Below are 72,089 nucleotides of genomic sequence, written 5' to 3'. Positions count from 1 at the left end.
AAACATAAACATAGATAAAGAATAATAGAGTAGGGGAAGAAGAAAACTATTGAGATGTTGATTGCAATCTTCCTTCTCCTCCAAGGCTCTCTCTGAGTTTCTCTCTCTCTAAAAACGTAATTCAAAACCTTCTTTCACGAATATGACCTAATCCCCCTTTTATTTCCCGTCCAAAAATTAAGAAAAATCGAATTTAAATTTGAATTCAAACGCGTGCCGCGGCAGCCATATTTCCTTGCCGCGGCACGAGACTCTCTGTTTCTCTTGTAGCAGCAGAGACCTCTCTGACTTGCCTCGTAGCGGTAGGGACTTTTCCCTGTAGCGGCAAGGACCTCTCTGACTTGCCTCGTAGCGGCAGGGACTTTTCCCTGTAGCGGTAAGCTCTCAGATTTCTGTACTTTTGTTCTTTTCTCGATTTTTCTTCTCTTTAACACTTTACTCCAATGGTTAGAATCCTACAAAATCATCATTCAACCAAAAATCATCAAAAATATACAAATATCCTTAAAAATAATGATTTAGATTAAATGAAACAAATTAACAAAATGATTCTAACTATCCCCAAACACACTACTTATGAACACAAAATCTGATAAGTAGAAAGGTAAACTTTATACAAAAATATACTTATCACCGAGCTTGCCCTCAAGATGGAGACGGCCAAGCTGGAAATAGAGGCGGCCGTGAACCAGAGGGAGACCGTCAAGGAAAATCTCAGCAAGGAGACAGCCCGCCTCCAAGAAGAGCTGGCCCGCGCGAAGGCGGAGCGCGAGGAAATTAGCCGTGCCAAGACCGGGGTGGAAGAGGAGTTGTCCCGGACGACGAAGGTTGCTGACGAAAGGGCGACTCTCTTGGAGACGGCTGCGGCACAGTCCGTCCTGGACAAGGAGGAGATCCGGATCCTGAAAGCCCGTGTTCTTGAGCTGGGTGACTCCCTTCTTCAGGAGAAGGCGGCACACGACACCACCCGTCGGGAGAAGGAGGAGGCCGACAACTTAGTGGATGTCACCTTTAACGAGGCCATTTATATGGCCTGGTGCAAGGACAAGAACATGAACCTCCTTATCTTCCCCGATCCCGACTCGAAGCGTGCCGAGTACGAGGCCAAGGAGAGGGAGGATGCGGACCTCCGGGCGGACGCGCTGTAGGCCCTTGTCTCGGCCTCGTTCTTTTTGTTAATTAGTTTAGCTTGTAATTTAATTTCAAACACTTCTTCTTCCTTTGGTTTTTAAAAGATTTCTCCTTTCACCATTCAGTAAGAAGTTGATGTCGCGACTAACTGATTGCAGGGGGTTTGTCCCGGTTCCAACGGCCGGGACTGGACCCAACGACTAGTCTTTGCTCTGTTCGGGGCCCTTGGGACTTTGTTTAACCCGGAGTGTGCTTTCCCTGGAATTTTAGGTCGTGGGTTTGTTCCGGGGTTGACCTGATGCTTCTGTGCTCCGAGGATCAACACGTCCGGGTCGGACAGACTTTATACCCCCGGACGGTGCTCGTCCGGGTGGGACCGGCCTTGGGCTCCTTTTACTTCTATACCCCCGGGCGTAGTTCGTCCGGGGTGGGACCGGCTTTTGGCTCGGTCCTCTTATTTTTATATTCCCGGACATCGTTCGTCCGGGGTGGGACCGGCCTTGGGCTCGGTTCCCTTTTATTTATACCCCCGGACGTCGTTCGTCCGGGGTGGGACCGGCCTTGGGCACGCTCCTCTTATTTTTATACTCCCGGACATCGTTCGTCCGGGGTGGGACCGGCCTTGGGCTCGGTTCCCTTTTATTTATACCCCTGCACGTCGTTCGTCCGGGGTGGGACCGGCCTTGGACACGGTCCTCTTATTTTTATACTCCCGGACATCGTTCGTCCGGGGTGGGACCGGCCTTGGGCTCGGTTCCCTTTTATTTATACCCCCGGACGTCGTTCGTTCGTGGTGGGACCGGCCTTGGGCTCGGTTCCCTTTTTTATTTTTGCGCCTGGGATGACACCCCCCGCAAGTGAGCAGAGACTGGTCTGGGGTCACTTGAGATAATAGCTCTGAGGCACACATTTTCATGGAAATAATAGCCCTTTATGACGTTTTGCACACGTCATTTTCATTGTTCTAAAAAAGGGAATTAGCCCTGAGGCGTACATGTTACATCGTAAACATTAAACTCGGACGAGCCCTTAGGCTACTGGTAGTATTTACGGAGGTGTTCTGCGTTCCAGGCTCGCGGAACCTCGGAACCATCGAGCCGCTTCTTGCTGGATCTCATACGGCCCTTCCCAATTGGGGCCCAGAACCCCTACCCCCGGATCCTGAGTGGCAGGGAAGACCCTCCGCAGGACCAGATCGCTGGTTTCGAACTTACGGCTCTTGACTCTGGAGTTGAAGTGCCGAGCGATCTTGCCCTGGTACATCTTTAACTGCACCTGCGACTCTTCCCGGATTTCCTCGATAAGGTCTAGAGATTCTTGGAGTAAGGCATGGTTCTGGGTGGGATCATACGTGTCGCGACGATGGGACGGGATGGTCGTTTCAATTGGGATGACGGCTTCGCATCCGTACGTCATTGAGTATGGGGTGTGTCCGGTTGATGTCCGTTCGGTTGTCCGGTAGGCCCACAACATGCGGGGGAGCTCTTCGGGCCACTTGCTCTTACAGGCCTGAAGCTTTTTCTTCAGTGTCCCTTTTAGGATTTTGTTCACGGCTTCGGCCTGTCCGTTCGCTTGGGGCCTGGCCACGGCGGAGAAACTCTTCACTATACCGTGCCTCTCGCAGAAATCCGTGAAGTGGAGGGTGTCAAATTGTTTCCCGTTGTCAGACACGATTTTGTAGGGGAGGCCATACCGACACACTATGTTGTTAACGACGAAATCTAAGGCCTTCTTGGACGTGATCGTGTTCATAGGCTCCGCCTCAACCCATTTCGTGAAATAGTCTACCGCCACAATGGCATACTTCACCCCTCCTCTCCTGGTTGGGAGGGATCCCACAAGATCGATCCCCCACACTGCAAAGGGCCAGGGACTGTTCATCAAGGTTATCTCTATTGGGGGGGCCCGAGGGATCTTCGCGTACCTCTGGCATTGTTCGCACCTGCGGACGTAGTCTATGCAGTCCCTTTTCATGGTGGGCCAGAAGTATCCTTGGCGCAGAATCTTCTTGGACAAACTGGGTCCGGCTGTGTGATCTCCGCAAAAGCCTTCGTGGACCTCATGCATGATGGCGCCCAACTCAGTCCCGGACACGCACCGGAGGTAAGGCATAGACAGTCCCCGGCGATAAAGTATCCCGTCCATCATGACGTATCGGTGGGCCTGGTACAGGAGCTTCCTGGCCGCGGCTCGCTCGTTCGGAACCTCCCCGGTGGACAGGTAGCGGATCAGCGGCCCCATCCATGAATTGGAGTGATCGACGGCATGGACGGTCGGAGTCCCTATGCTTGGGACGGGGAGATGGTTGACGGGGACCAGCCCGGCCAACTCGGCCTCTGCGTCGGTTGCTAGCTTCGCTAATGTGTCCGCAAAGACGTTCTTCTCCCGGGGTATCTGGCGAATGGAATGCGCCGCGAACGCTTAGAGCATCTCCCTCGCTTGGGTTACGTATGCCGCCATTCGCTCTCCCTTGGTCTGATACTCCCCCGAAATCTGTCTGACTACCAGCTGAGAATCGCTGTATATTTCGAGGTTCGCCGCCCCTACTTCTCGGGCCAGACGCAAGCCGGCTATGACGGCCTCATGCTTCGCCTCGTTGTTCGACGCTTGGAACTGGAAACGGAGGGCGTTTTGTAGCTGATGCCCCTGCGGGGATACCAGGATGATCCCGGCGCCGGCCCCGTTCTCGTTCGATGCTCCGTCCACGAAGACTTTCCAAACGGGAGAAGTGCGGGCCGCGGGGGCACTCTCTTCTGGGGTGACCCCGGAACATTCGACGATGAAGTCGGCCAGGGCCTGTCCCTTAATGGCCACCCGGGGCACGTAAGATATATCAAATTGGCTCAGCTCCATGGCCCATTTCAGGAGTCTCCCCGACGCCTCAGGTTTCTGCAACACCTGCCGCAGGGGGTGGTTGGTTAAGACCTTTATCGTGTGGGCCTGGAAGTAAGGTCGAAGCTTCCAGGATGCCGTCAGCAGACAGAAAGTCAGTTTTTCGATTAGTGGGTATCTAGATTCGGCGTCTAGTAATTGCTTGCTCACGTAGTACACCGGGAGTTGAGTCCTCTCCTCTTCGCGCACCAACGCGGCGCTGATGGCGTGCTCGGTTACGGCCAGGTATAAGTACAAAGGCTCTCCTTCGACTGGCTTCGCCAGGATGGGGGCCTTGGCCAAGTGCTCTTTCAGCTTCTGGAAGGCTTCTTCGCACTCGGGTGACCATTCGAACCGCTGGCTTCCCCGGAGGACGTTGAAAAAAGGGACGCACTTGTCCGTGGCCTTGGAGACAAAACGGCTTAGGGCGGCCACTCGCCCCGTCAGGCTTTGAACGTCCTTGTGCTTCCGGGGAGAGGCCATGTTGATCAGGGCCTTGATCTTCTCGGGGTTGGCTTCAATTCCTCGGGAACTCACGATAAAGCCCAGGAACTTCCCGGATGCGACGCCGAAGGTGCACTTCTTAGGGTTCAGCTTCATCCCGTACTTCCGGATAACCGCGAAAGCCTCCGCCAAATCGCTCGAATGTTCCCGCGACATCTTGGATTTGACCAGCATATTGTCGATGTATACTTCTATGTTTCGCCCCAGCTGGGCCCTAAACATTCGATTGACGAGCCTCTGGTAGGTTGCTCCGGCATTCTTGAGTCCGAAAGGCATGACGACATAGCAGTAGATGCCCTTGTCAGTTTGGAAACTGGTGTGCTCCTGATCTGCCACGTGCATGGAGATCTGGTTGTAGCCTGAGTAGGCGTCCATGAAACTCAAGATCTCGTAACCGGACGTAGCATCCACCATTTGGTCTATCCGGGGGAGCGGGAAACAGTCCTTCGGACATGCTTTGTTGAGGTCCGTGAAGTCGATGCAGGTCCTCCACGTCCCGTTAGGCTTCGGCACCAAGACTGGGTTGGCCAGCCATATGGGGTACACGGCTTCGCGGATGAAGTTAATGGAAGACAACTTCTCTACCTCCAGCTTGAGGGCCTCGGCCCTTTCCGTCCCCAAAGGTCTGCGCTTCTGGCGGACCGGGGTTGCGTTTGGGTTAATACTCAACGCGTGGCATATGATATTGCGGTCGATCCCGGTCATATCGGAGTGGGACCATGCCAGAAGATCCTGATTTTCCTTGACTTGGGCGATAATGGCGGCCCGAATGTCTTCCAGCAGGCTCTTTCCCACTTGGATGACCCTGGCAGGGTCGGACTCGCTGATGCATACCTCTTCTATTTCGTCCATTGGCTCAAGGGTGCGTTCCTCTCCCAACCGTGGGTCCAGATCGTCTTCGTCCTGGATAGCTTGCTCGGGCGGGCGGAGTGCCGGCTTGACGGGCTCATCCCGGACCATACAAACGGGACTGGCAGAGATATGGTAACACTTCCGCGCGCTTTTCTGGTCTCTGCGGACCGTCCCAATCCCTCCGTTGCTGCACGGGAACTTCATGCATAGATGGCGGATGGAGGTGATGGCCCCGAACTCGACCAAGGCAGGCCGGCCAAAGATGGCGTTGTAAGCGGTCGGGCAATCCACCACCACAAAGGTGCAGAACTTGAACGATTGCTGCAATGTGTCCCCCAGAGTAACAGGCAGCTGGACCTTTCCCATGGGGAGGAGTGCGTCTCCGTTGAAGCCGTAGATTTGGGTCGGGCACGACGCCAGATCAGCCTCCGTCAGGCCAATGGCGGCAAAGGCGGATTTGAACAACAAGTTGACGGAGCTTCCGTCATCCACCAACACTCGGGACACCATCTTGTTGGCAATTTGAGCATCTATGACCAGTGGGTCGTGGTGCGGGAAATGGACGTTACGGGCGTCGTCTTCCGTGAACGTGATGGGGAGGTTCATCAGTTTGGGGCGCTGAGCAGGGGCCTGGACGAGGGCGCAAACTTCTTGGTCATGGTCCAGCTCACTCAGATAGCGCTTTTGATCATTCTTCGAAGGGCCTCCTAGGTGGGGTCCGCCTGATATGGTTGACACGTGCCCGTCCACTCGAGGGGGCGCTGCCCCGGAAGGATAGGGTATCCCAGGACCGGGGGCCTGCGTGGCGACGGCCCCCTGAGGGGTCTGTGCCGGGAGCCCTTGCGCATACCCTCCCTGGGGCGGGTATGCACGAGTCGTTGTCGGCGCCGCAGACTGCCCGGGATTTGCTGTCATGCCCGGGACGCCTATGGGCATCCTTACCCACTGATGGAGGTGTCCCAGCTTGATGAGGTTTTCAATTTCATCTTTGAGCTGCCGACATTCGTCAGTGGTGTGGCCCACATCTTTGTGATAGGCGCACCGTTTGCTGGTGTCTCTGGGGTTCCTCCCCCCCCCCCCCTAAACATGGGGCTAGGTTTCCGGTAATGGACCGCTCTTTCTGTAGCCAGGTAGATGTTTTCCCGGGTATCCACCAAGTTAGTGTATTCCGAGTATTGGGGCTCATAGCCCCTCTTCCCTTTTTTGGCCGACTCCGGCCGGTTCTGGCCTTTGCCGGCCCGCTTACTCCGGGAGGGATTCACGCTTGCCTCGGTTACCCCGGTCTGCGATTGTTGGGCCACGACGGGGGCCATGCTGTGCCCTGCTGGCGCGACACCATACCCGGAGAAGGGCGTTGACTGGGCCGGGGCGTATCCCGAAGCGGCAGGACTGTACACCGTAGGCGTGTAACTAATGCCGGGCGCGACAACCGCCCCCGGGACGATGGGGGGCGATGCGTAGGACTGCGCGGGGAAATGTCCCGCACCTCCTGGAATCGTCTGAGGGACTGGATGAGGAGCCGAGGGCCATCCGAAGGCCTGGATCTGGGCCTCCTCCCAGTTGATGAATCCTTGGGCCCTCCTAATAAATTCTTCTAGGGTGGCGGCTTTATTGCGCTGCATGTCGTCCCAGAGCGGGGACCCGGCCCGGATTCCAGACTGTAGTGCCATCAGGCGCTGTCCGTCGTCGACCTTTGTCTTGGAGGCTTCTTCAGTGAAGCGCTGGATGTAGGCCCTCAGTGTTTCTGCGGGCATTTGCTTAATATTGGCAAGGGCACTGATTTGCATGTCCATCCTCATGGTGGCCACGAATTGCTTCCGAAAAGCCGACTGTAGCCCGGACCATGTTTGGATGGACCCCGGTTTAAGCCTTTTCCACCACTCTTCGGCGGGACCGCCCAACGTGATGGAGAAGCAGAGGCATTTGCCGTTGTCGCTGACGTGAGCCACGGTCATGAGTCGGTTGTACCGGGACAGATGATCCCTAGGGTCCGTGCTTCCAGTGTAGGCGGTGAGACTTGGCATCTTGAACCCCTTGGGCAACACGGCGTCTAGGATATGTCTCGCGCACGGCTCCTTGTCCTCTTCGTCAGAGTCAGTGTCCGCGCCCTCTTGCTTGCGGACCAAGCGGTTGGTGACCTTTTTTAATGCTGCCATTTGCTCCATGAGCTGCCTGGCCGCGCCGTCCTCCAGGGGGATTCTCTCGTTCCGCCTGTCGTTTATGTCGTTCCTGAGGTCGCCGTTTCGAGGAAGGATTTTTTGCTTGCGGGCCCGCTCTTTTCGGGCATTTAGTCCGTCACGTAAATCTACCCGGGAAGTGTCGTCCCCGGAGCTGAGAGCGTCACGATCCTCGCGGCGGGATCGTTCCTGACGGTTCTTGTTGACCGAGGCACTCGGGTGCAAAGACTTTTCCCTCCCGTTCGCCCTTGGGGCGGGCCGGGGCTGACCGTCCTGCGGCCGTACCCCCTACGGATCGATTGGGGGGCCTCGTCCTGGGTCGGGGCACACCTTCTCTTTCCTAGGTAACGGCCGTGAACGTGCCCCGGCTTTACTGACGGGGGTAGTCTTTTTCCGAGTTGTCCGTCGCTCCCTGTCCGGGACTTTCGGAGCCGTGTCGGGGGGAGGCTCTGGGAAACGGATCGGGCTGGCCCCCCTGGGGCCCCCGGTTTGCGCTTGGGGAGCGGGTTGTTGCGTTTCTGGGTGCAGGCCAACTGCGGGGTTGGCCGCCGGGCCCTGTGCGACCATCAGTGCTTGCAGGGCATGGAGAGACTCTTGCACCCGGCGGTGTGCCTCCGCCTGCTCAGCCATCCTGGCTTCCTGATCCCGGATCTGCTGCCTCAGTTTAGTCACCTCCGGGTCTTGCTGATTGTCGCGAGGGACCTCGGGATCCGCGTCTTCATCATGATATTCCCCCCCGTTCTCCTCCTCATAGTACTCTTCTTCGTTTCCTACTTCGTACTCTGTCCCACCCTCGTAGTCTTGCGACTCATCTTGGTGAGACGTCTGAGGAGGCACGTCTTCAAGCAGGTTTTGAGGGATGCGCTAAGAAGGCAGTGGGTCTCCGTTGCCCTGCTCCGGGTTGGCAGGGTCGAAGGTGGTGTTACGAGTGTTCACCATCGTAGTAAAGGCCTGACGTTGGCGCTAGCTTCCTTCAGCTCTCAATGAAAGCACCAAACTGTTAACCGAGATTTTCGGCAACTATCTTAAAGAAGGATATTTACTGATAATAATAATGAGAATGGAAGATCGACACAAGATTTTTACGTGGTTGGGGCGTTAACTAGCCTTAGTCCACGAGTCTGTATATAAATCTGTATTAGAGCTAGGATAAGCTTTTACAATGGAGTTGTTTAACTGTATTTGAGCAGAGTTTCTGCCTTCTTTTTCTCTTCTACGTTGCATTACAACTTATATTTATAGGACGAGGGGGACATCAGGTTTGGGTCGGGCCTGACCCGGACCCATTTGGGGAATGTGCACAAGGGGCCTTCCTAGTGGAGGCCCGAGCTAAAAAGATATACAGAACACCAAACCCGAACCAGCTCAGGCCCAATTAGTTGCCCTGAGATGCAAGCATTCTCCCGACAAAACGGCACTTTGGCTCTGACCACTTCGAATCACGAGGCCGATTCAGGGGACAAGACCGGTCAGAGTACTTGGCTGTGCAGTCCTGACACGCCAGCAGATAATCCCAAGGAGACCCTTTCTGCAGGTGAAAAGTGGGGGGACAAGACCCACGCGAAATGAGGCGGCTTCAGTGTCCTGGACGCCTGACCCATAGCCTGGGGATGAAGCGGTCCAGGTTCGTTTACCTTTGGCCCGCTGCGTTTACTTCGGGCCTGGACCATTCTGGGCCCGGGACCGGGACGCGATGGCCGCGATGGTCCGGGGCACTCCGGACAGTGCCGGGACCGTTCAAGCTGAACATGAACCCGGAGGGACGTCCTGGACCCTTCTACACAGGCCCAGTCCGTAGTTCGCGGACTAGGCCCAAATACCGAACCGGTCCCTCTGACCGTGGGCCGGGACGAGGGCCCAAAACCCTGACAGGAAATGGGGATAACAAGAACATAAACTTTCACACAACCAAAGTGTAGAGTAGTAGGGATCACTAACTTGAACAAGGTTCAAAACCTTTGTCCAAAAGCTTATTTGTCGCTATTCTCTAAGTACTAATGGATCTCTCAAGGAAATAACTCTTTGAAATTATCAAACATCTATGGTGTATTTTCCAGCCAAGTGTTTTGTGGATAGAAAATGACGTGTCTTACAAGTGAGCAAAAGACACTTATTTATAGAGTTTTGAGACACCCTTTGAATTTCAAATTTCACCAACCCCCATGGCTATTACCAATGATTAATTTGATGTTTATGGAATTAAAAATGAGATTTGAGAGATATTTGAGTTGTTAGAGCCGTTCAAGAAAAATTAGAAAAACTGAAAATTGGCAGCCAGCTCTCCTGGCCACGGCAAGGGCATTTCTTGCCGCGGCCGTGGTCCTCTGTCAGTGTGGCCGTGAGTCCATCACCACCTATGCCCTTGTCGCGGCCACAAGCCTTTTTCAGCACACAATTTTCGTGCAATTTTCCCAAACAGTTTCAAACAACTCACAATTGATTTTGTAACCCCAAACACATTATTGGGGTTAAAACCAAGTCTCCAACAACCATTTCTCTTATGGCTTTGAGAAATAAAAATAAAAATTGTGTAACAACAAATCTACACAGTAATGGGCAATATTTCGGAGTTACAAAATCAGTTACAAATTTGTAACTCCAAAATATGTCACATTTGGGTACACACATGTGTCCAATTTTGTGACTCTCAATAATATGTTACAAGGTGTGACAAATCACATTTGTGTGACGAATCACATTTTTTCACCTTATTTAATCTAACATGATATTATTTAAAATAATATAACATTACTCCACTTAGATTAAATAATCACCTTTTGTAACACTTATTTAATCAATCAAACATTATATTAAAATATAATAAGAAAGAGAAATAAATGTGATAATAAATGAAAGAAACAAATGTTTATAGTGGTTCGGTCCCAAAAAGATGACCTACGTCCACTTTAGTCAGTATCATTGATGATGAACTTTGAACCCTCACCACTCGCGGACTCGCCAATCGCGGCCTTGCCAATCATGGTCTCGCTAATCATGACCTCACCACCACCGAGGAGGTTGAAGAATAGGATGCACTTATCTATGGACTTTAAGATGGAGCGACTGAGATCACCGACTCTTCTGGTGAGGCCTTGTACGTCCTTGGTCCTTTTAGGGGACCCTGAGAGCCTTGACCTTGTCTGGGTTTTCTTCAATCCTTTTAGACTTGATGATGTGTCATAGGAAATTTCCGAAAATGACTCCAAAAGGCCATTCTTGCAGGTCCAGCTTCATGTTGTACTGGCGCAGAATGGAGAAAGCTTCCCCTAGATCAGCGACGTGCCCCTCGACCTTTTTGGACTCCACTATCGTCGACGTAGACTTTTATATTCCTTATGATCTGGTCCTTGAACACCCTGTTGATCAATTGCTAACATGCGTACTTCAAGTTGAAAGGCATGACCTGGCAGGAGTAAGCATCCATGAACAATAGCATGGCCTAAGGTTACATCGACGAGCCAATCACTTCGAGAGAGAGATACCGATTACCGAGTGTACGAACTCGACACCACTACTCGAGGCACCCAAAAAGATGTTAGACAATCTTGTGGTGGCCCAAGCCTACAGTGATTGACACCTGACACTCCCTTCAGGTCCGAGGACAAAGCTCCTAAACGTGGTGGACTATCAGATCAAGAAGACGAGAGGGCCCTTAGGGTGGTCCTCGGAATGTGGCCTCACTTGGAGTCATCCACGCCCAAGGGGAAATCGGCCTGCCAGGGCGGATACCATACTCGAAGGAGCTATGGGCGAGCTCTGTAGAACTTCACTATCTTCAGAGAAGCTTAATTACTTCTCTAATGAATGTCATGTGACAATGATAAAATCATGGACAACAAGTTTAATTTTAATAACTACATCAAGCAATTTATTAAATTTGATAACATGTATCCAACAATGTAATCAATTTTTGATATTTCTAAAAAAAAATGTTTGTTTTGAAATAAACATATATGAATATATAATATATATGACCTTGCACTCCTAGGAAGATTCAACACTTTCTCCCTTCTCATGAGTTTTTTTTGTTAGAATATTTATTTATTTGATATATAAAATCAATTTGTTACAACTAATTGATTTTATATATTAAAGTCAATATTTAATTTATTGATAAAATATTCTAATTAATGGTCAACATTATTTGTTGCCTGATTTTGTTGTTACTCGATTTTTCATATCCCAACTGATTGAGAAAATATCTTAATCTGTAGCAGAGACTCTGATGGTAGGTCTCACTCTATAAATATAGAGTACCGGTCCCCAAGCTCGTTGCTTATTCTAGTAACTCCATCTAAAAGAGTTAGTGAGAGCTTAGAAACCCGTATACTCGTTCTAATTTTTGTTTATTTTCTTTTGTAGATCTAAAGTTAGATCGAAGTTATCAATTGCAATGGCTGGAGGTATACAATATTCGATCCTCTTTTTGTATATGTTCATTCTATATATTAATTCCGCCTACATGTATATAGGATTGTTTATATGCATACATTTTATTTAATTTAACATTTTTTTCTTCATTCTTTTTCTATGTCATATCTACGTCATTAATAAATGGGCAAAATAATTTTAAGTTGCTTCGTTTTTCTTTTGCTTTAAATATACAAGTTTTTCAATGATAAATCCTTTAAAATTAGGATCCCATACAATTTGTTATTTTTTTAATATAATAGTAGCACGATATACTATTCATGCTGTAGAGTTATAGAATACTATTCATGTTGTATATCTAGTTTTTTTTTCTCTCTTTCTTTTCATATATTTATATGCATACACATGCACAGATATATCTCTCCCTTCATAAATATATACAATAATATATATATATATTTTCTCAATATATATAAATATTTTCTCAATCTCTACAATATTTAAAATGAATGTTATTATAATAATTTTATTATTTTTGAATTAATTTATTTTTTAGTTTGTTTTATAACTTTGAGTTAATTTTAAATAGATATAATTATATATATATATATTTTAATTGTAGAGTATAATTACATTTGACATCAGATAAATATTTTAAAAGGTTTGAATTTTTGTAAAGTATTGTTTTGATACCATGTGTTTATAATAATGCTTATTTAGTATTCTGTATTTTAAAATCGTACATATTTGATACTTTGTATTTTAAAATCGTACATATTTAGTATCCTAAACTCAAATTTAATTAATAAAATTTTACTAATTTAATCAAACAACTCTCAATTATATGAATTCCAAATTCAAATTTAATTACTTAATTACATATAACTGGTGACAGTTTGATTATATTGACAATTTTTTTTTATTAAATATAAGTTTAGGGTATCAAATATGTATGATTTTAAAATACAAAGTAACATATAAGCATCATTGATAAAAGAAAGTATAAAAACGATACTTTACAAAAATATATGATATCAAATAATAAATTCACTATTTTAAATATTAAAATATATAAAAATATTATTAAAAGTGATATATAATATTTAAATGAATAAAGCAAATATTAAAATAAAGTTTTGGTAATGTAAAAAAGAAAGTCATGTGGTAGTTTGAGATAAAATTAAAAAAATAGTGTATTTGTGATATAAAATTGGAATAAATAGTACAGCTATAGAGAGTGGTCTAAGAATTTACTATTAAATACATAAACACATTATCCCATAATAAATAATTCTTTATTTTTATCAAATAGTTGTAAAATAAACTAGAAATTCCTTCTAGAAGTAGAAGAAGACTTTGAAGGTGACAAATGACCTGGCTTTTGCTTCTTTCCAAGACAGCGTCTGATTTGGTAGATATTTCTTATTTTGTAATCTATGAGCTGGCCAGTAAAAATGGTAAAATACATCCTATAATTTTGTACCCTTAAATTTCTGTAAATCATTGATTAATTTAACTCTATATAAATAGTAATTATTTCTAATCAAACACAATTGTCATATTTACACTCCTTTTTCTATTTCTCCACAATCCAAATTTTAAATCGAAACACAAACAACCCTTTACACAAATCCAATCCATGCCACACATGGAGGAGTCCCTTCGCCCAATCTTGCCCCTATGTCATGAGTCGGTTAATTGGCTCTCCAAGTAGACGAAACATACTTGCTAGTTCTTCTTCCGTCGTGTCACAAGCTGACTAACGACTTTCCAGATAATCAAACACAATTGTCATATTTCCACTCCTTTCTCTATTTCTCCACAATCCAAATTCTAAATCTAAACGCAAACACAAACAACCTCTTACACGCATCCAATCCATGCCACACATGGACGAGTCCATTTGCCCAATCTCGCCCCTATGTCACCAGTCGGTCAATTGGCTCTCCAAGTAAACAAAACATACTTGCTAGTTCTTGTTTTATCGTGTCACGAGCCGACTAACTGACTCTCCAAATAATCAAACACAATTATCATAGTACGCTCATTTCTCTATTTCTCAATAATCGAAATTCTAAATCTAAACACAAACAACCCATTACACACATCCAATCCATGCCACACATGGAGGAGTCCCTTCGCCCAATCTCGCCCCTATGTCACCAGTCGGTCAATTGGCTCTCCAAGTAGACGGAACATACTTGCTAGTACTTCTTCCACCGTGTCACGAGCCGACTAACTAACTCTTCAAATAATCAAAACGTTCGATGTCAACACGCGCTTCTTCTATCGTGTTACAGACCAATAATTAACAAACGAAACGTGCGGTAATTGCTAACGCTTTTTCTACATTATTTTTTCCCTATAACAACAACCATATTTAAAAGTGAAAAAAAAAAAATTATTGAAAGGGCAAAGCAAGTGAGACTTGGAGTTGTATTATTGACTTTGAACGTTTTCACAAATAGATGGCCGGGTTTTGGAGTTTGGAATCTTTTTTTTTTTATATATATATATATATATATACGTAGTAGTAGTCTCATTTTGACCAAAGGCTTTATAGTAAGTAATTTATAATTAAAAATCATTGTTTTTATAATAAATAATTTATAACAAAAATATATATAATAATGGAAAAAAAAACAGTTAGCTCTGACACAAACGTTTGTATATTCTTCTTCTATTTGTCTATATATTATAGCTTACTTGGCTTTTGTCTTTCTGTTCTCTTATAAACAAATCTTTCATTCACATCTCAAAATAAATATCTTTCTTTCTTGAGAATGAAACAGTGTACATAAGAAGAAGATTAACGTCGGTGTTGATAAGATTCGATTGAGTTTGATCGAGCTATATTACCATGGCGGACGATTTGACTCGGCAGTCGAGCAGCCGGGGTAGTAGCTGGCGGTCGACCAGTGTGAGGGAAATGTGGAACGCGCCGGACGTGTTCCAGCGGAGCGGACGGCAGTCGACGCATGAGAACGACGAGGAGGAGCTCCGGTGGGCGGCCATAGAGCGGTTGCCGACTTATGATAGGATGAGGAGAGGGATGTTGACTCAGGTGACGAGTAATGGGAGGTTGATGCTTGAAGAGGTTGATGTTACTAAGCTTGGTAATCAAGACAAGAAGCAGTTGATGGAGAGTATTTTGAAAGTTGTTGAGGATGATAATGAGAAGTTTTTGGAGAGACTCAGGGCCAGAAATGACAGGTAATTGTTTATTGACTGTTTGGTTTCTGAGAAAATGAATGAAAAAGGAAAACGAAAACGAAAACGAAAATTGGTTTTGAGTTTAACAAGTGTTTGTATTGATGTCCCAGTCCCAGATCTTCAAAATCCATAACGTGATATATTTGTTTATGAAAAAAACAGGGTTGGGATTGAGATTCCTAAGGTTGAAGTTAGATTCCAGAATTTGTCAATTGAGGGAGATGCATATGTAGGAACTAGAGCTCTTCCAACACTGTTGAATTCCAGTCTTAACATGATTGAGGTAACTTCAAATATTTCAGCTCATACCAATAACTCTGTTTTTTTTACTCTTAATTTCTTGGTTTAAATTCTCAGTTCTCTAACCTATAATCCCATTTGAATAGGGAATCATTGGAATGATTGGACTCACTCCATCAAAGAAAAGAGTGGTTAAGATACTCCAAGGTGTGAGTGGTATAGCAAAACCTTCAAGGTATGTTCATTGGTAACTTCTACTAATTTCCATCTAAACTCCTTCAAATGCTATATAACTCAAATTGATTTATTTTCAGGTTGACTTTACTTCTTGGTCCGCCTGGATCTGGAAAAACAACATTACTAAAAGCACTTGCTGCAAAACTTGATGATGATTTAAGGGTTTGTGCTCTTCTCTTAATACTGGGCTGATGTATTAAAATGTTTACAAGTTTGGTTATTACGTCTATACTGATAACTTGGGTTCGACTTTGACAAACAGGTATCTGGAAAAGTCACATACTGTGGCCATGAATTTGAAGAGTTTGTACCTCAGAGAACCTCTTCTTATATTAGTCAACATGACCTTCACTATGGTGAGATGACAGTCCGTGAAACTTTGGATTTTTCGGGGCGGTGCTTAGGAGTTGGTACAAGGTATGACTTGCTGGTAGAGTTGTCTAGACGGGAAAAAGCAGCTGGAATTAAACCAGATTCTGAGATTGATGCCTTCATGAAAGCCACAGCTATGGAAGGCCAAGAAACCAGTTTGATCACTGATTATGTTCTAAAGGTTTGTTCTTCTCCATTTTGAGATTGCTTGCGTCTTTCTTCTCTTGATTTTTGCAAGGCTAACATGGTTCATTTTAAAAAATTTCAGATTCTTGGATTAGATATCTGTGCAGATATTATGGTTGGTGATGAAATGAGAAGGGGTATCTCAGGTGGACAAAAGAAGCGTGTAACTACTGGTATGTGGCTGCCTTACATTACATAAACTTGGCCAATGAAGCTAAGCTGTTCATGTTTGTCCTCAAACTGTTAAATGTATTCACAAACAACTCTAATTGGCATTATCTTTGATTGATATAATGCAGGAGAAATGTTGGTTGGACCAGCAAAAGCATTTTTCATGGATGAAATATCAACAGGGTTGGACAGTTCCACAACCTTTCAGATTGTCAAGTTCATGAGGCAAATGGTTCATATTATGGATGTGACAATGGTCATCTCTCTTCTGCAGCCTGCACCTGAGACATATGACTTGTTTGATGACATTATCCTTCTTTCTGAGGGTCAGATTGTCTACCAAGGCCCTCGCAATAATGTTCTTGAATTCTTCGAGCATATGGGGTTCAAATGCCCAGATAGGAAAGGAGCTGCTGACTTTCTGCAAGAAGTTACTTCCAAAAAGGACCAAGAACAGTACTGGTTTAGAAAGAACCAACCTTATAGATACATCTCTGTGACCGATTTTGCTAGTGGCTTCACCTCTTTTCATGTTGGTCAAAGTCTTTCTGAAGATCAAAGAATTCCATATGATAAAGACTCAACTCATCCTGCTGCACTTGTGAAGGAAAAGTATGGTATCTCCAATAAGGAACTCTTCAAGGCAGGGTTTGCAAGGGAATGGATGTTGATGAAGCGAAACTCTTTTATCTACATTTTCAAGACTACTCAGATCACAATCATGGCTATAATTGCTCTGACTGTGTTCTTAAGAACAGAAATGAAAACTGGCCGTGTAGAAGATGGATCTAAGTTTTGGGGAGCACTCTTTTTCAGTCTTATTAATGTCATGTTCAACGGGATGGCTGAGCTTGCCATGACAGTTTTCAGGCTTCCTGTGTTCTATAAACAAAGGGACTCGTTGTTTTACCCTGCTTGGGCATTTGCATTGCCAATTTGGGTTCTGAGGATTCCCATTTCATTTTTGGAATCAGGCATTTGGATCATTCTTACATACTACACCATTGGTTTTGCACCTTCTGCTGCAAGGTAAGGGCGAAAATCTCAACATAATTCTCATTTAGCTCACATTTGGTGCACAGGAAACACAATTGAAAATTCTCATCATTTGATAACTTTTCTTCAATATTCACAGGTTCTTTAAACAGTTCTTGGCCTTCTTCGGTGTTCATCAGATGGCACTTTCCTTGTTTCGTTTCATTGCAGCCCTTGGAAGAACTGATGTTGTTGCAAACACAATTGGATCTTTTACCTTGCTTTTGGTGTTTGTCCTTGGTGGTTACATTGTTGCCAAAGGTTAGAATTTTCTTTCCACTGTGAACGTTTTATCATTGAAAATACTTTGGTTCGTAGCTATTAAAGACATCTTCTTATGGAAACCATTTTTTTCTTGGTATGCAGATGACATTAAGCCTTGGATGATTTGGGGCTATTATGTTTCTCCTATGATGTATGGACAAAATGCAATTGCCATTAATGAATTTCTTGATGATAGATGGAGTGCAGTAAGTAAACAAAGCACAAAATACCTGTGTTTTTTTTTTCCATACAAACTACTTCACCATTTAAGATAACTGGTTTTTCTTCTCTTTCACAGCCTCTTGGAAACTCCACAGTTGGGAAGGTTCTTCTAGATCAAAGAGGCCTGTTTAAGGAAGAATATTGGTATTGGATTTGCATTGGAGCACTCATGACATTTTCTCTTCTTTTCAATGTACTCTTTGTTGCAGCATTGACCTATTTGAGTCGTAAGTAGATAATCAGTTTTTCTTATTTCCAAATATTTATGTCAAATGATTCCTCTTTTGACATATTTCTTTTGAAAACCTTCAGCTTTTGGTGATACTAAAACTCTGATTACGGATGAGGTCTCCAAAAAGAAAACAAAGGCGCAATTGGCATCCAGTTCTGAAGGTCAGCAAACTAAATTCCTAATGATTTTGTATTAAAAAGCTCTTCTACTATCAAATTATTCTTAATATCCGACTTTCAATGAAAAATTATAGGTGTGGATATGCAAGAAAGAAACAGTCATGGAATTGAAAATGCTGCAAACAATCAAGCCAGCCGAGGAATGGTTTTACCCTTCCAACCGTTATCACTTGCTTTCAACCATGTGAACTACTCTGTGGACATGCCAGCAGTAAGCCAACTATCCTAAAGATTTCTTTCCAGCAAAAATAACTCATATGATTCTAATACATCATAAACACTTGATGCATCTTTCTTAATATAAAATAATTTGTCTTTATCAGGAAATGAAGACTCAAGGAGTTGATGAAAGCCGCCTGCAGTTGCTGCGAGATGTTAGTGGTGCTTTTAGGCCTGGTGTTTTGACAGCTTTAGTTGGTGTCAGTGGCGCTGGTAAGACTACCTTGATGGATGTCTTGGCTGGAAGAAAGACTGGTGGATACATTGAAGGAAGCATAAACATTTCTGGTTACCCAAAGAACCAAGCTACGTTTGCTCGTGTCAGTGGTTACTGTGAACAAAATGACATCCACTCACCATATGTCACAGTCTATGAGTCTCTCTTGTACTCCGCCTGGCTTCGTCTGTCTTCTGATATCAACACAGAAAAAAGAAAGGCATGTCACTTCAACCGTTTAAAACATAAAAAACTGGTGATATGGATCATGAAGTTGACTCAAGTTTTTTGTTTCTTACAGATGTTTGTTGAAGAAGTTATGGATTTGGTTGAAATCCAACCATTGAGGAATGCCATAGTAGGACTTCCAGGAGTAGATGGACTCTCAACTGAGCAGAGAAAGAGGCTCACCATTGCTGTAGAGTTGGTTGCTAATCCCTCCATCATCTTCATGGACGAGCCCACTTCGGGTCTTGATGCTAGAGCAGCTGCCATAGTTATGCGTACTGTGAGGAACACAGTGGACACCGGAAGAACTGTTGTCTGCACAATTCACCAACCGAGCATAGACATTTTTGAAGCTTTCGATGAGGTATAATTTGAATTCTAATTGCTTCAATCTATAACATGTATCACTATGGTTGTGCTAATTTGACATTGTTTTACTTTTCTAGCTTTTCTTGATGAAAAGAGGAGGACAAGTTATTTATGCTGGAGAACTTGGTCGCCATTCACATAAACTTGTTGAATATTTTGAGGTTTGTTACCATTCTACCATTTAATAGATTCCATCTCAATAAAGGCTTAACCGATTAGTATGACTCTAAATACAACAATGGAAATCTTGCAGGCTATTCCAGGCATTCCTAAGATCAAAGAGGGTTACAATCCCGCTACCTGGATGTTGGATGTCACCTCTAACGCGGCTGAGACTCAGCTAAACGTTGACTTTGCAGAACTTTATGCCAACTCTAACCTCTATACGTAAGTATCATGCAACTTTTACCATTTTTATTTCCACTTGTGTCACCCTCTTTGATGCTTGTATTCATAATATCATCCTTGCTTTGTGAATTTCAGGAGAAACCAAGAACTCATCAAGGAGCTAAGCACCCCACAACCAGGCAGCAAGGACCTCTATTTCCCCACCAAATACTCCACCAACTTTTTCACACAATGCAAGGCTTGTTTCTGGAAACAACATTGGTCATACTGGAGGAACTCCAAATTCAATGCCATAAGATTCTTCATGACAGTTATGATTGGTGTCTTATTTGGAATCATCTTCTGGGACAAAGGAACCAAGCTGTAAGCTCAACAAGAACCCCACTAGCTACTACTACAAAATTTATGTTTCTATTTTCAAATAATTGCTACATGCTAACCTTCTACTGCAAACTATATTGTTTGTTAACAGAGATACCCAAAAGGACTTGATCAATCTTTTGGGAGCTACTTATTCTGCAATACTTTTCCTTGGAGCTAGCAATGCCTCTGCTGTACAACCTGTGGTTTCGGTTGAGAGAACAGTCTTCTACCGCGAAAGAGCAGCCGGGATGTACTCAGAATTGCCTTATGCATTTGCTCAGGTGAGAAATTGGAACTTATAGAAACAAGAGTATACATATTTCTCTACAAATTCTTAATTCACTTCCTTCCATATCTGATGGTGATTCATATTTTCTGTGGTGCAGGTTGCTATTGAAACAGTATATGTTCTAATCCAGACCTTCATATACAGCATGATTCTGTACTCCATGATTGGGTATGATTGGACACCTGAGAAGTTTTTCTACTTCTACTACTTCATCTTCATGTGCTTTACCTACTTCTCCATGTACGGGATGATGGTTGTCGCCTTGACTCCTGGCCATCAAATTGCTGCAATTGTTATGTCTTTCTTCCTCAGCTTCTGGAACTTGTTCTCTGGTTTCATGATTCCCAGGCCGGTAAGTGATCCAAAACCAAGTTTCTCTTCATCTTATCAGCATTTATTCTTAAATGACATGAAAATCATTCAACTAGCATAGTTTTCTGAGGATGTATTCACATATTCAACTTCTTTTTTCTCCACAATTGAAAACATACCAAGTTTTAGTGGCTGCATTTACTAACAATTCATTTGCAATCTTTGCAGCTCATCCCTGTGTGGTGGAGGTGGTACTACTGGGGCTCTCCAGTTGCCTGGACAATCTATGGCATTTTCGCATCTCAAGTCGGTGATGTCACCACCAATGTTGAACTTTCTGGAGGTAGAGTAATGAGGGTGAATGATTTTCTCAAGGATAACTTGGGCTTTGACTATGACTTCCTTATCCCTGTGGTGCTTGCTCATGTTGGTTGGGTCCTTTGCTTCTTCTTCGTCTTCGCCTATGGTATCAAGTTCCTTAACTTCCAAAGGAGATGATCAAACTTCATGATTTCAAATTATAAATCTCATTGCTTTTCACAAATTCTTTAATTGTAAGTGGGCTATTTCATTGGTTTGGGATTATGTTTCCTTGTACTGTATTTTTGTAAAAGAAAAAGTTTTGTCTTGTAATTATAATTATAATTATACTCCACAAAAAACTTTGTATATTGTTCTGAACTTCTGAATACTATAGATGAAAAAAAAAAGCTATTCTTCCATTTAAACATATCTTCAGTATAATTTGATCATCTTCTTGACTGTGAATTCATGATTATTCATTTCAATCAATGGTCAATTTAAGATAATAAATTATGAAATTAAAAAGAAGTGACTAAATGGAGGACTTTGCTTACAGATTTCTCATAGTAGATCTTTAAATTTGAGTCCAGTATATCAAATATGTACAATTTCAAATTACAGATACTAGATGAGTATTACTAAAAATATAGGGTAACAAATCTGTATTGTAACACAAGGCACCAAATAGTTATATTCCCTATATAATTTGTTTCAAATGAATGATTCTGGTTGGTTAATAATTAATAATTATACTATTTTAATGAAAAGGGCACAGTTTTAATTTATTAAGATATGATATTCACATGACTTCAAACAAAAATATATACAAGATTTCCTCTATTTCAAAAGATGAGAAATAACTTGCTAAAAAACAAAGGATGAGAAATACCATATAGATATAATCACAAAATTGTTTTTAAGGTGAAACATGTGCATTCAAACCAAACCACAATATGAAGATGAACAGATAAATCTTCACCAATCATCTTATTTCATCATAGGGTTTTAAAAATAATAAAATTATATAATTGTGAAAACATAAGTTACAAGGTTTATAATAATTAGATAAAATTTTCTTTCCTTAAAAAAAGAAATAATATAATAGTTAGAATTTTTTTTACAAAATATTGTTTCGTTAATAATTGTTGGAGTCTAATAGAAACTTATTACATAAATGGTTGGAGTGTAAGTGTGTAACTTTTATAGGCGTTTGATGTGGAAACTAACAGAACATAAGTTACTAACTTTATATGTTTGGTTGGCAAATAGTAATTGAAATGAATTATGAAAATAGTGTAGGATAATTTTACATTTTCTATTTTTGGTATTTAAAAAAATTATAACCTAATTGTTTTTTCGCGATAGTGTATATTATAGTTATGGCAGACATTCCACCAATTTTCAAGAAATTCCGAATAATTTACAGTATCCAAATCAGGATTCAAAAAGTTTGTATAAAAAAATTTAGTTACGCGTGCAATTGCCTGTTTGAACTCTGATTTGGACACTGTAAATTATATTATAACTATAATATACACGATCATAAAAATAAAATTAGGTTATAATTTTTCTAAATGCCAAAACTAGAAAACATCCTACGGTAGAGGTAGAGGCATTTACTATGCCCTTATCAAATAATTATCCAATAATATATTGTGATGTGAAAATTGACTGATAAAGTTTGGGTATTGTTGCTGAAATTAATAATGAAGGAATGAGACAGAGTTTATAAGGAAGATTGGTGCAGACGTGTCAAGTAAACTTAGTAGTGCTAATACTACTACTGTTGTTCCACCGTCCGAGGGTATTTTTGGAATGAACACAAGTTCCCTGCCAAGACTCGGCTCATATATCTCTACATGGCCCTACGTGTCATGGGCTGACATTTTGATAGCGAAAATGCCCGTGTGGCACCTTGACTCCTCTGATCTAAGGTCAGCCTTTCAACCATTCGAATAACAATTGACACATTTTTCACGCGACCGTGTGCCTTTGCACACTTGCGTCTCTCGAACAACTCCTGGTGAGTCATGCTCTCAAGCATCTATAGGTGCAACCATGCATCAAGGCTATCTAGCCAAGACACTCACACTGTCCATAGGTTCTCACTATGGCAAGGCAAATCCCAACACCGATGCTCACCCAGACATTCGCAAGCCAAGGTAGCATGTGTGGCCAAGAGCCAACACCAAGCTGACGTGCCAACACCTCTCATCATGCCCCATTCGATACTATTCGATTAACTCACGTCACAGACCAAGGACTCCCATACGCCCATGGTCCAATCCTCAAGGCACCATGCCTTCACGCATGTTGGTAGGTCCTCGAGATTAGCTGCCAAACTAGTAGCACACACTGGACCTCTGTCCTTCTCAAGCATTGTGCACTCTTCAATGCATGTATGCTAGCAAGTTCCACGAATGACTTCCTGTGCCATCTCGTGTCGAGACTCGTGGCCATGGCGCACCACGACGTCTCGCGGAGGTTTGAGCCACGTTCCATCATAGTAACATCTCGGTAATCCAAGGGAACCGTACCCATAAACCTCTGGTAGCACACTTCGACGCACTACTTGGGAAGCCCGGTAATGTCCATGAGTACTCCTACTCATGGAGACATATGAGTCCCCTCGTGGTCCTCATATGCCCGCCCTACTAGTCCTCCCAACTAGTAGTAGCTTACTTGACCCACCTGCACCCGGGGGTGGTGGAGAGCTGACACCAGGTGCTCCCACTACAAGAGTCTTCTGAGCTTTTAGCCTTCTATTAGGAACACATATGATTTTTGCTTGGGAGACATATTTGACTCTCAACTCGCCAATTCTCCAAATCTCCCAAATCCGATCACACCATTGCGTTCATTGACCCTTCAATATGGAACCTACCAAGTCCCGTCCATTTCCGGACAATATTGAAGATATTTACGAAAATGCTACTACCGTACAAACTATGCATCAGCATGGTCACCAGCCTGCACCCTCGCATGCGCATCTGAACGAGCACCATCCTAGCTTGTAATATGCCCTCACGGCCGACATGTTACAATACACACCTAAACTTTTGTATTTCTTTTTTCTCTTTTTTTTTTTATTTTAGGAAATTTATCTTTCACGTGTGGACTTTTATATATATTTCTGAAAAATATATATATAAAATAATTATTATCCTATTTTAATTTGTTTAATTATTTATTATTTTTAAATAATTTTTATTGTAAAATATCATATTTTAATTTTTTTAATTATTTATTTTATTTTATTTAAGTTTAAGTGTTTACAAATTACCGTTAAATATAAGAAAATTTTGTTAAATATAAGAATATTTCGTTAAAGTTAATATTAAAAAAATAAAAAATTGTTAAAATCAAGAATTTCCATTATCTACACACTTATTATATAGAAGAGATATATAAATATATATATAATGGAATGGATACTTCTATAGTGATGCACAAATTCTTTAATTGTAAGTGGGCTATTTCATTGGTTTGGGATTATGTTTCCTTATACTGTATTTTTGTAAAAGTAAAAAAGTTTTGTCTTGTAATTATTTCCAAATTTTCGATTGAGAATTTATTTCCAAATTTTCGAAACCATTATTTGTAGGCATGTTTTTATGAATAATGTGATAAGGCTAAAAATTCAAGGGCTTAGTCTAAGTATTAAGATTTAAGAACAAATGCTTTTAAAGTATTGAAAATTTGTTAAGTTCATCCCTAATCGCTCAACTTAAAGACATAAACTTAATTAATCAAACGCTATAATTAATCCAATCATTGCATGAATTCCATTACAGTGTTATTTGCACGGGAGATCTCATTTATGGACTTAGGAATCTCGCGTATCCGCTAAGGACAACTGGTGAATGTTTGGCTACAACATGACATGACTATTTTTTAATTTAAGACTTAAGTACACAGTTGAAAATTAGTTCTAGAAGGTTACTCAAGACCGTTGTCCTAAGGGGGTTCACATACTCATAAGTAAGGTAGGCAGTAATGATTATGACACCTGGCTAGCTACCAGTATCAAGTAAGTAAGAACTGGGTATCTCCTGATAATTAAGTAAGCAAGCATCGAATGCCCCCGGTAACTTGGTAAATAAGCTCGATTGGCCACCAATATAAATAAGATGTTCGGCTTAAAACCTGTGACATAAGAGTCCGGTTAAACTCCGTGACACATGTAAGTAAGATGATTCTGGAATCAAACTATTACGATTATGAAAGTATGTTGAATTCCCCTAAAAGTCTTAGTAACAGATGTATTTTAAGTACACACTTGTGTTTGTGCTAAGTAAGTTAAGTAAGTTAATCTTGATATTGTTCGCTACAACATGAAACATGCTATTGTATTGTCTGTTATAGTTTTTTTTTTACACTAGATTGATTAAGGGTTGAATTAGTAATGGCTAGGAGGTACTATTAAGTGTATAGAATGTTCCAATGAAATCCAGTGATTACTCGATAATACTGGTATTCGAGCTGATGACCGAGGTAGGGGAAACACGGTCGAATGTCTGTTGATTTGTGACTTGGGTAGGGGGAAGCACGATCGATTGACTATGGATTGATGACTGGGGTAGGGGGAAGCACGGTTGAATGCCTGTTGATTTGTGACCGGGGTAGGGGAAGCACGATCGTTTGACTATGGACTGATGACCGAGGTACGGGGAAGCATGGTCAAATGTCTGTTGATTTGTAACCGAGGTAGTCAGGGGGGAGTCTAGTTTGTGTGTTAATGGATTATTGATATGTGAATCCGGCTAGCTACCTAGATGATTAATTGTTGTATTATTGTGAAATCTAGTGTGTGTACTGGGACTGCACTATTGTAAATCCAGTGATTACTAGGTAATACTGACACTCGAGCTGGTGACCGTGGTAAGGGGAAGTACAATCAACCAATGAAATGTTTAAACAGGTAGTAAGTCCTAGTGAATTTAGTGGTTGTGATCTAAGAGGTGTCCGAACACCTCATTATATTTTTGTAGCTCTTTAGTGATTTTTGGTAGCCATTGTAGAATGGTGTTATGCATTTATATCTTATGTACACTTGCTCTGGGATTTTGTACGTGCAAGTTTACTAAGTTACAAAATCTGGTTATTAGGCATGACCATAAGTTGCTAGGAAGTTCATATGTTCTTGAATTGTATGTTAGGGTTCGGTCTTTCTGAAACCCTATTGATGGACCCAAAATGGGTATGTTTTAAAAATTTATACTCGCAAGCGCACGAATCATATATGGAATATAGTGTTCGTATAAGCACGAGATCGAACCCAAATGAGTTGCCTTAAAATCGAAAAGAAAACTATTTTAAACCAAAATTAATAAATTCTAACCTAGCTCCAAAGATTGATGAGTTTTAATGTTATGAACATAAAATAAAAGATTGAAAATAAAACTATTTAAGAGAATAAAAATAAATCAATAATGATTTGAAAATAAGTGGTAAAATGAAAGATTATTAAGATACTAGAATCCACAAAATGTAAGTTTAATAATATTTATTAGTATATTGATTCTCAAGTTTTAGTGATAGTTAAAATAATTCAAACTATCATTTTCCAAATAGATTTATAATTTTAAGTACAAATTACTTCTAAAAAGACATGATTTTTCTTCTCTTTTCAAAATTATAATTTCAAAGTATTTAATGTGAATCAACCTAATGAAACAACAAAAAATCAAATAACATTATTTATAAGGCAAAACATAATATTTTTGTTCTAAGCATGAATGTGTACAATTTAATGACACATCTTACACAAAGAATATTATGTTTTTGCAAAATGAAGAACAAAGTGCATATTATCTAACAATCTAAAATATGAGATATTAAAGATGAAAGACATACATGAAGAAGAAAAATCCATAAACTTTGTTGCATTACAAGGGAAATCAACATACAGCATAAATATTACCTAGTTACAAGTTGCTTCATCATGATCTTAATAATCTTATGAAAAAGATTAGAAGCACATAACTAGAGTAGAAATTACAAAATAAATGAAATACATACTTGAAAATGCTCTTGAAAAACTCAAAATGAAGGAGAGAATGGTGGAAAGAAAATGAGAGAAAAATAAGATGGTACCAAAAAATTAAGCACTAAACTCCCTTATTTATAGCAAAAAAAAGTACATTAAAATAATCAATTTAAATTAATTAAATTGATTAAATTAATAATAATATGGCAAATAGAGGTAAATTATAAGGTGTAATGATGATATTTTTGGGTAAAATGTGTAGAAAATTTTAAGTAAAAATGTGGTATTTTTAAATATTGTGGGACAAGGGGACAATTTGATTTGTTGGGCTCAAAAACGAGGAAAATGGTTGGGGAAGTCTTGGCTGGGACAGTGTCTTGGGCTGGGTGAAGGAATTGGAGCAGGCGGCTGTGGCAGGCCCATTGGCTCAAGCGGCTGGGCTGAATTGGTTGGAGAGGAAGCTTGGCTGCAGGCAGGCTGGGCCGTGGGTGCAGCTGGGCTGAACAGTTGCTGAAGGCTTAGGTTGATGAGGCAGGCGGGCCTGGGTGTGAGTGGCATGGGCCTGAGTTGCTGACGGGCTGGGCGGGGGCACAGGAGGCACGGGCTGGGCTGATGGAGCTGCTGGGGTGGGACTTTCAGATTGGGCCTAGGAGGAGCTGGGCCGAACCTGCTGTGGCTGGGCCAATTTTCAGTTTTACCACATTTTTTCTTCTTCTTTTTCTCGCTTTCAAGAGCTAAAAAATATACCATATTTCCTATAAAAAAATATAAATTAAATTAAAACTAAATATTTTCAATAATAAAATATACAACAAAAGTTCAATGAAAATATTAATTAAAACTTAATTTACTTAAACATTTAAGCTCAAAATTGCATCATTTTACTCCTAACTTAACAATATTAATTTTAAATAATTAAATTATAACATTTTACAATAATATAACTATAAAAATACACAAAAATCTATAAAATTAAAATAAACCTAATAAATTCAAAATTACTTAAAAACTTAATAAATCAATTAAAAACTCAAGAATTAAGCAACAATTAGCACATAAAAAGTTGTAAAATAACTCTATTTTATAGAGTTATCACACCCCCAAACTTAATATTTTGCTTGTCCTCCAGCAAAAGAAAAATGAAAAACACACACATTCTTTTTTAATTGGTGATGTCTAATGTTTTCGTCAAAAATTACATAAAGGAAATAGTTCAAAGAAAATCATAAATAAAAGTAAAACTTATGTAATTAATTAAAAAGTTAAAATTGTTTTCAAAATAGATATTTAACATGCAAACACAAAAATATCTAACCATCATGTGAATATTAGACAAGCTTATCCAAACAAAAATAAATTAAATCTCAAGAGATAATCAAGCAAATTATAGGATTTAAATTTTTTTTTTTAGAGATTTAAATAATTTAATGTTTAAATAAGCTATATCCAAATATCACAAATTCGAATAGAATAGAAAAGTGACATATTATGAAAAATATATATTTAAAAATTAAAAGTAAAGCTTAATAATTATTTATATTTTTCTAAGAACTAAGAATAATTTCAATCATAATTCTTATCATTAGAAAATGAAAATAACTAATATATTTTTTTCAAACAAAATAAAGAAAATAATTTTTTTTGTTTAACATTATATAACAAATGAAAATCACATAAAAACAAAAAGAAAATCAAATAAAGAAAATAATTTTTTTTTAATTTTACAACAAATGAAAAACATGCATAAAAAAAAAAAAAAAAAAAACACATAAACACAAAGAAAAATGCATACACACTACCCCCAAACTTAAGTGAAACATTGTCCTCAATGTTTAATAAAATGGAAAAAATTAAGAACTACTCCCTTTGATGAATGCTTCCTTGATTTGACTATTTTATTTTCTTCTCTTCTTTTTGGCAAAAAGTTTTCTTGGAGCTTTTGAAAAACATGAAAAAAAAACACACAACAAAAGTGAAATATAAAATGAAACATAAAAAGTATGAGTTCTAGGTGATTTATTTCCTAGAAAATGGATAGAAAATGGTGTGTCTTACAAGTGAGCAATAGACTCCTATTTATAGAGTTTTGAGACACCCCCATGATTGTTACCAATGTTTAATTGGTTGTTTATGAAAGTAAAACTGAGTTTTGGGAGTTACATGAGTTGTTAGAACCGTTCAAAATGGAAAAGCAAAATTGGGTTTGGCTGTCAACTTCACTAGCCGCGCCCAGAGCTATTCCAGTTGAAAGAAATCATGATCTATAATGGCTATATTTCGATTTCTGGAAAGTGTCATGATCACCTAAGGTGTTGTTGGGCACTTTTGTCGCAAAACTCAAGTGATCCAATCACTTTAGAGTCCAATTTCCATTGCTTGCACAACTTTTGGAGCTCTCTTTTACCCTACGTCGAATGTCAGCCATGGGTATGTTTAATCTTGCTATGGAAACATCTTCTATATGACAAGGGAAATTTGATTTTTGATGCATAAAAGGGGGTCCTATGTCAAAATAATATCAAGCTAAAAAAATCATATTTTTATCTTAGTATTCCCTTTCATTCCCAAAATGCCCCTGACATAAGCTACCCTCTTTGTTCTCCTATTGTCTTCTCCCTCTCCATCTCTCACGTTTTCCCTCTCTATCTCTCTAAGCTCTCATACACAAAGGCAGCCACCATTATCTTATTCTATACTAATTTTCAAGCTAATTTTGGATTTCGGAACTAGAAAGCAAGTTGTGAATCCTTTCAAGCCAAGAAACTTCATTTTGGATTCTCTTTCGGATCTTGGGGAAAAAATCGTATGGGTAAGTATATATTTGTTATATGTAGTGAGGAAACTTGTTTATCTACATTACTTGTGCTATTTCGAATATATATGTGTATGCCTTCATGTTTTATTGTAATTCTTCACTGTCAGAATGAATTTTTGTTCATTTATGGGTTTTTTGTTTGCCTTGATGATTTTCGAAGAAACTCAACAAGCCTCGATGGATTGCATGAATAGAGGCTCGATGGTCCTCGATGGACCTCGATGTGCCTCGTGTTGGGAAACCTTATACATGATCTTTATTTATTTTTATGTAGATCTAATATTAAACAAATTAATATGAGATAACTTAGAACATGTTTCTAAAATTGAATTCAAATAGAAACAATGATAAGAATACTTACAGTATACGCAGCGGAATAATAGTGTCCTTCCTTCAGTTTCTCTAACCCTTGTATCCTTTCTGTCACAGAGTATTATCAAGAACCTGAATCAATCTTCAATTGTCTTCACAGTCTTCCAATGTATCATAGGTCCTTTTGAGATATTGGACAAAGTGGAAGCAGTTGCGTATAGACTAGCCTTACCGCCAGCACTAGCAGATAATCACAACGTGTTCCACATCTCGATGTTAAGCAAATATGTGTCAGACCCATCTCACGTCCTCAAGTACGATACGATAGCACTCCAGAAAGACTTAAGTTACGAGGAACGACCGATTAGCATCCTAGATAGGGGGATGAAGCAGTTACGGTCCAAGAGCTTTCCTATAGTCAAAGTCCTATGGAGTAATAGTTCTGAACGAGAGGCAACGTGGGAGTTGGAGGAGGACATGCAAAGCCGGTATCCGGAGTTATTTGGTAAGTAAATTTCGAGGACGAAATTCTTTTTAGTAGAGGAGAATTGTAGTGTCCAAGAACTTTACTTAGCTAGTTAGATAGTAGTATTATAGTAATAATAGTATTATCTTTATGACTGTGGATTTTTGGTTCAGACCGGAATTTATTTGGACACTCATAGTAGTACTTGTAGATTTTCTAAGTTTAACCTATAGTTTAGGAATATTAATTTTAACCTAAGGTTTGATTAATATGACTGATATTGAGGATAATATTTATTATACTATAAGGTTTAGATAAGAACCAATTAGATAATAGCACATGTTATGTATGGGTTTATTAATAATTAAGTATTTTGAGGATTAAATTTATTAAGGTTAAAATTTGAATACTCTAAGGTCAGTCAGTAGCTTTGAAAACATTAGAGGGCTTAGTCAAGGTTGTTTACTCAATTTAAATTAAGCTAAAAATGTGTAATTTTGTGTTTAAATAATCAGCGTATGCCGATATATCGCAGCTATAGGGGGCGATATATCGCAGCACGAAGATACGAAAAACACGAAACGTTGCAAGATTGCCTCGGGCATACTGGCCCAGGCGATATATCGCCTACAGGGGGCAATATATCGCCCCTCTCAGTATATTTTGAAAGTTTTCAAAAACATTCTCCATTCAAACCTTCAACCTCTTGATAAGTCCAGCATCTTTTTGAACGAGTCTTCAGCCTCTGCTGAACGATAATTCAAATTATTTTCACTTAAAAGCCATTATTTTTATTCAAGCTAAATGAAGATCTTTTCATTCCTAAACTCTATAAATAGGACCTAGTACCCAGCCATTTATTCATTTATTACTCTAAGTTCAGATGCTGCAAGTTGCTAGGTGAGTGTGAGAGTGTAAATACTTGGGTTGGGAATTATAAGCTTGATCACTATAAGCTTCTCAAACACTTGGGGAAGTAAGGTTTATTCACATTTCAGTTCAAGGTTTAGATTGATCATAGAAGTACTCAAGGTATCCCAAACTCTAGTCCATTTCTGCATTATGTTCTTTAAAAATTCTCATAGTCTTCTACTCATTCTAACCTTATTCTTATTCTTGGTTAGGAAATCCAAGTGCTTAAGCACAAGGTTTTTGGTAAGTATATTTTGATAGCATAGTCCCTTTTTCACTTTCATCCCTTTTCTTCAATATACTCACCATATTTTAAATGTTTTTAGGAGTGTTCCAAGGTCCCAAATCAGTTCTCATATCCCGATTATTTTGGTAAGGAAAATAGGATAGGATTTATGTGTTATATGCTTTTATATGTTATCTTATGATTTTATGTTATGTAATATGTTATGTTAAGTATGATTGTAGACTTGGGCATATGACCTATACAACTAACAAGCCCCAAATAGATTATGGGCATATGACTTGCTTAGCTAGCAAGCCCCACTAATCTAATGTGCACATGACTTGTTTAGTTTATGGGACCCCAAGTAATAATGGTCATTATAGTATGTATGTGACATAAGTGTTATGGTATGTTTTTATGTTGCATTATGAATTTTTATGTATATGGTTATATGTTAGATTTTTCCTTGCTGGGCATTAGGCTCATTCCTTTTATGTTTATATGTGCAGGAAAATAGCTATAGTGGCGGGAAAGATTCTTGGAAGCTTGGGGAATGTGTATTGAGGCGGAATGGATTCAAGGAGTCGAGAGTTTCGGTTTCGAGGATGTAGTTTTTTTTGTTCTTATGGTTTTTATATGTATTTTTCCGCATTTTATTATGTAATCTCTTTTTAATTATCATTATGTCATGTTTTGGTTTTAAAACAATGGGATCCCATATCCTAACTTAAATTTTATATAAGTTTGACCTTTGTTTTTTTTAACGTTTTAATAAAGTTATGATCTTTTCACTTGTAAATTCTATTAAGGATTAGGATCTATGTGTAGTTTTCATTAATGGTCCAAAGTCTAGAGTAGTTGTGTCATTACAAATTAGGGCATAAAACCCTAACAAACTTCCACTTGCACTAATTGAAACTAATGCCTTAATTATACTAATCTCATTTCCTTGATATGCTTATCAAAAGTAGCTTTTGGTAGTGTCTTTGTAAACGGATCGACAAGATTGTCTTCAGATGCAATCCTTATAACCTTCACATCTCCCATGGCCACATATTCTTGAATAATGCGATACTTCCTTTCTATATGCTTACTCCTCTTGTGACTACGAGGTTCTTTCGAGTTGCCTATCGCTCTTTTATTGTCACAAAACAACACAAGCAGTTTATCCATTTCTGGAATAACACCAAGATTCGAATATAACATCTTTAGCCAGACTATTTCTTTAGTTGCTTCTGACGTGACTATGTACTCAGCCTCCACGGTTGAATCTAAGATTGGAGACTGTTTTACGCTTCTCCATATCACAGCTCCACCCCTAAGAGTAAACATCATTCCAGAAGTAGACTTCCTGTCATCGACATCAGTCTGAAAATCTGAATTGGTGTAGCCTACAGGGTTTAGAACACCACCATTGTATACTAACATATAATCCCTAGTATGCCTTAAATACTTCAAGGTATGCTTAACTGCTATCCAATGTTTCAGATTTTTATTTATTTATTTATTGTTATCAATATTATTATTATTATTATTTCTTCTTTTTTTTTTTCATTTTATGTAAAACAAATTTTGTGAATTAATTTTATTAAGAGTGTGAATAATAATTGGTGAATATTATTTTAATTAAAAGCAATGTGAGTTGATCGCTTTAGACCATAGTTTGAGATTTAGGTATAAATTAAATGTAAAGTTTTTCAAAGAATTTTAATATATGATTTTATGTGTTTGTGATCCACATAAAATAATAGAATCATTTTAGACTATAAATTTGTGACTTTTTCTCTAAGAGTTTATGATTAACACAAGAAGAATTTTATGGGATTAAAGTGGTGATTTTATGTTGAAAGGATTCACATAAAATCATAAAACATAAATTTAAACTAAGTGACACATTTTGGTATTTAGACTATAGTTTTTATTTAATTATTTTTAGCTATAATTTAATGCATTTTTTGAACAAATGCATGGGTTTGACTTCACTGCTTCTAACAACGAAGCCGAATATGAAGCCCTACTCGCTGGGTTACGGTTAGCCAGAGACATGAATATAAAGGTGCTTGACATCTACAGTGATTCGCAGCTGGTGGTGAATCAGGTCATGGGGGAATACCAGGCACGAGGCCTAAAAATGGTTGCCTATTTGAATAAAACAAAAGATCTGTTGGCACAATTCGACAAATACACCCTCCAGCAAGTACCTCGCGACCAGAATTCCAATGTTGATGCTTTGGCCAAACTTGCAAGTGCAAAGGATGCTGACACCTTAAATATAGTACCAGTTGAGCGACTGTGTACACCAAGCATCCGAGTAGAATAAACCACTATGGTAATCCAGATGGCAGATACGTGGATGGCACCGTACATAGAGTATCTTACGCATGGCGTGTTCCCCAGCCCCGATCTATCCTATGAACAAAAAATTAACAAATAAACCAGGCCCAGCCAATTTATTGCAGAATAAACAAGTAAATCACTCACCTTTACCTATTTCGTGGTTGTTTCGTCAATCTCTTTGGTTTTCTCACATACCCACCTACTCCGATCCAGATTTCTTGCCACTGATGTGTTGTCATGGTCGTGGAAGACAATGCCCACGAATTCCTTTGGGTTCAGACAATGAATGCGAAAGGAAAGTGAGGGATTTTGGTTTCCGGATCGAGAGAGCAGAGAGAGAAAATAGGAAACAAATGCCAAACATTTTGGGTCGTTACAGGAACGTTCAGGCCCGGCGCCCTTAGACCGAGTCCTCTGGTTATTTAGTTGACCCCGACACGCTTAGGCCGGGCTGTGTTCCGCACACTTAACATCAGCCTCGACTGCCTTAGGTCGTACTTTCAGATCAAATATAACAAATAAATAGATTTCGGAACACACAATCAATTGCAGCACAATCAAACGTGCCTATCTAGATATTCTCAGATACAGATACATTCATAATCATAAACATATTTGATAACAGGGCTCTAAATCCCAATTACAACCTGGGTGCAGTTTTCTTACCTCGAGTCTCAAGCTGAAGGTGTAAGCAGTCCCGAGCACGATCCTCAATCCTGAGCCTTAACGGTAACCCTAGTCACAAAGCCATAATTGATAACCATTAAAACCTAAACCAATTAAAAGCTTTAGAATAACGTACTAGTCTCCGAGACCTCGAATTCTACTAAATCGGGTAGTAGAATCCTTCCGAGCACTTAGGTTTGAGTTCCCGAGCCTAAAAACCTGACTTGGCTATTTCTCATAATTAGAGTTGCGGCCCAGGCCCTTAAGGGCCGCGACACGCTTCAAGTCAGAGAGCTTCAAGGCTCTCTCCTTGAGGACGCGGGCCGTATTGCGCCCTATCCTGCGTCGCGGCGCCTAGGCGTTTCAGGAACCCACCAGGGCCTTCTCACACACATGGGCCGCGCCGCCTGAAAAACAGGGCCGCAGCTCAAGCCCAAAACCCAGAAATCTTCAACGTTTTCAATCCAAAATCCTTCAAAAATTTCCTACCAAAACCTCATTTTCCCAAAATCAAACGCCCAAAAAGTTCACTACAACATATATGACCTATAAACTAGCTCAAAACTACCTTAAATCTCCTAATTCATACTTAAGCTAACAACCCTAAAAACCTTGCCTGATCACAGAAATTACAGAGAAATCAAGTTTGTAGAGCTTACTTGAGCAAGGATTTCAATCCCTGAACTAACTCCAATCTTTCTCCTAGCTTGATTCCTTAGTGTTATACCCAAAAATTGGAGATCAATGATGTAACGCCCTGGCTACCCCAGAACAGTTACGGTGAACGGTGGACCGGAAATTTGACTCACTACCTGAGTCCTTTGGTCAAAAACGTGCTCTAGGTATAATTAACAGGTTAAGGCATAAAACCAATAAAAAGGAAATGGAGATTTTCATTACAAACTGCTCTGCAGAGCTAAGCAAAACATTTACAAGTTGTTCTCAGTACAAAATGGTTACTACTGTTTTAAATTTACAATCCCGCCGACCTAAGCGGCAAAAATAGGGTAAACCCCCTAGTTCCTCTGAGAACACCTTGACCGTGGTGGTCAAGCGGCTGCATATGTACACACCACCACATCAGCTCTCTACTCAAGGCTAGGTGAGCTTTTCTTTCCCTTTACCTGCACCACATAGCACCCATGAGCCAAGGCCCAGCAAGAAAACATAACACTTTATATAAACATTATCAAATGATTATCATTATAATCACACTGAGCATAAAGCTTTCAAACAAATGAGTGAACACCACATGAGGTCCTGATAAACCACACTGAGTGACTGACAAGCAAGTCACTAATTCAAATGGAAGAGTGACTGATAGGTAAGCCACCAGCCTTCAACAGGTTCTGGTAAACCGTACTGAGTGACTGCCATGCATGTCACTAACTCAAGTGGGAGAGTGGCTGCTAGGTAAGCCACTAGCCTCCAAGCGCTTATTTCATTCATCAACCCTCGGGGTCGGTCTGGCATCAATGCTCTTTGAGTCATTCAACGCTAATAATCGATTAGATCAAATCTTACTGGCTTGCATAATATATGCTAAGGCCATCCTGGCTAATGAGTCAGCTCAACGTGATCAGTGCCCAGTACCTCTGCCGAACTTGACTAATAAGTCATAGCTTCACAGTTGATACTAGCACCTTTTCCAAACCTGACTAATAAGTCAGTACCATGCACAAATGAGCAACATATGCTAAGCATTCCATATCCAGTCCATGTCCATATTTACACAATCAACATGCTTCATGAATATCCATGCATGTCACACTTGGGGTGCAGCTTTCTTACCTCTGGTTCGAGCAAGAACGAATAAAAGAACAACCCTGAGAACGATCGACTTTTTGGTCCTTTAGCGGTTACCTCAAGTTCAGGTTATGGTGCTCTTCCACAGTGGAACACTCTCCCAAAGTACCAAAGCCTAGCACCCAAGCTCAAATCCTTAACAAGATCACAAAAACTCACAAGAAAGATGAAGGAAGAAGAAGGTACGGGAAGGAGAAGAAGGATTATCTCTGTTTTTACTCTGTTTATTCAGCCACCTAAAAACCATATATATCCAAGCCAAAAAACCATTATACCCCTAGGTCTTTAAAAGTTTCTAAAGCCAACTCAAGGGTAATTTTGGCACATTCCACCTATACCGTTAATCATAATTAACGCTTCCCAATTCCCGCTAATCTCAACAGCCTCAAACCTCAATATTTCACATCCCGTTACCCTTTAATACCCGGTAACACTCTAATCATTAAAACACCCCGAGACTCACCCCGAGCCCCGAGCTAAAGCCCGTTATGACCAAACTGTTATTCAACATTCCTTGATCGTCTCATGCCAAATGGCTCGAACAAACCCACATCATAATGTAGTCTCAAATTATATCACCAACATGCGAACAAATAATCAATTTACCCTCAACGGGCCAAATTACCATCACACCCCTGTATTAAGAAATATGGACTCACATGCATGCATTTCACATCATATCATAATATAATCAACATATACATGCATTTATCAATTAATAACATAATTAAGCAAGTATGGCCCTCCCGACCTACTATTCATGCCGTTAAACACATCGGAGAATTTTGGGCCTTACAAATGATGTGGCAATAAATGTGACAAGTGGCAGTGCATGGTCAGTAAAAGACATTAATAGTCAATAAATACATTGAATCCTCAGAGTTGTGATAAATGGACCCGGTAGACTGACGAAGGATTTGGACTGCTTGAAAGATGTCATAACCAAGCCAAGTGCACCTTGGTCCTAGGAGGCTAAGGAGAATGCATCCTAGGAGGCCAAGGAGAATGCATCCTAGAAGAGCTAAGGATAGTGCATCCTAGAAGGCCAAGGAGAATGCATCCTAGGAGAGCTAAGGAGAATGCATCCTAGGAGGCTAAGGAGAATACGTCCTAGGAGAGCTAAGGAGAGTGCTTCCTAGGAGAGCTAAGGAGAGTTCATCCGAGGAGAACTCAAGAGAGTGGTCCTAGGAGACCCCAAGAGAGTGGTCCTAGGAGACCCCAAGGATTTGGTCCGAGGATAAAAATGGCATGCTAGAGGAGAGTGCCATGTTAGAGGAGAGAAGTGCATATCCTACCACCATGCATGTCCTACCACCATGCACGTCCGACCAACAAATGTTTGTCCTACCACCATGCACATGTTTGACCAGCACTTGCATGGGTGGTCAGTAGGAGGTGGATCAACTAGCTAGAGGAGACTAAGTCAAGATTCCCAGAAACAACTTCAACAAGATATGCGGGAATCTCTCATTCTTCCCACAAATGGGGGGTTTGTTACATTTTGAATTTTGAGTGTTTCTTTGTAATTTAAATGTAATAAATATAATAAAATATCCCGGTTCTAGGGGATATTGTATGTATGACCCTAAGCCTATAAATAGGGGGCTTATGGGATGAGAGAGGGGCTTTTTCTGCTTCTTCTTTCTAGAGAGAGAAAATTTGGGTCTGAGTATTCTAGAGAGAGAAAGTGCTGGCATATGAGAGAATTCTTGTATTTTTGCAATCTGTACTGAAGAAACTCAGTTGGCTCAGTCCATATGATCTTGAGTACAGGTCTATAAATCACAACTCTAAGTGGATTAGGCTATTACCGACAATCGGGGCTGAACCACTATAAAAATCTCTTGTGTTATTTATTTTCATTGATTAAACTGTCTGTTGTCGTTTATATTCTCTTGAAGGCTTGTCGTATTTGACGTTCTCACGTCGTTGGCTAAAAACACAGTCAACACTTAGCTCTCAGCCCAAAATTTCAAAGCTTCACCTCAAAATCCCAAAACCTTCCCAAGCACCATGAAGAGAGGAGAGAAACAAGAGAGAGAGAGAGAGCTGAGAGACTGCTAAGAATATACTAAGTGATTTCTAGTGGTTTCCTTAGGTCCCTCAAGCCTATCCTAAGCCTATCTCTTAACACAAAAGACCAAAATGTCCCCTAACTTATCCTTAGTCTCTTATTTCCTTTAAGGGCAAAACCGTCATTTATCACATTTCTAGTTAATCCTCAAGTGGTCCTATAAATTCTCAATTAATCCCGACATGCCCAATTAATCACCAAATAATTGCTCGTTAATCAATAAATCCCAAATACGCACTAAGTCCATGAAATACCCCTAGGCTCACCCCGCGCCGGGTATTAGACCACGCTATGACTATTTCGCTAATCCGCTCCCTAGGATTGCCTCGAGCGGAATACTGCAAGTATATCCATATAATAATGTGCTCTCAATCATTTAACACATATAATCACATTATACCCTTAATGGGTCAAAATTACAAATATGCCTTTATTAACAAGAATGAGCCCACATGCAAATTTGATACACATAAGCATGCTTATATATTCATTTTACCATATAAATCATGCATGTCACGTAGTCACACATTTAATTAATCAATTTCACACACACACACACACACACACATATATATATCCAACCATGCTCTCCCATCACACTAATCAAGGCACTAAGCCTTATTAGCAAATTGAGACGTTACAAATGGACTTCGACATGTCCATAAGAAATCAATTTGATAAACAACTTCGATGGTCCTCGATATCCCTCGATAGGCACAATGGCGCCTGAAACTCTGACTCGAGATGAAATTTTAAGTTCTGGCTCCTAGCAGGCGATGCGTTGTCTGTGTAGTGTTTCACGGGACCAGCGACGCAACACATGTCCCACTGACTTTACGCTCCAAAACTTGTCTCAAAACATCTCCAAATGCTCCCCAACTTTTTAGGTACTCTTATATACTCCAAAGACAAAAATATGATTTATAAATGCCTATACAAAAATTAAATTTAAATGTTGACTTTAGTGAAATCGTTATGATTTTTGCACCTCTTCTTGCCTAACCGATTTCACTATATACGTATTTAACCAATCTTACCAGAAATTTCATTACATTCTATTGCCTTTATTATTATTATTATTATTATTATTATTATTTGCATAAATGATCCATAGCCAATGAGACTTGCAATCTCACAAAACTTGTTTAGTTTTGTGGACAAAAAGTGGAATCTTTAATTTAGATTAATGCTAAGAGACGACATATTATTATTGGTACAATTTGGTATCGAATACACCAAAAAAGTACAACCTAAGATGTTGTTGGACACTTTTCTCGCAAAACTCAAGTGATCCAAACACTTTAGAGTCCAAGTTCTGTTGCTTGCACAACTCTTGGAGCTCTCTTTTACTCTATGTGGAATGGCAGCCATGGGTATGTTTGATCTTGCTATGGCAACATCTTCTATATGACAAGCTTCCCTTGAAGCACATAAATGTTTGCCTCAAGCCACGCATACTTAAGAAAATAATGTAAAGAATTCATGAAAAGTGGAGCCTTTAATTTATAATAAATAAATATATGATCATCCACATCAGTATTTTATTTATATTATATTAGAGAATGCAAGTCAAGGTCATCAATGGTGCTGTGGGCCTCTCTTACAAAAATTGCCAAAAAAAAAAAGTATAAAAAAAGTGTGTAGGGCCACGTAGAGTGGACGCACAATAAGAGTTGAGTCTTGTGGAGTTTATTCCGAAAATACCCCGGTAGATGTTGTTGAAGTTGAACGATGCAGCAGCAGTAGAATTACTCATCAATTTACTTGAAACTGCGGCCGCAATCTTCCCTATCAACTCTGCTTCATCTCTTCATCATCACAACACAAATAAATAAATAAATAATTTCAACAACATTATTTCTAAACCAAACACATAATATCACTACTACAAACAATTTAGTCTGTCACGAGAGATTAGTTATGCTTAAACAAACTTAACACATGTTTATAAGTTGGTTTACACAAAATTAACCTATTATGTATATCAATAGTAAGCATGGGAGGTCGGTTGTGTGAGAATCGACTTACTATGTAGACACAATAGGTCGGTTAAATGTGATCCGACCGACCGACCTCCCATAATTATAGATGTCATAGCATGTCAATACATCAAACACCCAGTAATTGTTAAAACTCCAAAACATTATTTACAACACTGCCCTAATTAAGCCACTCCAATTATAAAACTAACTAACTATATTAATTAAGCACAATTATATTGCCCCAATTTAGTGTATATATGTAATATACCTTTCATTTACAACTCTAATTAACTATTAGCCTAATAGATATTATTTTAGTAAGTAATGAAAAAAAGAAAAAGTACTAAATTCATATAATAAATAATAGAATAGTTATCTTGATTTACCTGTTGTGGAAATGAAAACCAGCTATACTGGTAATGTCCTTGAGGGCGTCCCTCCAGCTTTGCGCCCTACGATCTTCTCCATGTTGAGCAAAAGCCTCTCCAAACGTTCCATTGACTTTCCGTACATCAGTGGGATCAACCTTATAAAAAACTGGTATCACAGTCAGCCCCTTCTTCTCTTTGTACTCAAGAATCCGGATGATTTGGTCCAGGCGAGAGGTTGAAGAAGCATAATTGGGTGAGAAAATGACGATGCAACACTTTGAATCCTCAATCGATGCTGTATCAAATCCTTTCCTTGAAAGATAATGTTTCAGATGACTTGCAAAGCCTTTTCCACTGTCTTCAACGCAAAAGCTCAGAAACACCGAGTCGTTAGAACGAGAAGACGACGATGATGATCCTAATTCCATTTTTTCTAATCTTCTGGAGAAAATAGAGTCAGATTTGGGATTGGTAGGCTTCGGGTTCTGGCTATGTGTGAGGCTGCTGCTTTTGGGTTTGGAAAGGAAACTAGTCTGGTAGTGTTTGTTTTTGTTGGGAATGCTTTGCTTTCCTTTGATTGAAATCAAAACTTGAGTAAAGCGACATGTCGTATGAGTTAGTCTTCACAGTCAACATTTAAATTAAATATAACAACTGCCTTTCTTTTTCTTTTTCTTTTTCTTTTTTTTTTAATAATACTAATAATAATAAATTTATTTATTTATTTAGAGAACTACGTGGATTATATTTACATTTGTTTTTCCGACTTTGATCTAAACTTTGTTATTTTTTTTTTAATGAAATAAACTTTGTTATTGTTACATGTTTATTGCCATTGAATACATTTGTACAACTTCGAAATTCATGTACTTTATGTAAGTACTTTCGATTCTCATATAACAAATCTTTGGAAAGTGTTTTAAATATTTAGAATGAGTCACATCTTCACATATGGGCTATGTCTTGTAAAAAGTCTAAATTATGTATAAAAAAATTTATGTTTTGTATAAGACTTATTTTGATTGATTACATCTCTGAAGTCTTTATTTTTAAAATTTAATTTTTAGATCTCGTGTTTTGTCAAAAAGTTAAAAACTGGAATTGATAGATAGATTATTTGAACACAGTATTTTTTCTGACTACTCGTTTTGGCCCTTTATTTTAAAAAATGAACATTTGGGACCATGTATCTATTTAAAAAGTTCAAACTTCTTATAATTATTTAATTATATATTTATATAATTTTTGTTTTTTTTGTAAGATATCACACTATTTTGAACCTTGTATTTTAGTCGACTACCCGTTGTAATCTTTATTTTTAAAAATTAACTTGTGGATCTCAAGTTTTGTCAAAAGGTTGAAATATGAATAGATAGATAGAATATTTGAACACTATATTTTGGTTGATTACTCATTTTGATTCTTTATTTTTAAAAATTAACATTTGGATCATATATTTATTCAAAAGGTTAAAAATTCTTTATAAAAAGTATATTATATAAATATATATAATTTATGTTTTCTATAAGAATTCACACAATTTTGAACCTTGTACTTTAACTGTTTACTCATTTGGACCCATTATTTTTTTAAATTAACTTATAGACCTTATGTTTTGTGAAAATATTAAAAATAGGAATATAAAGATAGATTATTTGAACCACTTAGTTGATTACCCATTTGGATATTTTATTGTTAAAAACTAACATTTGAATCTCTTGTTTTATCACAAAGTTAAAATATAAAGAGAAATCACCGCATATACGTCATTTTACTTTCTTTTTTTTTTCATTTATACGGTATTTGTCTTTTATTCTCATTGTTATATTTGTTCTTTTTAACATTTATGTTAATACTTTATTTTTATTTCATTTTTACGTTTTCAATACATCTTCAGAACACTCTCCTTCGTTCTCCTCTTCTCTTCTCTGTATGCATAACAAAACCCAAATTTCTAAACCCTTGCTTCCACTTATCTGCAGTAACCCATAAGCTTTTTCTCGCCAAACCACACGGTGATTGCAGCTCATTTTGTCAGCAAAACTCTATTGGATTTGGTCCATATCAAAGCTCCGAACCATAACTATCACCGACTGGTTTTGGGCCAAATCCAAGCTCCAAAGCTGCTCCAGATCAAGAAATTGCTTGGCCAGGTAACCCACTGCACTTATATTTTTCTGTTTGTTTCCTAAGATAAAGATTGCTGGCTGTGTATTTGAGTTTGATTTCTGCTTTTTTTTCTTTCTCAAAATCACATTTTCTCTTTAGTTTTGGGAATGTGTTCTCCTCTTCTCTTCTCTGTATGCATAACCAAACCCAAATGTCTAATCCCTTGCTTCCGAATGAATTTAAAGAGTTGGGGAAGAGATCCAGCATTGGGGTATGCATCCAGCATTTGTTTTATTGCAAGTTTGATATTATTTTTTTCTTGTACAAATTTGAAGACGCAGGTGTGACTACGGATTATCATATACACGTTCTGTGTTATTGCTCAGAGAAAAGAAAAGGTGGTTTTGTACTAGTTGGATTGCACTGAATTATCAAATAATGCATAAATGACGTACATGGCCAGAGTTTGGATCTCTTAGGTGACGCATTGTTTAACTTCAGTTTCTCATTTTAAAAAAGAAAGCACACATCCAACCTTGGCTCTTAAGGCTATTTTTATTTTTATTGCAAGTACATCTCATTTGTGCATAAGTTGAACGATAGCATATGGTGTTGATGATCTTATGTAACACTACAAGGAGCCCATTGCCATGTCTATTATTTAGGATAGCAGCTTCTCATCTTTGGGGTTGATCCAAAATTTATTTTCTCTTTTGAATTTGCCCTGTTGATTTGATTTCATTGCACCAAATAAATAAATAAAAGGGAAATGTTGCTTTAGTGTAGCGTGTTGCTCTTGCTCTTGGATTCCTTGTTTGATTGGTTTGGATTTTGCTTCTTTATTCTATTCCTTTTAACTACTTAGTATTTAATTGATGTAACCTTCTTCCTCACTTATTTATTATCAACAACAATCACATGTGTTACTTGACATAGCATATTCTATTGCCTAACACATATATAATTGAATTGCATAGAAAACGGGAAGGACATGTGAAAGGGAAGGAGTAGGCAACTAACGATTGATTACCTCTTAACCAACTCAAGAAGTCATCAATTTTGGATTGGGATATGGGGAAGAGATTTGTGTACCCCTCTTAACTAACACGATAGTACATCCCTACGAAACCAAACAAATTTAGGTTGTTGCTCCTTTTAGGAGTCATGGTTCATACAAGGTTTTCGTCCGCATCTCCAGCATCCCAAACAAATATTCCAACTTCTAAAACAAATATGAAATCTACAGTTGCTTCTGTTAGTGAAGCAAGAGTGAAGAAAAGGCTCTATAATTGCAAACATGAAGCTAGGAAAGTAAAAAGAACCAAAAAAAGCCAATTAATTATTGAAGAACCTTGTGAATCTGCTCCTAAGGTATTTTTTCAATTCCTTTCACTTCGGCAATGATTCTTGAGTTTCCTATGTTTTACTGTTCTGCGTTTATTGTTAAGTAGGTATTATTAGGTTGCTTAGGTTGGCTGTTTATTGCTTGCTTTCTATGTTGCTATATATTTTCAATGGTTTCTAAATTAATTAATTTGTGAGTTTATTGTTTAAATGTTGTCTATGAATTTCTTAGGATTTTATAGGATTGTTAAATATGTTGTTTTTTATGTTGTTGATTAGTATTATGAGGTGGTTAGGTCTTTTGAAGGTTGCTTAACTGGTTGATGTGTATGTTGCTTTTGTACATTGCTTTCTATGCAGATTTAAATGGTTGTTGTATTGCTTTAACTGGTGCATAAGAGGTTGCTCTGTGAGGTTTCTTTCTATGTTGTTTATGGGTTGATTCAAAGTTTATAGGGTTGATTTATTTGTTGCTAGAAAGGGTTGCTAGGTAGGGTTGTTGTATTGTTTCAAGGGTTGTTTAAATGGTTGTTGTTTGTGTTGCTTAATTAGTTGTTGTGTGTTGCTTTTCTATGACGTTTTGAATTTTATAGGGTTGCTTTATTAGTTTTATATGTTGTCAATGCATATTATGGGTTGCTTAACAGTTTCAACGATTGCTTAATTGGTTGTTCTTTGTGTGCTTAATAGGTTGATGTGTTTTGCGTAAGAAGTTGTTTGGGTTGCTTTTGTAGTTTCTATGGTTAATTAACACATTTTTTTATGGATTGCTGATTGTGGCTTATTAATATTTGTATATTTCTATTTAAATTTGTGTGTTCTTTTGCTATGTTTTATAGGGTATGAATTTCCTAATTCATTCGGATAATCGTTGTTCTTCAAAAATTGCTTCTACAATCAAATATTCTCAGATTCAAGCTATCCATGAAAAGCTTTCAACGAAGCAAGTTAGTGACTTTGGTGATTCATGTTTTGGCCATTTCCTAACTCTGCCAGAGTTCACAATGCAACATCAACTTATCAACAATCTATTGCTAAGAGAGTTGCAACAACCCAACAAACTAGAGATTTGGGTTGGTGTAAATGGAATGAAGCTTCGTTTTGGGATGAGGGAGTTTGCATTGGTCACTGGTTTACGGTGTTTGGGATCCACTGATAAAATGAAATATGTTTCAAAGCATAATGGTCTTTAGCAACAGAATAATCAATTGGTTCATCATCTGAATTTGATGCTGCTTCTTCTGTTTGTGCAACTTCATTGCATAGTTGATTATGTGTTGTTGTACTCCTAGTTGAGAAAAAAGATTGCTGCATTAAGTTGATTTCAATTGTGAGACACAAAGGGTATTTTGTGATATTCGTTTCCTTTTTCTTCAACTCTATGTAGAACTTCAATTGTGAGTCATCAACTATTTTTAAAGGTGGGTATCCATCTTTAACTTGATACTGTATTGTCAAAAGTGTAGATTCAAGTTGCAGCTTCAATTAATTGCATATCATACCAATCAAGTTGTTGTAGTTGCAGTCATTTCTAATTACTATTCCACAAATATCAAAGTTGATATAGTTTTTGTTTTGATCCCATTACCCATTGTGTTGGAGTAAAACTGCAATGCTATCCATTTCCTGCAAGCAAGATATACCTTGTTAAACAACTTACAATCTACCTTGATGATAAACCCTTAAGCACCCATTAAGCAACCTCTTCATCAACTTTATTAACACATTAAACAACAAATTAGAGACCCATTCATCAACTTTTATAACCCCTTAAGCAAATAAACAAACTCTTACGTAAACTCTTCAAATCATTATTTGTAACATAAGCAAACAATAATAAACATGTACGATATTTATAGCAACCTTTTAAACACCCAATTAAGCTACCAATTGTTCTAAGCAAAGTACAAATAAATATTTACCTCCTTTCAATCACTCCTCTTTAAATCCAAAGATATTGACAATTGCTTGTTCTCACACCTTCTTCAAAATGATCGTTTTATGAATATTTTTTCATCAACATAAGAATTTACAGAAACCCATTCAGATTCAACCAAATCAATAAAAAAATATATAGAATCTCTTAAGCAGGCTTGTCAGCAACCTTCATTAATCTTAAAGGAACTAGTCAGCAACATAATCAGCAACCCAGAAATTCAGTTTTACCTCATTTCATAAAATTGACAATAGCTCTCTTATCCTACTCACTTCCAATCGCTTGTTTGCAGCAACCTAAATATTTACAGCAACCCATTCAGATTCAACCAAATCAATCAAGAAAATATAAAAAAAAAATAGAGAATCTCTTAAGCAGGCTTGTCAGCAACCTTCATTAAACTTAAAGAAACTAGTCGGCAACATAATCAGCAACCCAGAAATTCAATTTTACCTCATTTCATGAAATTGACAATAGCTCTCTTATCCTACTCACTTCCAATCACTTGTTAGCAGCAACCTAAATATTTACAGCAACACATTCAAATTCAACCAAATCAATCAAGAAAATATAAAAAAAAAATAGAGATCTCTTAAGCAGGCTTGTCAGCAACCTTCATTAAACTTAAAGAAACTAGTCAGCAACATAATCAGCAACCCAGAAATTCAGTTTTACCTCATTTCATAAAATTGACAATAACTCTCTTATCCTACTCACTTCCAATCGCTTGTTTACAGCAACCCATTCAGATTCAACCAAATCAATCAAGAAAATATAAAAAAAAAAATAGAGAATCTCTTAAGCAGGCTTGTCAGCAACCTTCATTAAACTTAAAGAAACTAGTCAGCAACATAATCAACAACCCAGAAATTCAGTTTTACCTCATTTCATAAAATTGACAATAGCTCTCTTATCCTACTCACTTCCAATCGCTTGTTTGCAGCAACCTAAATATTTACAGCAACCCATTTAGATTCAACAAAATCAATCAAGAAAATATATATATAAAAAAAGAGAATCTCTTAAGCAGGCTTGTCAGCAACCTTCATTAAACTTAAAGAAACTAGTCAGCAACATAATCAGCAACCCAGAAATTCAGTTTTACCTCATTTCATGAAATTGACAATAGCTCTCTTATCCTACTCACTTCCAATCGCTTGTTTGCAGCAACCTAAATATTTACAGCAACCCATTCAGATTCAACCAAATCAATCAAGAAAATATAAAAAAAAAAAAATAGAGAATCTCTTAAGCAGGCTTGTTAGCAACCTTCATTAATCTTAAAGGAACTAGTGAGCAACATAATCAGCAACCCAGAAATTCACTTTGACCTCATTTCATGAAATTAACAATAGCTCTCTTATCCTACTCACTACCAATTGCTTGTTTGCAGCAACCTAAACATTTAACCCATAAGCAACTTATTCAATATTCAGAGCCCATAAATTTTGTAGATGTTATTCAGCAATATGTACTAGATTCAGAGCAACCCATAAGCAACTTATTCAATATTCAGAGCAACCTTTGAAACACCAAACAACAAAAAACAGAGCAACAAAAGTAATAAGAACTTACCTGAAAGTTGCAAAGATTTGAGTGGTTGGGTTTGTTTTTGAAGTCACAATTCAATAGGATTTCAACCTAATTGCAGATTTTGATGAGATTTTGTTGGTATTTCAATTTTTTGTTGCAGATTTGAGTGTTTTGGATTTGACGGGAGGTGATTTCTGGTTGCTTTGTTGAAGCTATACAGTTCGGCAATGGCTGGTAGAGAAGAAAATATGAGATCATGAAGATGGGAGAGATGGAGATTGTATAGAAGGAAGAGTGGCAGACCCACTTTACAAACCGTAATATTGAATACACTTTAAAATATATATATTAATGAAACAAACATATAAGAACCGTATTTTTGCAAAAAAAGTTCGTGATATATGTATTTCCAAAAAAAGCCCAAATATAAATAGATAGGTTTTATTATTATTATTATTATTATATGTAGATATTTTTATCTATTATAATTTATATTAAAATAAAAATGAGAAAAAAGAAAGAATAGATAAAAAAAAAATTCCTTAATTAATTAATAGCCATAAATTAGAATAGTAAAATAAAAAATTGAGAAAAAAATAATGTTTACTTATATTTATAATTTAATTAAATATTTTTGGTAATTAAATATCTAATCAAATTTAAATTCAAAATAGAAATTCAAAAATTTTATCTTTATCTTTGAGCTCGTTGTTTTACTAACCAGATCTAGGTCCATGCCATCATATCTATCATAAATTGCACACATATTAATATAATTAGAAAAATAATTTAAAGTTATTTTTATTTAACTTTGCATCACATAAATATTATCTATATATGAATATGAATTATATGGAAACTCCACCATAAATAAACGCTCTTGAATTTTAAAATAAAATAACTGCAGTACTGATCAAGTACAATGTTATTCCAGTGAATCAAATCAAATCAAATAAAAAAACTTTAAAGATTAACAAACACTAATAATTGAATAAATACTAAAATTTTAAATATTAACAAACATTAATTATTGAATAAATACTCAAGATGATTGTGTTGTCATTAACATGTAAATCAATCAAATTTGGAGATATGAATTGGAATTCATTGAAAATTGAAATTGAAAGAATTTAGAAAGAATAAGAGGAAAAAAAAATTAGAGTAGAGGAAAATATGAGATTAATAGAGAATGTTTAGAATATATATAGATTCACAAAAATATATTTATCTATATTTAAATAATAATATCTTATAAATATCTCATTTAAATTTAGAAAATTACAATTATTATTATTATTATAATCTATAAAATGAACAAAAAATTAGATTAAAGGAGAAAATAGAAAGAGTGATTTGAATAGATTTTAGTGTGTCATATAATCTCCTTGAAGTTCTTCTTTTAATATATATATATATATGTTACACCCAGATTTCGAGCCTTGAGAATTGTGATCTCGAAAGCTGGATTCGTCAGGTGTGAACTCGTAATGTCTAGAACACGTGTCCGCAACCTAGGCACCAAACCTACAAAGCAGGTGGCAACCTCGAAGATGGTAGCCTCGAAGTCCTCACAAGCTCAAAAGATAGACATCGGAGTACGTCTATTCTCGGGTGGCCTCGGATCAGGAGTTCCGAGCCTGACATAAGTATGAGCTCGAAACCACATGATCTCGGGGAAAATATTACAACTTGAAAATCACTAAGAGACCTGAGTTGGCACGGCACTGACGATGTAGATTGCTAACTTCGAACATCTTAATGAGTCACTTGGAGAGACACAGTCTACATTTATTGTTGTAACTTCCCTATAATAAAGGGATATTTATTATTCAGTTATACGCCCCCTGGTCTTCAGGGGATGTTTCCTTGTATATAGGAGTTACAGGCTTTTAAAGCCATTAAATTTATTGACATAGAGAATAACTTCCCAGAGACGTGTGGGAGAGTATTCTGAGACTTCCTCTATAAATAGAGAAGTCCTGTACCTTTGTAAATGACCCGAAATTTTGTGATCTTGAGAGAATCTCTGGAGAATTCATTCTTGAAGAATTTCCAGAAATCATCTTAAATTCTAATAACAAAGACTCATGGACTAGGCAGAGTTAACTGCTAAACCACGTAAAAAAATCCTACTTGTTTTATTGTATTTTTTTGGCCATAACTATTTATTGTTTTCGTGCTCTATATTCACTGTTGACGAAAAACGGCGTCAACATTTTGGTGCTTTCATTGAGAGCCTTAAGCATTCAGTCCCTGAACAAGTTATGGCCGCAAACGATCAAAACTTTCCTGAAGAAAATTATCCGAGACGCCCTGGGAAGCAGCCAATGGTAAACCCGAATAATGAAGAGAGAAGCGAGTCCTCCGATTCTCGGGGACCACCAGTACCTCCAAGGGATGAGGATATGTACTACAACCCTGAGCGGTGCGTTCCCATTGTTGAACTTGAAAACCGGCAGCTGAAACAGAAATTGGCCGAAGCCAACAAGCGGAATGAGGAGTTGGCTAGGATAGCCGCAGAGGCTCAGGCGGCTCAGCCCCCACCTCCGCGTGAAAACCAAGCCCCTCCTCTGAGGGACGTGCATGTTCCTCCCCGCAGGCCTCGTGGGCATCCACGAAAAAATGCTGCCACGAGAAGGCCAGAGCAGCCTCCGGCACCAACAGAGCCATTCGCTCCCTCGAGACCCCAGAGGAGCACTCGAGCCAGGGCTCCGATCAATTCAACTGCGGAAGTACCAGCGAGAACTGGGAATAACCGAACCCCTGCAGAGGCTCGGACTCAAATCCCTGGTAACACGCAGAATGCAACCAACCCGTCTCGGGCAAACTCCGGGCCATCTAGGCCTCGAGATGGGTGGCAACCACCTTCACCCATACGCTTCCCGCCATCACCTATAAGATATCCTTCACCACCTCGCAAGAATGCTCAGCCAGATCGAGATGACGAGGAAAGACGTGCGGGAAGGAGGCAGGGGAATAGAGAAGCCTTCAGGGAGCGAAGAGGCGCCCAGTCAACAAGAAGTCAAATGTCCCGGTCTCGTACTGCAGAAACGAGGCAGCATGAAAGAGACCCCTCTCAAAATAATCATGTGACGAGTCTTACCAGTGACGACTCGGGAGATACTAGATCGGTCAGTATGTATGACCGAGGTCGAAAGAATACTGGGAGCCGCAGGAATCGCTCCGACCTGCGGGAACACTTGAATCAGAATTGGGGTAATGTTAACCCGACAAACCCGGACCTGAGGGATCGCCTAAATGGGCGAAAAGATCCCCTGCGGAGGCGCGAGCCTAGAATTGTGATCAATGACAGCCAATTTCAAGCAAGACCCCTCACGGACCCGGTCCAGGAAAGAATTGATCAGATGGAGAAGGCCTTCAGACTTTTGCAAAATGAGCAAAGCCACGGTCGGCATGAGGACTCTGATGAGGAGCTCGAACCGTTCGCTCCCCATATTTACAATACCCCATTTCCTCAAGGATTTCGGATCCCTCACATCCTAACGTTTGAGGGAAAGTCCGACCCGTACGACCATCTGAGTACATTCAATACCATAATGAGAGCAAGTAATGTGGGTTACGAGCTCAGATGTATGTTATTTCTGGCATCGCTAACGGGACCGACCAAGAGCTGGTTCGAAAAATATAGAAGACACTCAATCACTTCTTGGGATCAGCTGTCTAAGGACTTCAAGAAGCAGTTCAGAGCCATGATGGGGGTCAGACCCGAGGCATCAACTCTGACTAATGTTCGGCAGGAGCCAGGCGAGACATTAAAAAGTTACCTTACGAGGTTTAACTTGGAAGTTTCCCGGGCCCGAAATGTGGATGACAGCGGTCATCTAATGGCTGTCCAAGCTGGAGTAATGCCAGGAAGCGCCCTCTGGGACGACATGCAGAGAAAACCGGTGAGGTCCCTAACTGAGTTTAACAAACGAGCACAGAGGTTTGTCAATGTATAGGAAGCGAGGTCGACACTTAATGTGACCTCCCAGCCCGTAACTACAACGATAAACGTAAACTCTGCTTCAAATTCGACGGACCCACCAGCTCCAAAGCCTGCTGCGGAAAACCCTTCCAAGAGAAAGAAGAACGAAGGGAGTAACCCCGAGGCCGAGGGAGGAAAGAAAAAGAAGGGAGAAAGGTATTTCTCCGTGTATAGAGTGTACACTTAGCTCAACGAGTCTCGGGAGAATATATACCTGGCTAACGAAAAAAAAGGTCCCCTTTAGACGTCCAGACCCAATGAGAAATCAGAAGTCCAAGAGGGACTCCAGCAAATATTTTCGATTTTACAGAGACACCGGGCACACTACTGATGAGTGCCGACAGTTAAAGGACGAGATCGAAGGATTAATCTCAAGAGGTTACTTTAGACAATATGTCAAAAACCATAATACTAATGAGGCGTCTACAAGCCAAAGGGAAGCTGCGCCACAACCCGCACAAAACAACAATTCCCGTGCCAGGGAAGAAGATAGCCCCCCTCCAATTGATGGAGAAGACGAAATAACCATCTCGGGAGGGCCTCGTCTCGCGGGAGTGGGCAGAAATACTCAAAAAAGATACGTGAATGAGCTAAAAACTGGGGAAGGGTCTCCTTACAAACCCGAACCTAGAGCTCCTAAAAATCAAAAGATAGAGTCTCAGCCACTAACCTTTACTGAGGACGACGCGTCCCATGTTCAGTTTCCTCACCATGATCCACTGGTCATCACTCTCCAGCTGGCAAATAAGAGAGTTCACCGGGTTCTCATAGACAATGGGAGCTCAGTTAACATTCTCTATAAGGCAACCCTAGAGAAAATGGGACTCACTCTTCGTGACCTGAAAGCATGTGCGACAACACTGTACGACTTTTCAGGAGAAGGGACCGCTTGCATGGGATCCATCGAACTCCCCGTAACCTTGGGAGACTACCCAGTCTCAGCAACCAAGATGATGGAGTTCGTGGTAGTAGACGTGCCTTCGGCCTACAACGTGCTGCTCGGAAGACCCGCCCTAGTAAGGCTGGGGGCAGTCTCGTCTGTGAGGCATCTGGCCATTAAGTTCCCTACTCCTAGTGGTAGGGGTGTGCACGGTGTGGTTTGGGCAGTTTGAACACTTTTTAATACACCACGCCACAAGTGCGGTGTAGTAGCTAGAACACACCGTGTGGTGTGATTTCGTTGCACCAAACCGACCAAACCAAACCATTTTTTGCGGTGTGGTTTGGGTTGTTTTCCATGGTGTAAGTGTGTTAAAAAATGTGTGAGATAGAGATGGCGATAGGGAGGAGGCGCAAATGAGATGAGAGAGGAAAGATTTGTTGTTGTGTATGATGTGTTAGAGAATAAGGTTATACATTAATTTAAGTGGGCCCCTAGTTTCATATTGGGTTACTAAAATATAGTATACATGTAAAATTTAATTTTTTTTTAACATATTTATAAGTATACGGTGCGGTGTGATGCAAACCAAAATTTCACACCGCCAAACCGCGCACCGCACCGCACCGTGCAGTTTAGCTAAGATACAAACCATACCAAACCATTCCACTTTTGACACCGCGGTTTGCGCTGTAGTGCGGTGCGGTGCGGTCAGTCGCCGCGGTTTGCCGGTTTAGATGCTCACCCCTACCTAGTGGCATCGGGACGTTGAGGGGAGACCAGTTGGCTAGAACGGAATGCTACAGCATCTCCCTTAGAGGAAAGAAACAGACGAGTGCACAGGCACTCATAATCATTCAAAACAAAGATGGGACAATCTTGGAGATAGATGAGAAGATCAACCTAAGGGTGGAGGAGAAAACTGACCTCGAACCATTAGAAAAGCTCGAAGAGTCAGATCCTTCCAAAACAGTAAAGGTCGGGAAACACCTCCAAGAGGAAACTAAATAGCAATTAATTTGCTTCTTGAAGAAAAACCAGGATGTCTTCGCGTGGTCACATTCGGACATGGTTGGAATAAGTCCGAACATAGCGAGCCACGCACTGAATATCGATAAAAGCTTCCCACCGAAGCAACAAAAGCGAAGACAACTAGATGACGACAGAAAAAGGCACTGAAGGAGGAGGTCGACAGGTTAAAAGAAAACCGGTTCATTAGGGATGCTTTTTATCCTGACTGGGTGGCCAATCCGGTGTTGGTCTCGAAGCCAAATGGGACATGGCGAACCTGCATTGACTATTCGGACCTCAACAAAGCTTGTCCAAAGGACTGTTTTCCTTTACCAAGGATTGACCAGCTCGTGGATGCCACGGCAGGGCATGGACTGATGTCGTTCATGGATGCCTATTCTGGATATAACCAGATTCCCATGCATGCACCTGACCAGGAACATACGAGTTTTATAACAGACAAAGGACTATATTGTTACAACGTCATGCCATTCGGGCTCAAAAATGCTGGGGCCACATACCAGCGGCTCGTGAACATAATGTTTTCGGAGAAAATAGGGAACAATATGGAAGTTTATGTTGATGACATACTAGTCAAGTCTCAACTTAACGATAACCATGTTGACGACCTCGAAGAGTGTTTTGCCGTGCTCCGGAAGTATAACATGAAGCTTAATCCTCAGAAATGCTCCTTTGGGGTATCATCTGGAAAATTTCTGGGCTTCATTGTAAACGCTCGTGGGATAGAAGCTAACCCAGACAAGATCCAGGCCCTAATCGACATGCCCTCACCTCGAAGACACAAAGATGTCCAAAGTTTGACCGGCATGATGGCGGCACTAAGTAGGTTTGTCTCTAAATCTACAGACCGTTGTCTTCCGTTTTTCAATCTGTTGAGGGGAGGCAAGAAATTTGAATGGATGGAAGAATGCGAGCTAGCCTTCCAGGAGCTTAAGAAGCACCTCGCAGAACCCCCCATCTTATCAAAACCTGTTACGGGAGAAGTACTATACTTGTATCTTGCCACTACCGAACATGCAATAAGTGCAATGCTCGTGCGAGAAGAGGAAAAGGTACAGAGGCCCGTATATTACATCAGTAAAAGATTACTGGGGGCAGAATCGAGATACCCCTTGATGGAAAAGCTAGCTCTCAGCTTAATTCATTCATCTCGCAAATTACGACCCTACTTTCAGGCGCACCCCATCCATGTATTAACCGATCAACCGATGAGGCAAGTCTTGTCTAAGCCAGAAGCTTCAGGTCGACTTCTTAAATGGGCAGTTGAGCTCGAACAATTCGAGATCACCTACCACCCGAGGACGACCATTAGGGCACAGGCCCTAGCGGACTTTATAGTGGAGTGTACTGGCATGACCAACGATGAAGTTATAACCCCGGCCCACGAGCTATGGAAACTTTACGTCGATGGGTCATCTAACGAAAATGGATCGAGGGCAGGGGTCATTTTGATTACTCCCGCAGGAAGCAGATTTCATTCTGCATTAAGATTCGACTTCAACGCATCAAATAACGAGGCCGAATACGAGGCTTTACTAGCGGGACTCCGTATAGCCAAAGAGCTCAAAGCTAAGGCCATACATTGCTACAGCGACTCACAGCTTGTGGTGAACCAAATTTTGGGAGAATACCAGGCTCGTGGCACGAAAATGGCAGCTTACTTAGAAAAGGCCAAGTCCGCATTGGAACATTTCGAGTTTTATGCGATCGAAAAGTTCCCTAGATCAAAACTCAAATGTAGATGCCTTAGCTCGACTCGCTACTTCCACCGAGAGTGATGAGCTAAATCTTGTGCCAATAGAACATCTCTCGGCGCCTAGCATTGACGAGTTGGAGCAGGAAGAGGTGTGTATGATTGATTCCGAGCCTACCTGGATGACCCCAATAGTCGAATATCTCGAGACCGGCGTCCTTCCGAAAGATCGAAACCAGGCTCGAAAGTTAATGTATCAGCTTTCCCGTTACACCATTTTGGATGGAAAGCTGTATAGAAGGGGATATTCCATGCCATTACTTCGGTGTGTGACTCCACCCAAAGCCAAGAAGATCATTGAAGAAATTCATGAAGGGTTCTGTGGAGACCATACTGGGGGGCATAGCCTGTCCAAGAAAATCATACGCCAAGGCTATTTCTGGCCTACCATCAAATCGGATTCTTTCGAGTACGTAAAGAAATGTGATAAGTGCCAGCGGTTCGCCACGATTCCTTGAGCTCCACCATCCGAGCTGACCATGATGACTTCCCCATGGCCATTTGCGGTATGGGGAATCGACCTCATAGGCTCTCTCCCAATTGGCAAGGGCGGTGTGAAGTATGCTGTAGTTGCCATAGATTACTTCACAAAGTGGACAGAGGCTGAACCGTTAGCAACAATAACTTCCAAGAAAGTCCTTGACTTCGTGGTAAAGAACATCGTATGCCAATATGGGATGCCGAGGAAAATTGTGTCCGACAACGGAACCCAGTTCGATAGCGATTTATTCACCAACTTTTGCGAGAAGAATGGAATAATAAAGATTTTTTCGTCAGTAGCTCATCCCCAGGAGAATGGCCAGGTCGAAGCTGTAAACAAAACTCTCAAAAGTTCGCTAAAGAAAAATTTGGAGGAAGCAAAAGGACGATGGCCCGAAGAATTGCCCCAAGTCCTATGGGGATATAGGACTACAGCTCGAACATCAACAAGACATACCCCGTTCTCTCTGGCATACGGTTGCGAAGCTATGTTGCCTATCGAGGTCGAGATTCCCACAATTCGAACTCAAGCTTATGACCAAAGCTTGAACCACACTCAGCTCAAAGAAACCTTAGACCTGATCGAAGAAAGAAGAAACGAAGCTCAGCTGAGGAACGCTGCCTACCAGCAGCAAGCTACCAGGTACTTCAACAAGAGGGTTCGAGATCGAAAGTTCGGTGTGGGAGATCTGGTGCTAAGGCGTGTATTTTTGGCAACGCGAGATCCAGCAGCTGACGTGCTCGGACCAAATTGGGAAGGACCATACCAGATAGAGTCAGCCATCCGACCCAGTGTCTACAAGCTTGCGAGATTGGATGGGAGCCTAGTACCGCGAGCATGGAATGACGAACACCTAAGACCTTACTATCAATAGTGTAGGAAGGATGTCGCCTGTAACCATGCTTGTCCATTTGTATTGTTTTGCCTACTCTTGGACTTTATTAAATAAAGAATTATTTCGTCTGATATGATTTATTTTTGCAATCTCTCTTAATCTAATAACCTATGGTCACATTCATAGGATATTAAGGGGGCATCATTGGTATATATATAAATACCACCAGCTTGAAAAATAAATTAAAATATACTAAAAACATAAGTGTTTGGATATAACCAAATACGTGGGCTAAGACAATTTGGATAAAACCAAATTATCAAAAACATATAAGTGTATGGATTACAAACCAATCACAACCTTAAAAGGTTTGTAGCAAACCAGCTAAAACTAATCGACGATAAGTTGGAACAACCTACTTCGAGATAAGTCGAGATCGAGGCTGGAGTATCTTATAAAAAATAGTTTCGAACTCATAACCTCGGAGAGATAACCGAGGACGAGAAAAAGTAACTAAACAATAAGATATAACTAAATCGTTTGCATCACACACCATACAAGTACTTTCGGGTTCATGGTTAAAGTAATATCCGACCTTGATGAATAACGAGATCGGAAGCGGATAATTCGAGCAAACTGTGCATGAATGCATTGAGCCTCGAGCCTAAATCCAAACTATGTTTGTACGAATAAACAAACATACGCGATTCTTTAATATAAAATGTACAAAATATTTCAAACCAAGAAATGTAAAGCATAAGTATTAAAAGAAAAGAAAAAGAAATTGTATCAGCCCTACGGGCATAAAATAAAACAATTATAAAAATAAAGGGACACAGCCCCGAGATGAGATTCAAGAAGGAGCAGTCTCCTTAGCCTTCTCAGCACCAGCAGCACTAGACTCCTCAGGACGAATAGCATGACTATCCTTCTGAGCAGCCTCCTTAGCGGCCTCCCGAGCAGCCTCCTCCGCCTCAAGCCGAGCATTCCACTTATCTAGGAGCTTTGCCTCGAGAGGGCCTAGGAAGCTGGTATCGAGGTTGTCGTTATTGGCCCATATTCTGTACATTGCCAGATCAACCGCCTGGTCCTTTTTCTCTTTGTACTCGGCAAGGAGGCGAGCCTTTTCACCCTCAATTATATCAAAAGTGGCGGCCTTGTCTTCTGTTGGTTTTTATTGATCAAATCAGAGATTATGCGCAGCGGAACAACAATCAAATTGTCAGATTAATCCCATAAGATTTCTAGATCTACTTCTTCACACTCATATATACATATTGAATCAAGGACAAGAATAGAAAAATTACCTCAGGTCCTTCCTTCCTGCTATCTTTTCGTATGGCTGAATCCTTGAGATCTCACACCAAGATCTTCCAAAATGTTCTCAGGCACACAAAGAACGAGTGTGGGCTCGCTATACAAATAATAGGCAATAAACTATTTATCAGATGTTCTCAACACATGAGATCTGATAAAGTTTGGACCTAGGTTTTGTGAAGAACAATGACCTTTGTTTATGTCACTGTTCTCTTAAGTGATTTACCTAATTGCTTTTTAGCCTCTGCTTAGATATTTAAACATTTTAAATTTTTTTAAAAAAATAACAGATTAATTTCAGAAAAAAAAAACTATGGACCAGTCAGACGGGGACACGTGGCGTCAAACAGGGGCTGCCGGGCTGGACTGTACGAAACCGTACGGACCCGTCCTTACGGTCGTCCGTACGACGTCCGGCAGTGGCTCGGAGGTCGGCCTCGGAGGTGCGGTGGCTGAAATCTAAATCCCGGGCTCCGTTCTGACTTTTGTGTGATCGGAATTACAATTTTATGGTGTCGAAAATCAAATAAAATTACATAAATCCTATGCCCTTTAGTGGCTTACACAATGATCTAATCATAAACAAATCCTAACCCAAAAACACCATACCATTAACGATTCAACATTCCCACGCATTCAATCACATTAAGCCATCCATTCATTCATCAAAATAAATAAATGCATAAAATTAAACCCACACAGATTCAATACATATATATGTGAAGATGGCTCTGGTACCATTTGTTGGTTTTTATTGATCAAATTAGAGATTATGCGCAGCGGAACTACAATCAAATTGTCAGATTAATCCCATAATATTTCTAGATCTACTTCTTCACACTCATATATATATATATTGAATCAAGGACAAGAATAGAAAAATTACCTCAGGTCTTTTCTTGCTGCTATCTTTTCGTATGGCTAAATTCCTTGAGATCTCACACCAAGATCTTCCAAAATGTTCTCAGGCACACAAAGAACGAGTGTGGGCTCGCTATACAAATAATAGGCAATAACTATTTATCAGATGTTCTCAACACATGAGATCTGATCAAGTTTGGACCTAGGTTTTGTGAAGAACAATGACCTTTGTTTTTGTCACTGTTCTCTTTTCTTTGAGAGAATCCTAGATATTTTTCTATCCCTGAAAAATTACGTTCTGTGAAAACTGATATCCAATATTTAATAATATCCAGTATATTAAAATATTTGTTATTTTAAACAAATTCAAAATAACTGATCAGTTATCAGATTTTTGTTTAAATAATAATATTTTAATCATATTAAAATATCTCATTATTTATTTAATATTTAAATAACTAAAATTGTGGAATCAAGAGACTAAGTCCATCTCTTATGCGTGTAGCACAGTGCCTGTGCACTGTGCCACACGTGTACCACATGCCTGTGCAGGCATGTGATTTTTCCCAATTTTTATTATTATTTAAATACCAAAAATCCCAAAAATAAATTAATTCAAAATTAATTATATTTTTATTAAATCAAATAATTAATTAATCACACATAATTAAACAATAATTATGTTTGATACATAGAAAAATATTTTACTTATCACATAAGTCCTTTTTGCCCATTTTTTGTATTTGCCTTTGACAGTGATTGTTTGAGCCATTTCGGGGACCATGGACCTATAACATTAAGCTCCAATAAATTGAAACTAAATAATTAAACTCTTTAATTATAATAGTTAATTTATTAATTCTGATATTATTCCACTATAAATTCATAATTGCACTCTTTATGTTATAGATATACTTTTACAGAAATCTTTTTCTTAAGTTGTCCATTGATATAACCATCTTACAATAGTTCAACCCTCTAATTAATTAGTTCATAAATTAGAATGGAAGAATTACCATTTAACCTTTCTAATTTACTTCTTATTCCTTAAGTACCATTAATTCACTAGTGAATAATTAATCTATAATCTAATTATAGATTTGAGCTCAAAATCATTCAGTTCCAGAATTAACCCTTAAGGGAACTAATATACGATCCGTTAGGAAAGATTAGATTCCGTATTGTTGATACATGTTCCCAGCCATCCATGATATTAAATCTCCAAAACAAAAGTCATTAGCCTCATTCTTTGAAGAGACCTTAACGAATGAATCAAAAGATTTAATAAACATGAACAGGAGTTCATGAACACTCAGGATTTAGGTTGATCTATAAATGATCATCAGTTATGATATGAATTACAAGTCTTTATTGTTAAATGGTTTTTGGATAAAGACTTTAATTCATATCGGTCCATGTCATATATAATCATATTATATAAAGCACCTTTACCGAGATGTCTTTCCACATCAATAATCCGAATCTAGATTATTTGTATCATTATGATACTCAGTAAACCGAACTTACAACTCCAATTAAAGAATTCCATAACTTTAATTTGTTGTTGTTGACTATTTTTATTCATTCATGTGATCTTAATTCTCTCGTACTAATACAAGATCACATCCTCAATAATGAATATGGAATTTTTCTGATATTTACAAAATTATTCAAACAATAATTTAACAATCTAAATATGACAATAATAATAAACCATCGTATTTATTTATTCACAGAAAAAACAAATGTCTTTACATGCTTTTAGGACACACTCCTAACATCTTCTTCAAGCTTTTTATTAGCCTCTTGGAGCCGAGTGTTCTCCTTCTCAAGCTCCGCGAGCCTAGCATTATGCTTCTCAAGCTCCGCAAGCCTAGCATTCTGCTTCTCAAGCTCGGATGCCTTGGCCTTAAGCTCCTCGGCTCCTTCCTCAAGCTTTGCATTTGCTGCCCTTAGTTCATCACTAAGTTTGAGTTGAAGATCCTTCGCCTCCTGAGCATAGGATTCGCTCGAATGGATCTCGTTGTTCAACTTATAGTTGAGCTGGGCAGAAACAGCAAGAGTCTGGCACAAAAAAAAAAAAATCATCATTAGCACTCGGACCATCTATAAATATAGCTAAAGGCGAAAAAAAAAAAGTTACCGCAGCGGCAAGCTCGATACTCTTCTCGTAGAGGGCGGTGCAGTCTCGGGCGTTGTTCAAAAATTTCCATTGGGGAGCATCAAAACTGCTAAAGCTCTGGCCCACTTGGGACAAGACGTCCGAGCCCAGCGTAGCCCCATGAGATCCACTAGCATTGTCAATTACATACTCCTCAACGTGAGTAGAAACCGACAGCTTGTGGGTTAGAGAAGCAGAAGGCTTTTTAGGAGGTGGACCGAGCGTCGGGTGAACCAATACAGGAGGTTGAGGCTCGGCCATAATGGAGGCACTGACCTGTGAAGTCGGCACCACAGTGGAGCTCGTGACAGGCGGAGCTGGGGGAGGAGGTGTCTTTTCGGTCCCCTTAAGGACCTTGGCAGGCCGGTCAATCTTTCGCGACCCCCTGGGGCGCTTACTCCTCTTGGCACCGCCATTCTCAAGGATATTGTCGAGGTCGGAGTCAATCTCACCTACACAGTCACACCGCAATAGAGTTAACAAAAAAGAAAGGAATATATAAAAAGTAACTCAACATCACACCAGTATGCAAAGTGATAAAAATGGCAAGTGGAGAAAAACCTAACTGGAACTCTTCGTCGAGCTTGAGCTTGGAGACCAAGAAATTCCCCCATCTTCAGAAGAGGCGGGGGGAGTACCTTCCCTATATGTAGACGTCAACCTCGAAAGGTCCCTATAGTCATTGGTTCCGTATTGGACGGCTATTCCGTTCCATACCTCGTTCAGACTATACATGGTATCTTATTGCCCGAGCCAGCTATCGAACCTATGAACCCGTTCATCTACCCAAGTCCACACATAGAAGTGGTTCCTATCATCCTCGCACAACACTAACCTATCAGGTTTGTGTTTTAGTAAGGTGGGGGACCACATTTTCGAGCTTAGGATGACTGTACCTTGATCATCCGAGCCCGAGCTCGAGGCTTCATCGTTGGCCTCATTCCCTAATTGCGGGCTCCTTCGGTGAACTGGAGGTGGGGTGTAATGTCCCAAATTTTCTAATAAGGTTTAGGACCTTGGTTAGGAGGCCGGGAGGGCCATAATTGATTTATTATAGTATTTAATGATTATATGCATGTTTACGTGAATTATACTATTATATGATGGTGAATGCATGCATATGGGCTCATATGTTAATTATGAGGGTAATTTGGTAATTTGGCCACTGTGGGCGTAATTGTATATTTTGGGTGCATGATTGTGATTAATTAATATAGCCACATTATAAGGTGGATTGGTTCGAGCTAATCGACATGAGACGATCATGAGATGTAAGTGTTCGGTCTAGTCATAACGGGTTTAAGTTTGAGGCTCGGGGTGAGACTCGGGGTGAATTTAATGATTAGAGCATTACCGGGAATTAAAGGGTAATGTGATATGATTTATTGGTATTTGGGAATATTGAGAATAGCGGGAATTGGAGAGCGTTAATTATAATTAACAAGATAGGCGAGAAAGGACAGTTTTACCCTCGGAAGCTTTTAGAGGGGTTTATTTGGCCTAAGGGCATTATGGTCTTTTGACCCTAAGGATTTATATCACCCTAAGGATATATATGACTTAAAGGCTGTAGAAAATACATAATAAAAAACAGAGCCCCATCCTCATCTTCTTCTTCTTCTCTCCCGTACATGCTTTCTCCTTTGTTTTTCTTTGAATTTTGAGAGCCTAAATTGAGGAGTTAGGCTAGGTAATCCAAGGTGGGAGTTTGGGGACATGATTCAGCCATTAAAGGGGATTCAAAATCAAGTTTGAGGTAAGTTCCAGCCACTAGTTTCATTGTATACTCTGTTTTGGGTTTAAACTTTCAGCTTGTGATTTATTGGTAGATGATTGGAATTAATGAAAGTTTGATTGATGTTTACTTTGGGTTTTGATATGGGTGAGTTGTTGATAATGTTTAGTGATTGAATTGGGTGTTAGGTTGAGGTTTGGGACAAGTTTGAAGGGTTGGTTTCGAAGAAAACGCAGGGGAGAAAAATCTGACTGTTACTGGTTTGCATAATGTGCCGCGGCCTGTGTGTGGTGTGCCGCGGCCTGAGTGTGTTTCTGGGAGGAATTATGCCTCTGTCAGGGGGTGAGCCGCGGCATGGCTATGGTGAGCCGCGGCCCATCAAAGCAGATTTGGCCAAAAGTGGGTTTTTGGCCTAGGGATGCTAGCTTAAGGCCTTGGGGTTGATCCTAGTACCCGGTTAAGTGGGGATTGATGTCCCGGAGGCTAGATATTGGTTTGGGAACTTATGTTGATCATTTTTATTGATGATACCTTATATTTGGTTATGACTAGGTTACCGCTAAAGGACTAAAAGTTGATCGTTCTCAAGGGTTGTTCTTTTAATCGTTCTAGCTCGACTTTGAGGTAAGAAAACTGCACCCTGTGTAAATGAGACATGCATGGCTATTATGATGCATGTTGGTTGATTATTATGTATGACATGCATGGCTATTATGATGCATGTTGGTTGATTATTGAGTATGACATGCGTGGTTATAATTGATGCATGTCGGTTGATTATTATGTATGACATGCATGGCTATACTTGATGCGTGTTGGTTGGCTATGGAACGTGACATGCATGGCTGTTATTGGTGCATGTTGGATTGTTGGATATATTGCATATGATGCATGAGAAACATGTGATTGGGACATGCCTTATATACTGAGTGTGATATTGTTCAGAGCTTGAGCCTCTGTGTTTATGCATGGCCCTAATAGTGCTAATACCTGTTTAGTAAGCATGCTAAATACCTCGTTTATGGATATGGAATATGTGATATGTGATTGGTGGCATGTCTTACTAGTGAAAGACACTGACTAGTCAGGGACCGACTCTAAAGTCGAGAATCACGCATTGAATGGCTCTATGGCATTAATGCTAGACCGACCCTAAAGTCGAAGAACTTATAAGCGCTTGCCTGGTCTATGACCAGATGTTTATGGCCAAGGTATATGACCCCGGTGACTGTTTGTCACATGGCCAAGGGACGCTGTCCATAGCACGACTCTAGGGTCAGGAGGAAGGTTATGTTGGTGACCATTCACCATGCACCTGTCCTAATCAAACTTATGAAAGGATCACTTGTCAGTTGAGCCCTGGTGACCCTATCGTCACATGGCTAGAAGGAGCGATGCTCATCATTGTGACTTTTGGCTATTGTCACCTATTTGCTTGGACTGATAGTCCTGAATGGTTATTATGATCGTTGTTGATATTATATCATGCTTTATTGTGTTTTCTTGCTGGGCTTCGGCTCACGGGTGCTACGTGGTGCAGGTAAAGGCAAGAGGAAGCTGGACCATCCTTGAGTTGGAGAGCTTAGGTGATGACGTGTACATATGCAGCTGCTCGTCCGCCACGGCCGAGGTTTAAAGTGGAACTAGGGTTGAACCCTGTTTTGCCGCTTAGAACGGCCTGTTGTAAATATTTTCTGTAATAGACTCTGAAATTATATTTTCGGGATCCCAATGTATATATTAAACGTTCTAGTGAAACGTTACATCTTAACCAAAATGTTTAAACCCTAAACCGCTAATCATACTTAGTTACACGATTTGGCCAAATGACTCGATTAGCGAGTTTAACACTGTTTACAAGGCACACCGTAACGGTCCCTGGAGTTTGGGGCGTTACATGGGGGCCTCACCTCTCTTCTCGGGGGAAGGATGCCTGTTGGCAAGGGAACGAGCTCCCAGCGGTCGTATTTTTTGTTAGACCAGTCGAAGGTGGACTGGCCATCTCCCAAGAGCCCGCAAGCTTGAAGTTTACCTTCATGCAAAAGGTATGAGAGTGATCTCCTGCCATAAGGGAGTTGGAGCAGGGTCTTTCTACGCTCCTTCATCTCGTCAGAAGGAGTGGGATGATGATAGTTGGCTGGAAAATAAAATACAACTCAACTAAGTGCAAGCCTATAGACAAAAGTTCGAGCACAGAGATAAAGGAGGTTGGGGTACTTACGGATCCGTCTGAAGGAATAGCATCGTGACGGAGACAGGCCATCCGTCCAGAAGAAGGCCTTCTTAAAATCTGGAGGATGATTGGGAAGATCCTCAAACATCTTTTTCTCCTTCGGGTAGCTCGAAAGGTAATAGAAGCCATCTCCTCCCCGAGCTCGGGAGGGATTGCTTTTCAAACAGAAAAGATACAAGATCTCTTCTGGCGTGGGTCCTTCCCACTTCAGCTCGTTGTATATCGACTTCAGGGCAGATAAAACCCTATACGAATTAGTGTTGAGTTGGAATGGAGCCAACCCAACGAAGTCTGTGAAGTCCTTGAAGAAAGACTTCAAAGACAGTATCGCTCCTGCCTTCATATGTTCCTGGCTCCAAGCCGCATACCTCAGCCTGTTGTCAGGATTTCCATCTCCTGGGGCGCGGCAGCTTCGCTCTTGGGAGGTAGGAGCTCAACACCTTAGCGAGCCTGACAGTCTTATACCATGAAAGTCCAAGATATCGTTTATCTGACCTAGCGAGGTAACCGAGCTTCAGAAGTGCTCGGCCTCGAAAAATTCTCTCCTTGGCTGCGAGGTAGAAGGCTCCCCCATCAGTGAGAATTGAAGCTCTCCCGGGTTGTATGCGATCGTCACCTTTAACCTAGGATCAAGGGGGATCAGTCTGGGCCCTGAACCAGATTCCGGATAAAGCGCCTCTCGAAGGATTCTTCTCTTCTTCTCTATGACCTCGACGATTTGGCAGCGATAATGAGCTCGGATTTCTTCCTGTTCGCGCGCGAGATCGTATTCACGAATCAGACGTTGGTTCCGAGAGAACAGCAGTTCTGGGCTCGGAGTTTTTGGCGAGTACGGGATGGCAAGCAGCGACCCGAAATTTTGTGATCTTGAGAGAATCTCTGGAGAATTCATTCTTGAAGAATTTCCAAAAATCATCTTAAATTCTAATAACAAAGACTTGTGGACTAGGCAGAGTTAACTGCTGAACCACGTAAAAAATCCTACTTGTTTTATTGTATTTTTCTAGCCATAACTATTTATTGTTTTCGTGCTCTATATTCACTGTTGACGAAAAACAACGTCAACAATATATATATACACATATAGATTTCTGTGAATCAAATAAAAACTTTAAAGATTAACAAACATAAATAATTGAATAAATACCTGAGAGGATTGTGTTATCATTAACATGTAATTTGGAGATATGAATTAGAATTCATTGAAAATTGAAATTGAAATAATTTAGAGAGAAGAAGAGAAAAAAAAATTAGAGTAGAGGAAAATATGAGATTAATAGAGAATGTTTAGAATATATATAAATTCACAAAAATATATTTATCTATATTTAAATAATAATATCTTATAAATATTTCATTTAAATTTAAAAAATTACATTTATTATTATTATAATCTATAAAATGAACAAAAAATTAGATTAAAGGAGAAAATAGAAAGAATAACTTGAAGAGATTTTAGAGTGCCACATAATCTTCTTGAAGCTCTTCTTTATATATATATATAAATAAATATAAATATAGATTCTCGTGAATCAAATAAAAACTTTAATGATTAATAAACATTAATAATTGAATAAATACTTAAACTTTAAAGATTATCAAACATTAATAATTGAATAAATACCCGAGAGGATTGTGTTATCATTAACATGTAAATCAATCAAATTTGGAGATATGAATTAGAATTCATTGAAAATTGAAATTGAAAGAATTTAAAGAGAAGAAGAGAAAAAATAATAATAAAGTCGTGGAAAATATGAGATTAACAGAGAATGTTTAGAATATATATAGATTAACAATAATATATTTATCTATATTTAAATAATAATATCTTATAAATATCTCATTTAAATTTTAAAAATTACATTTATTATTATTATAATCTATAAAATAAATATCTCAAGGTGAGGATCTTCGGAAAAAATCTGAAAAAAGCTCTTGTTAAGAGAAAAAAGCGAGTTATATTGCTATTAACCATCATTTTTGTATCTTCTTCTAAGGTCTGTGAAACTCAAGAACCCTAGTTCTTTGATCACGCCTTTGAAGTTCTTAATTAATAATAGCACTAAGTGGACGTAGGTCATTACCAATCTTTGGGGCCGAACCACTATAAATCTTTGGTGTCTTCTTTTTTCCATTAGATCTTAATTATCACGTTATTTTCTTTCAAGTATTTGACTCCGTGTCAGTTGGCCAAAACGAGGGTCAACAGAGCTCAAAATCATTCAGTTCCAGAATTAACCCTTAGGGGAACTAATATACGATCCGTTAGGAAAGATTAGATTTCGTATTGTTGATACATGATCCCGGCCATCCATGATATTAAATCTCCAAAACAAAAGTCATTAGCACCATTCTATGAAGAGACCTTAACAAATGAATCAAAAGATTTAATAAGCATAAACAGGAGTTCATGAACACTCATGATTTAGGTTGATCTATAAATGATCATCAATTATGATATGAATTACAAGTCTTTATTATTAAATGGTTTTTGGATAAAGACTTATATTCATATCGGTCATTGTCATATATAATCATATTATATAAAACACATTTACCGAGATGTCTTACCACATCAATAATCTAAATCTAGATTATTTGTATCAACATGATACTCAGTAAACCGCACTTACAACCCCAATTAAAAAATTCCATAACTTCAGTTTGTTGTTGTTGACTATTTTTATTCATTCATGTGATCTTAATTCTCTCGTACTAATACAAGATCACATTCTCAATAATGAATATATAATTTTTCTGATATTTATAAAATTATTTAAACAATAATTTAATAATCTAAATATAACAATAATGGACCATTGTATTTATTTATTCATTGAAATGATAAATATCTTTTACATGCTTTTAGGACATACTCCTAACAGTACCCTAGTTTTAGCTCGAGTTCATTCGCTCAGCTCGAGTACATCTGACAAATAAATATACCGGGAAATAACCAAGGTAAGGATTTCTGCTTATTATCCATGTGGACAGCTCGAAGGCTTCTTGTGAAGCGCGAGCTCAGAACATCGAAGCAGCTGTCCAAACATGAGCTGAGAGGAGATATTCAGCTCGCGGTAGTTCTAGTATATTGCATACCCGCAAATCCCCGGAGACTCAAGCCCCCTTTATATGTATATTTATGACTAAGCTATCATAATTAATATTACAGATATTTGGAGTACATTTACTTTGTGATCAAATCATATCCCCATATAATTGAGAATATTTATATTAAATGTAATAAATACATCTTCTATATGACAAGCTTCCCTTGAAGCACATAAATGTTTGCCTCCAGCCACACGTATATAGGAGAAATTAATCAAATAAATGGCATTAACTACTAAGAAAATAATGTAAAGAATTCATGAAAAGTGGAGCCTTTAATTTATAATACATCCACAATCCACATCCACATCCACGTCCACATCAGTATTTTATTTATATTATTATTAATAATATTATATTAGAGAATACAAGTGGAGGCAAAAGGTCTTGAAAAAAAAACAACAACAAAAAAAGTGTGTAGGGCCACGTAGAGCGGACACATAGTAAGAGTTGAGTCTAGTGGAGTTTATTCCGAAAATATCCCGGTAGATGTTGTTGAAGTTGAACGATGCAGTAGTAGAATTACTCATCAATTTACTTGAAACTGCGGCCGCAATCTTCCCTATCAACTCTGCTTCATCTCTTCATCATCACAACACAAATAAATAAATAATTTCAACAACATTATTTTTAAACCAAACACATAATTTCACTACTATAATCTGGACATCAATCACCATCTAGAGAGATTAGTTTTCTTTAAACAGACTTAACACATATTCATAACTTGATTTACACAAAACCGATTGATTAACACATATTCATAAACTTAACACATATTCATGTCAAAGAAAAACATGAAAAGTCGATTGTGCGAGAATCTACCTATACATAATAAGTCAGTTAAATATAAACCGACCTTCTGTAATTGTAGATGTCATTGTAGGTCGATTGTGCGAGAATCTACCTATACATAATAAGTCAGTTAAATATAAACCGACCTCCTGTAATTGTAGATGTCATTGTAGGTCGGTACATCAAACACCCAATAATTGTTAAAACTCCAAAACATTATTTATAACACTACCCTAATTAAGCCACTACAATTATAAAACTAACTATATTAATTAAGCACAATTATATTGCCCCAATTTAGTGTGTATATGTAATATACCTTCCATTTACAACTCTAATTAACTATTACAAATATATATATATATATAAAACAAACAAACAAAAATTTTATCACTGTTAATTTAACTATATATATCATTTTGAGTACTGCTGTACTAACCACATTAATATACACATCTAATACGTACTGTCACACCATCTATAAACCTCAATTATCTAAGAGAACGTGTTGTTATTAGTGAATCTAATATGAGATTATACTTATTTAAATTTAATAAGTATTAGATTAGATTATATTTAAATCTTAGGAGTTATCGTTAATCATCACTAATATAGTGGGCAGATTAAAGTCCCAAATATGAACACTGCAAGCATGCACAATAAGTTTGTTTTAAATATATATATATATATATATATATATTTGAGAATATGACAAGTAATTAATATACGTACCCATCTTGAAAGTCAAATCCAGGTATATGAGCGAGTTGAGTTAAAGCATTTCTCCAGCTTTGAATTTGAGAATCTCCATCGTGCTTAGCCAGCGCCTCACCAAAACCTCCACACTGATTTTCTACATCAAATCGATCGACATGATAAAATATTGGGATCACAATTTGACCATTTCGTTCCTTGCAGTCAAGAATCTTGACGAGCTCAGCCAAGCACCAAGTCGAAGAAGCATAGTTGGGTGAGATTATGACGATCGAACATCTGGAATCCTCGATGGCTTGAATCAATTGCGGCGATATGTATTCTCCACTCCTGATTTGTTCGTCGTCGGTGAACGTCGCGACTCCATTTTCGGCCAAATAAGCTTTCAGATGGCTCAGAAAGTTGTTGCGAGTATCTTCCCCTCTGAAGCTCAAGAAGACCTCATGATTTCTTGACGATGCCATACCTTCAAATAAACTTTTTGGATGCGAAGAACTCTTGAACGGAGGAATCTGAATTGTAAAGCAGAGGAGTAGAGAAGAGAGAAAGTTTTAGGGTTTCTCAAACTGGCTCTGTTTCGTCAACGGAGAACCACACTGAACAGGTGAAATAATTTATTACATATAATAATAATAATAAAAATAAATGATATTTAATTTATTTAAGATGAGAAGTGCATATAAATGCTAGACATTTTTCACAAAAATTGTGCTCAACCATCACAAAAATCAAATTTGTGTAATTTTAACAGTGTATAATTTTCTCACTTCAACCATAATACAATATATATATATTTTGTGTTTTCGGTACGTGAATAGTTTTCGGTGGGATTTTTTTTATAACTGTATTTATTGTAGTTAATTAGAACTTTCGGTAAATTTTCGGAAAATTCCGAATAATTTACAGTGCTGAAAACTAAGTTAAAAAAAGTTGTTGCACTCGTGATTAATTTTTTTTATGCGAGTGGAAAACAATATGTTTGAACCTAGTTTTCGTTATTATAAATTATTCAGAATTTCCTGAAAATTTGTAGAATGCTCTAAATAACTACAATATGCACGTTCACAACTACAATAACATACAGTTCTATATGTTAGTTTAATTTTTGGGCTGGTTGTATATTTATTTTGATTATTTGGGTTTTATTTGAGAAATTGAGGAAAAATAATTTATAAAAGTTAAAAATTATTTTCCTGGTCTTATATGAGTCTTTGCTTATTATTTAGGGTATTGGAAAGTTGGTTGTTAAATTTTGTTGTCATATGATAATCTTTATAAATTATTGAATCTTTTATGTATTTATGATATTAAAGGGCATTTTGGTAATTTTTCACATAAAAAGTATTTATATGAATTCATGCGTTAGAAACATCATTGTTGGTATATGTGACATGATGGTTTGAACCTTTGTGAAAAATAATTTTTAATTTATGTGTCATGCACGTTAAAATTTCATGGTTAAATTATTTCGATAATTAAGGTTTTGAAATAAAACTCTAACGCCTATTTTTATTTTTCCTGAATTTTCGTTGTGTAATTGGACGTCTTGGAGCTAGTGGTCGTCGATGTGACACAACAAGTGGTTCGGGACATGTCAACGGACAATGCACTACTTAAGGTAAGAAGAGTGGACATTTGCGCATAGGATGTACGTTATGCGTACAACCTTGTTTTCCTATTTGTCTAATTATGTAATTATATTGTGACTTGAATTGTTGCATTAGGTTGACTAAAGGATATTGTGACTTAAGGATAGTGCTAGGGATTTTAGTTAGTAGACATGCTGTAAAGCCCTAACTCCTTAGAGCCGTTACTAGGTGAGTTTAAAAACGTGCTTTCAACTCGCTAATCAAGGTTTTAGATCAAACAGAGTGATTAAGCTATAAACAAAAGAAAAACTTTAGAAAATAATAATTTCCATAGAAAATCATAAAAGCTTTACACTTGGGATCCCAAAATACAGTTTAGAAATATTTACAACATATAAATTGAACCAAGTTGACTAGACGACAAAAATCTAGGTTTATTTAAAAGCATCTCCCAAAAACCTCTGGCTGTGGCAGCCAGGCTGGCCAAACATGTACACGCCACCTCACGCCTGCTGTACTCATGGTTGATTGACCTTTTCTTTTCCCTTACCTGCACCACAGAGCATCTGTGAGCCGAAGCCCAGCAAGAAAACCCACAAACGGACAACATATGCAACACACGTAACATGCATATAAACAAGCCACCAATGGGATAAACACATACGGCCTAGCCGTCCCAGGCGTTTACCAAGCCCTGGGTTCGCGGACCACGCCGTGATGATATCCCAGGTATCCTTTTAGGGACCTGCCCTGGCAACTTGCACTCTACGTGCTCAACGCCGCTCCCTGCCCTTTGCCGTTCTCGGCCTTGCACTCAA

General features: G+C 39.1%; 3 protein-coding genes across 3 annotated transcripts; 1 reads left to right on the top strand and 2 right to left on the bottom strand.

The window, feature by feature from the left end:
• Positions 1-14,632: 14,632 nt before the first annotated feature.
• On the top strand, positions 14,633-21,330 carry LOC133789181 (pleiotropic drug resistance protein 2-like). Its single transcript, XM_062226940.1, has 20 exons — positions 14,633-15,119; positions 15,282-15,402; positions 15,506-15,594; positions 15,674-15,758; positions 15,859-16,149; positions 16,237-16,327; positions 16,454-17,354; positions 17,461-17,621; positions 17,727-17,830; positions 17,923-18,073; positions 18,159-18,239; positions 18,332-18,468; positions 18,581-18,913; positions 18,995-19,285; positions 19,368-19,451; positions 19,544-19,677; positions 19,774-20,001; positions 20,111-20,282; positions 20,388-20,642; positions 20,831-21,330. The coding sequence occupies exons 1-20, from the start codon at positions 14,767-14,769 to the stop codon at positions 21,098-21,100; spliced, it is 4,332 nt and encodes a 1,443-aa protein (XP_062082924.1). The 5' UTR covers positions 14,633-14,766; the 3' UTR covers positions 21,101-21,330.
• An 18,657-nt stretch (positions 21,331-39,987) lies between these two features.
• Positions 39,988-41,437, bottom strand: LOC133789180 (putative disease resistance protein At4g11170). The gene is made up of 2 exons (XM_062226938.1): positions 40,877-41,437; positions 39,988-40,316 (listed from the first exon to the last, which is right to left on the bottom strand). The coding sequence occupies exons 1-2, from the start codon at positions 41,287-41,289 to the stop codon at positions 40,109-40,111; spliced, it is 621 nt and encodes a 206-aa protein (XP_062082922.1). The 5' UTR covers positions 41,290-41,437; the 3' UTR covers positions 39,988-40,108.
• A 26,985-nt stretch (positions 41,438-68,422) lies between these two features.
• Positions 68,423-70,276, bottom strand: LOC133789179 (toll/interleukin-1 receptor-like protein). Its single transcript, XM_062226937.1, has 2 exons — positions 69,701-70,276; positions 68,423-68,755 (listed from the first exon to the last, which is right to left on the bottom strand). The coding sequence occupies exons 1-2, from the start codon at positions 70,144-70,146 to the stop codon at positions 68,527-68,529; spliced, it is 675 nt and encodes a 224-aa protein (XP_062082921.1). The 5' UTR covers positions 70,147-70,276; the 3' UTR covers positions 68,423-68,526.
• Positions 70,277-72,089: the final 1,813 nt, after the last annotated feature.

This window comes from Humulus lupulus, chromosome 7 (genome assembly GCF_963169125.1).
Source record: "Humulus lupulus chromosome 7, drHumLupu1.1, whole genome shotgun sequence".
In the NCBI taxonomy this organism is placed as follows: Eukaryota; Viridiplantae; Streptophyta; class Magnoliopsida; order Rosales; family Cannabaceae; genus Humulus; species Humulus lupulus.
Note: the sequence above shows the minus strand (reverse complement) of the source record. Positions and strands in the feature narration are given on the sequence as shown.

Excerpts from the sequence above, each read along its gene's own strand:
- LOC133789181 (XM_062226940.1), top strand. The coding sequence starts at position 14,767 with ATGGCGGACGATTTGACTCGGCAGTCGAGCAGCCGGGGTAGTAGCTGG. Across the intron at positions 17,622-17,726 it reads TGGTTACATTGTTGCCAAAG|ATGACATTAAGCCTTGGATG; the intron begins GTTAGAATTTTC and ends CTTGGTATGCAG. Across the intron at positions 18,914-18,994 it reads TCAACACAGAAAAAAGAAAG|ATGTTTGTTGAAGAAGTTAT; the intron begins GCATGTCACTTC and ends TGTTTCTTACAG.
- LOC133789180 (XM_062226938.1), bottom strand. The coding sequence starts at position 41,289 with ATGGAATTAGGATCATCATCGTCGTCTTCTCGTTCTAACGACTCGGTG. Across the intron at positions 40,317-40,876 it reads GGTTTTCATTTCCACAACAG|AGATGAAGCAGAGTTGATAG; the intron begins GTAAATCAAGAT and ends GTGATGATGAAG.
- LOC133789179 (XM_062226937.1), bottom strand. The coding sequence starts at position 70,146 with ATGGCATCGTCAAGAAATCATGAGGTCTTCTTGAGCTTCAGAGGGGAA. Across the intron at positions 68,756-69,700 it reads GGATTTGACTTTCAAGATGG|AGATGAAGCAGAGTTGATAG; the intron begins GTACGTATATTA and ends GTGATGATGAAG.